Source organism: Parambassis ranga, chromosome 4, assembly GCF_900634625.1.
Source record: "Parambassis ranga chromosome 4, fParRan2.1, whole genome shotgun sequence".
In the NCBI taxonomy this organism is placed as follows: Eukaryota; Metazoa; Chordata; class Actinopteri; family Ambassidae; genus Parambassis; species Parambassis ranga.
Window position 1 is genome coordinate 20,221,717 of NC_041025.1, and position 72,089 is coordinate 20,293,805.

Below are 72,089 nucleotides of genomic sequence, written 5' to 3' on the forward strand. Positions count from 1 at the left end.
GATCTCATATCATGTATGTCTCATATCAGACAATGATGAGACTCACTACAGAGAGGAGATCCAGCACCTGACAGGATTGTGTTCAGACAACAACCTTGTCCTGAACACTAGCAAGACCAAGGTCATTGTGGACTTTAGGAGATCCAGGAGGATGGAACACACCCCTCTCCTCATTCATGGGGAGGAGGTGGAGCGGGTGGACAACATCAAGTTCCTGGGCATCCACAACACATCTGACCTGTCTTGGTCCCTGCACATGTCCCACATGGTGAAGAAGGTCCAACAAAGGCTCTTCTCAGCAATCTCAAGAGGACTGGTCTCTCCCCTCAGCTTCTGACAAACTTCTACAGGGCCACAATAGAAAGCATCCTCTGTCTGAGTGCAACAGTGTGGTACGAGAGCTGCACTGCACAGGACAGGAAGGACTTGGCCTGGGTGATGAAGACAGCACAGGGGATTGTGGGGAGTCCTCTCCCACAGCTGGACTCCATATACGACAGCCGGATTCAAAGGAGGGCTGGTCGTATAGCTGCATCACCCTACTTTGCCATACACATCCCCACATTGTGGATCCCAACCAAAAACTAAAAACTCAGAGATGGTTAATAGCTTGTTGGCTTGTTATCGTCACATCACATGTGATTTGTATTTAATTAGTTGTTCTTGGCTAAAAAGAGTAAGTAATGCTGTGCTTAGCAGATAATGGAGCAACCAAGTTATGTAGAAAGTTGAAGGGAAGGGTGTGCTCCTGTCTTTTAGTGGGTGGGTGTATGGTAGAACAGCAAAGATACATCACCTGTCGATGTCTACTGCACAGAATCCAAACAGCAGTGCTCAAAAGTGATGTATATCTTTATCAAACATATACCTTGGCCCCATAATTGTACATGTCTATGTCTATTGTTCTATACAGTCTATGCTAGAAACCAGCACATAATTGATGCAACAGAGCCGCCACCCCGCCGAGCATGACAGCACAGCACATAGCAGGCTCATCTAATAAATGCAGACGGTGCCATCCGAAAGACCTAGAGACATGACTCGGTGACTTTATATACTTCCACACTGTGATCTGGATAGTCCAAGTGGAAGGTGGGCATGAGTTAGCCTCTGCCTGGGCTTCTGATTCTGTCATTTTAAGTCAACTAAAGAGGAAGAAGTTGTATCAGAGTAAGGGAGCCCTGTAGAGATCATAGTTTATCTAGCAGATCATCACACAGGTTGGTTTTTGAATGTCTGATGTTGACTTCTCTTTAGTCTAGGTCAGGGGTGGGCAATTATTTTTTTGCGAGGGCCACATAGACTTCCACATTTTTTCATAAATAATAATATAAATCGGAGACTAGCACAGTATCTACCTTTATAAATATGCTCCTGTTACATTTTCATCATTGTGATATGATGAACTACTCCTCTGTCCTCTCTGTGTGTGTCACCATGTCTACTCTGAGTGTGTGCTGGTTGTATGTTGAAACACACACACAGTGCAGAGCAGCACAGATGATGTAAAGATATTTTTACAGAAGAAAACCATTAGAGTTAAAGTCAAAGTTAAAGTAGCAAATCCCAGAGTTCTGAAAGTCGGGCAAGATCTGTGCTTTTTAAGAGCAGATGACGATGAAATATGTCGGCTGCAGCACCGCGGTAAGATCTGAATGCACCGTGGAGTTTCTGTGTGCTTTACCGTACATTTCAGCATAGACACGCAGCATTTTTAAAGTGTACACAGCGTGGCCATGTCTCTCCAGAGAGTAGATCAGATTACGCAGTACAGCAGCTGGAAGAGACAAGGAGGGTTGGAAAGACATCACCGGTAACGCCGTGCTCAACAGCTGACTTTGTTTAATATTGTGGTCACGGAAGGAGGAACGTGCTTTGCCCAGGTCTGGTCTAGGTCTATGATTACATTTATCTGATGCTACTTTGGCTCACTAGCCTATATATTTGTTTAGTGGTATCTCACAAGTCTAGAAGTTTCAAGCGGTTTGGCTTGCTAGCATGATAGCATGCTAACTTCAATAGCTATCTCTGCATTTTATGTTAAAAACTGATAAATCATTGTCATTTCCCAGCGCTTTCAATTTTAATGATGAAAATTACATCTTTTAACCTTTTCAGCTCTCTATAAAGAGCGTTTTAAAAGGCAAGGCTGCGTCTCACACAACTCAATCAAAGAGGAATTATCAAGCAACAGATTACATAAGAGAGCTTCATGAGTCACCCATTGAAGTTGACTGATGCTGCAGACTGAGGCTGAACCATGACTGAGGACTTCTCCACATTCCTGCAGAGCAGCATCAGCTCCCAGCCTGCAGCGAGGCTTCATGCAATATGTATGCACGTTCTGACCATTCTGTATGTGTTTCTATACAGCATTACTACGACAGGCCCGGGGCTGACACATAGCAGGATGAGAAATACATCTGTACTCCCAGCTTCTCAATGTATACAAGACTTCAGCTGACTGTGTGAATACCTGTGTCTCACTTACAGCCAGTAACAATGACAAGAAGCTACCAACGTGCTGCTGTAGGCGCAAACATCTTGAAAGCCTGTCGTAGTTGCAGTTCGCCATCTGTTTGTTAAGCCCGTGTTTTCCCACTCAATAAAAAAATGCAATAATGTTTACTATTTACTATGCAACACGGTATATATTTCAATCTCTGAAGTTAATGGTTTTCCAAGTGAAGTGGTCACATTTGCAAACAACAATTTTGCTCCTGCAAATGAACTCAACTCCCTGATGAGGTGAAAAAGTCTACCAGCCTTGACAGTGGGGAATGATTTCACTCAGGCTCGTTATCATATCACACACACACGCACACACACACACTGGCTGTCACTGCGTTTATCACCAAATATGTGAATGTCAGAATTGTTCAATGAGAGAATCAACAGCAGGGAGAGGCTGAGCATCTGGGGACAGGTGCAGCGGACACACTGACACTTTATTATTTCTTTCTCTCTTTCATTTCTCTGACTACAAATGCTCCATTTGCATGAATGTATCATGTCAGTGGTAAAGAAATCATAAGGCGATACAGAAGGTAACATGAAAAAATGACGACAAGCAACACGTGAAACTTTAACAGCAGAACAGAAATGGCTTCATGCATAAATGGAACAATTATAGTTAATATGCTTGACATTAAAAACACAGTACAAATTCATGGCAGTCAAGCTGTCTCCCATGATCTATAGTAGACTTGCTTACAAAGTGCATACTAGCAATATGGCGACCGTCAACAGTAAATAAAGTTGTGCAAATGTGACATCACCAGGGTTTGAGGCTCTGGATTTCGTCATATTGACATCATCATAATCCTGCAACTGCGTCAGACCTGCCAGAAATGTCCAGTAAATCCAAATACAGGTAAAGAGGTGGAGCGTGAGTGGAACAGAGATGGGTGGGCATCCATCTGTCACTCAAAATTAGCAGAAATCTTAATATAGTCCAAACAACCTTCTCCACTTATCACCACACACAAAATCACCACTTGTACAGTTGTCATAAAAAGGGAAATATATTTATTGTTGTTGTTGTAAATTTGGAGGTTCTAAATATGGAGGTCAATGGGGATTAATTCATTTTGTTGGAACCAGCCTCTTGTGGCCATATGAGGAACTGCAACTTTTGGTTGCCCTCACTTTTCAATACTGGCACTGGGTCCCACTCAAACAGCATTCATAGGAATGAATGCCACTGTCACTGTGGTGCTTTTTACTAAATCAAATAAAGTGCATCTGTAAACCTAAGCAGTGCATGTTACCTCAAACAGCAGAACAACATAAACTTCCTGTAAACTTCCTGTCACGTAACATCAGTCAAACCTAGTTGAAAGTCCAACATTAGGGTGCCTCAACCAATCAGATTTAGGCCCAGTCTACCCCCTCATCCTCATCATGACTCATTAACTTCCTCACAACAAATTATTGGTCCAAATAATCAGCCATATATATGTCTCCTCCTGATCAGAGTGCAGCTGTTGCACATGAGAACGAGCGGAAGCGAACACAACTAAGACCAAATGGATCATGGAAAAACAAAAGCAATACCAGTCATGTTGTGGACTTACCACAGTTAAACTGTCACTGCAGACAAAAGGTGTCTCAAGGTCTGGTTGAACTGTGTAATGTCTGCGTTCAGAGGATGTTAAACTGTCCTAATGTCCGTGTTCTTTAATGTTTTCAAAGGTGGCTAGGCTTTGTAAATCTCACACTTAACGTGACCCTTTGTGGCAGGTTGGGTCTGAGCGCTGACACTGCTCACGTCCTTCAGCCTTCGAGGTAATTCATAGAACATAGATACATCTGACTAGCGCATGCTGCTTAGATAGAAACACAACACAAGAGCACATTTTAAAACATAGCGATGTGGTTTAAGGTCAGTTTCTAACTATCTCAGTGTGAGTGAGCGGCACTGAAGCCATGGTGACTATCTACTGCCACTATCTGCTATTGATTCTCCTCTGTGTGCAGAGAACAACTCAAGACCTCTCAGTGAACCAGGCACTTAATTAGAAGCAAGCTGTTTATTGCACTCAAACAAAAAACTTGTGCAAAAAAAAAAAAAAACAACAGAGAAGCATGATGATGATGATGCAGCCAGAGGACCAGACAGGAGGTTTTCTCTAGTTGATTAATGGCGTGTTTGGTGACCCAAATGAGCAATAAGTAATCCAGATTCTGATTAAGGCTTTGTCAGGCTATTGGCTTCTTTAATCACCACATTATGTGTTTGTCCTCAGACCCCACTGAGTTATTGTTCTGTGGACAACCAGTGATACAATGTGTATTTCATAGAGTTTAGTGCTACAGCGGAGGATCTTTGGAACCTCAGGGTCTGTCTGTTCTCCTGGTCTGTATCAGTGCTGTGACAGAGCACTGACAAAGGCTGTCAGGTATCCAGGCTAATTAAAACCTTAGCTTCACTCCGTTCCCTGATCACTCCTCACAAAGACCCTTGAGTGGCATCAATGAGTACGCTCAGGCTTAAGTGAATGTTTACCTCCCCTAATGACTATCTGTCTCGCTGCTGAGTAAACGTGGCTGTGCTCCGTGCTCTCCGACGCTCGTCGGTGTTACACAGGCTCATGCAGGGACGAGAGGTCTGCGCACCAGCTGTTTGACGATGTCAGGCCATTTGCAGGTTATTGTTTTTGCTGCTTGCGATGATTTCTGGACAGCGTGGCGGCTCGGCGGTGTAACGGTGATGTCTAACACAAAGAGGAGTGCTGCTGGCTGGGGGTCTGCACCTCTGCTCTGTCTGCATGTCAGTTTGATCTGAAGGGCCAGCATGTGAGAATGTGAGAGCAGGTTTCTCTTTATCTGTGTTTGCCCCAGTGATGGAATGACGACTTGTTATTTTATATTTTATTTATTTTATTTTTGCATTGCATGCTGGGAAATACTACAGATGCTGAATCTAGCAGGGTATACAAATATGTTATATAACAAAGTAACTTTATAAGAAAGTATAACAGTGCAACAAGATACTGAAGCTAGGATTTTTGTTTAAGATAGTTCTCTTGTTGACCACTGGGGGGCAGAACAGGTGTAAACATATATCATGATCAACCAGCTTTCTCCATAGCTGACAAATTAAGTTAACATGGAAGTACTAAAAACTGCACTTCCTCAAATGGCCACTGAAGGGGGCCCCAAAATGAGTCAGTCCTCAAAGACTGTAAATAACTTCATGATGTCACTCATGGGTTTGCGGTCTTGTAGCTCCAATCATCCTCCTAGCAGACCTACCTCTACTGGTCATTTTAGGAACTGCATCTTACTCACTATGCATCTGAGTTCGGCCAGTCCCCTTACACCTTCATGTTAAAATGCCCAACTTAACACGCTTACAGCCTGGTACAAACAATACGATTCACTCAGATATTTAAATCACACTCACTTATGGCAGAAGCTTGCGTTGTTAGCTTTAGCTACCATTCACTTCCTTATTTTTCAATTAGCTACACAGACGTGTCACATGACAAAGGTTTTTTTTCCATCTTTATATATGATTAGATTTTTGTTTCCGACCAGTTAAACAACATAAATCCGGCATCCATTTTTGTTTTTCACATACAAATCTCAGTGAAGCTTCAGGCAGTAAAAGCAAAACAATGACCTGTAATATATCAACATGCTCAGTGGAGCTGAGCTGTGAGATAACTCCTTGTGGGTTTGTTACTATGAGTGACCTCTTTTAAAATAGACGAGCTATTGTTCACAGAAAAATATTGATCAGTGTTACTTTCCACCACTGGAATGTTTATATAGGTTGCAGTTTAACACAGTTAACTTTTAGTGTGTGTTTTATGCATTTCACTTGCATTGCACTGGAACACACATTTCCTCACACATGTGAAACCTCTGCAGGAGGACGCCTGGCTGAATGCAGCGTCGCTAAGGTTCCACTCCTGCAGTCTTTGGTTGCTGTGGCCCCAGAGAGCAGGAGGGTGACCCCTTGTTACAGGTCACTGCTGAGCCGCTCCGACCTGCACATTGGCTGCAGCCTCTCTGAGGCTTTAATGAGCCCTTTGCTGTGACATTGTCTTTGATTTTTTTCCTTTCATAGGTTTTGTCTAGTTCTCCATCAGTTGGCGATCAATTCTGCAGCCCGGCATATTGCTACTAAAAAGACACAAACAGGCACAGCTGCTTGTGTTACATGTAATGTTGTACAATGGAGCCGATGAATGATTGATTGGAAATGAATGTAAACGTGAGCTGTGGGGATCTCCGTACTCTCTCTACCTTAAATGAGTTCTGGGGCTGTGAACCCTGTTCTAAAAACTTCCTGAAATATGCTACATGAACCGGTGGATGTAATAAGCCATGACGCTCTCTCTCCACTAAAAAGCATCTTTTATTCAAAACTTTCAAGCAAAAAAAAAAAAAAAAAAAAAAAAAAAAAAAAAAAAGTGCTTGCAGACAAACTTTAAATAGCCAGTTACAATTGGCAGGCACGCAGAAACCTCCACTCCATCAAGAAACAACACCACGAGACCAAAGACTGCCTGTTCCTATTAGTTAGTTGTCCTTCACAAGTCTAGTGGCTGCGAGGCAGGGGTCAGAAGAAAAAGGCACCCAATCCCAAGACACCGATGATGAAACCGTGACAAATCAAACTCATTCTTTCACTCCCTGGATTCTACAAGTCGCGGTGCCACGGGATTTCAGCTTCTTTTTCAGTTTGGAAGCCAGTGAATCTTGCGACTCAATGGTGTTCATTTCTCTAATCCAATCCCTGTATAAAACCTTCCTTTGAACAGGAAAAAAAAAGAAGCTGAAATATCCCTCCCTTTCGTTCGCCTGCCTCTCTGATCCACGCTCAGTGTCCGACGCACAGAGGCGCGCACGGATAGAGGAGCGGGGAGGATAGAGCAGATCTAATTAAGTTTGCTGATGGTGAAAGTGATGATTATTCTGTAGGAGAAAAAAAGGGGGTGGGGATGGAGGAAGAGGGCAGAGGAGATAAGGAGAATAACTGCAGGGTGGCTGAAAACGCCCTCTTCCTCTTCTTCCTCCTCTTTCTCCTCGTGATGATGATCATCGCAAACCAAACGCATCATTAAACTCAAAAACTTTTTTTTTTGCGGGGATTCATTAACGCTGACACAGCATCCATTTTAACTTAATTAAATCAAATCCCACCTTGGATAAGAACTCTCATTTTTATTTGAATCTTTCCTTTGCCGTTCATTAGCAGAATTACAGGAGAAAAAATATGACGCACACGGCGGCAGCAGACTTATTAAAGGTCATATTTCACCTTCAGGTTTCTTTTCTCTCTCTCTATCATCCGCCTTTAATTTGTATTAAAAATAAGGAATCCAGCATCCTCTGACCACCCCCTCCTCATCCTCCCACCCACCCCTGAACACCACCTACTCTCACTTCCTCCAGTTACGTCCCAGCCAACCGGGAGTGTGCTCGCTGCTGGAATAAATTAAATTGCGGTGGTATGGTACAGGAGGGGGGAGTGTGTGTGTGTGTGAGAGAGAGAGAGAGAAAGAGAGAGAGAGAGACCCGAATGCCATTCACACATTCCGAGCGCTGGGAGTCCAAGCACCGTCAGCATCCTCACCAGCAGCAGCAGCTCTCCGTGCGCCCTGCATGCGCCCCGAGCGCGTCTCTCCAAATCAGGAGCAGAAATGAGTTAAGAGAGGAGCAGCAGCAGCAGCAACTCACGACGCTCCCCTCTCTCTATCCCACGCCGCGCGGGGTGGTGTCCTGCGTGTTCCAAATTACACCCGTTTAAATAATCCTGGAAGATTTGACCCTTGCTGGAGTGGAGCTACAGTACCGTGCCTCGCTGCGCATCATCGACGCTGGAAATATACCGCTATGAAAGAGAGGAGCACGCTCTAAGGAAGGTTTGGATGTCGTCCTCTATTTGGTTCAAGTTGCGCACTTGCCCTTGATTGTGCGTCTGTTTGCGTTTTTTTTTTTTTTTTTGGAGGGGAGCGAAAAAAGTCGCTTTCCAATGCCGCCCTGTCTCTGCGTCCAGCCGAACCCAACTTCACGGTCCTATCAGGGGATTTTGCGGAGACTAATTCCTACCAGTCACGGACCGCGGTACTTACAGGATAAGGTAAGCTGCAACGCATTACAACTCAAAATTTAAAATATAGTATAAAACCCAAGAATTTCAAAGAAGAAATTTCATTAGTATTAATTTGATTATCTATAAAAAAAGAGCCTTGTGATTTCTGACCTGAAAAACTGGACTAATAAAATTAACCCTTATTCCTCTGTATAAATAAAAGCTCATTGTGTTCACCTTCCCTCTCCTTCCTTCCTTCCTTCCCAGCAGGACTCTTCAGGAGTGCAGGGAGAATGAGGAGTCAGAGGGGCCGGGGGAAGCAGCATGAGTGGCCCGTGCATCTCCATTAGACTGACGGCCCTCATGTTTCTATGGAAGTGCTTGACACTAATCCTGCTCCAGAGCTGGTTGTCAGCAGGGGCCAACAGTGCTTCGGACCTATCCGGGGCCGGCGGCTTCAGCGGCTCGGCCGGGCCCCTGGGCTGGCTGCTGTCGGACAAGGGTCCCTTTCACAACTCGCAGGAGTTTGCTGATTTCACAGAGCGCTACCAGCAAGGATTCACCACCAAGTACAAGATATACAGGTGAGAGACAGTCCAAAAGAGACTCCTGCATGTGGCCCTGCTTGGAGGAAGGATAAAGGCACCAGATCACAGCCATACTTTTCTTTACAGTATAAAAGATGCAGATTCAGTAGGAGGCAAAACAGTGGGATGAAACGTTGAGAAGATTAGTGGAGTTTTGCATAGAAATAATAAGAGCTCAGCGTGAATTCAGTGCAGATGTGAGCTTCTCTGCTTTTTTTGTGGGCAGCAGGGACATCTGGTTAGAGCACGATACAAACTGCATATCAGTAGAAACTCAAAGTGGTGATACCGCAGGAGGGTTTGGGCGAAGCAGTGGGACATAACAGATATCTGACTGAGCCAGTTGATGTGTGACAGTGGGTAGACAGGATGGCTTCTGAAGTGTGTGGTGTGAAGTGTGGTGGGTGTGTGCTGTGGGAAGCAGTGGGGTATTGTTTGAAAGCTTCTCTTTTTTGCGATGTGTGAAGTCATTTTTTTTTCATTTTTTTTTGTGAGAATTAAAGAAATTTGATGCAGAAATGTTATGATTTTTTTCAAGATTTTAGGTTTCACTGTATATGCCAAAGCAGCAGCCATTAACCTCAGCGTCATCTAGCCTGGTTCATTTGTTATTCTAAGTGTGGGAGTGTGTTTGTGTGTTTTGACTCCTGTCAGGATTGAAATGTCACTGAAGCCTTTGAGCTCACTGAACCTGAGACTGTTAAAATTCTTTTAGTGGAGGTTGATGTTTGCATAGAATCAGATGCTAGTTTTCTGATTTGAGTGTTTTGTTGCTTGTGTGTCTGTGTGTGTGTGCCAGGTAAGTGTTTTGAAAAGATATGTTGGAGTGCCCGTGGAGGGGCTGTTGCCAGCTGAACAGAGGGGTTGACTGACACTGGCATTTAGCTGCTGACAGGGGTGACAATGCCAGGCAAAGATAGAGGCTGTAGCGCTGCTGGCTTCCCTCACCATCCATCATTTCTTGCCTTGGCTGCTTATCTGTTGGATGTCTTCATACCTTGTTTCTTGGGTTTTCTTTTCTTTCTTTTCTTTCTTTTTTTTTGGTCCTCATGCTGCTTTTATGTATTTCCAAAAATGTAACCTACAAGGCTGAATTTTAGTGACCTCTATCAGCAAATATCTGCACACTGGATGAGTCTACGTATCCATCCTTTCCCCCCTTGGGTTACAGTGGCCTTTTCAGTTCGCTCAGAAAAATGTCCCTGATAATTAGGGCAAAAAAAAATCTAATAAACCTCATGAGAAAAGGTGAAATACCATCATGTGAAATAAAACTCAAGCATTGTTACTTCCTTTCCTCGAAAACAAGTCTTTAAATATCTGGCACATCCAGCACCGTCACCCATCACTGAGCAGTGGCTTCAAACTGGCTTTCTGTTTGAAAGCCTTTAAAAAAAAAATCCTCACTTAGTAATCTCTCAGTCATTCCTATCGATCAACAACACAGACGCTTTATGGTTCAGTTAAAACAAAAAAGTGCTGTTATCGCCTCCGATATGTGTCGTGATCTACGTCCAAACACGGTGTGACCACAACAGTGGGAGAAATGAGTTTTAATCATCCTCCAGGTTAAATGCAGAAGGTTAAATCAAAAGCCTAACCTCTGTATCTGCTTTTATCTCCGTGTCTTATCTCACATTTTCTCTCTCTCTCTCCTCCCCCCTCTCTCCCGCGTGCTGAATGATCTCAAAGCAATTGCTCTCCCTCGCACATAAATATTCTCCAGAGCTCAGTTGGCCTTTCCCGTCAGGGGGGGGAGGCAGGGGAGCGGGAGTCCAAGTGGGTGTACAAGAACGAGACAGAGGGGGGGGAGGAGGAGGAGGAGGAGGGAGACCACCACAGCTTTGTCGCCCCCTGCTGGTTGGTCCGCTGCAACCGGAACAGCTTCCAACATCATCATTAAATGTTTTACACTTAAAAACTTTTCCCTGCTCTGTCTGTGCAAAAAAAAAAAGCTCCGAGATTTCTTTTCAAGGTCTGATCGAGCGTGCTAATGGGAGGGATGAATTAATGGATTCAGTGAATTCATAAGTGCAGGCGGAAAAAAAAAAAAAACAGGCGTGAAGGCACTTAACAGTATTACTTTCACCGTGATCGCTTGTAAAATGCAACTGCTATGTCAGGAGCGCCGGCACTTATGAAACACCTTTCATTCATTCACTCGTTCTTTCTCTTCTCTCCTGGCGACGAATCTTACAACAGCTGTGAAGCTTTAACCCTCCAAACCCCGAGCAGAATGTAGGCGTTTTTTAACTCCTGCCACATTTTTGTCAGTCACAGTGGGCTCTATTCCACTGCAACACAAAGCCCTGCACCACTAATGGAAACCCAGCACGAGCAGTGGTTCAAACACGACGTTCACGTAGTGTGACATAAAGAATGACACAGGTCATGGAAGGAAGAGACTGAAGAGGAATTTCTTAGTAAGTAAACTATAATCAGTATGTACAACTATTGATCCTGAAATAAAGCCTGAAGGTTTTACCAAAAGAATATCAAATGGGATATTTGATTGATCGATTGATTGATTGATTGATTTTAAAGGTCTACACTATCTACAAGCCAGTGCAAGGTCTGCAGGTCACTCAAATAATAAATTATTGTCACATGATCGCTGCTCACATGTGAGTCACTCGCGGTTTTGTTTGTTTTATTATTTTTGAAAGCACATTTTCTGGTTGTTTGTTTTATATATTTAATTTTAACCCAACAGCAGAATGACTTTTATTCCACCAGCTTTTTATGACCTCACACTAGTGCTCTTCCTCACAAAGAAGGCTTTGAATTTATATAGTTATATATATATACATACATATATAGATAGATGGTGCTTCTTCAGAGGTGAAAATGGGTATAAAATGAACAGGAGTGTGTTTCATTTAATAATTCGAAGGCTTGTGGGTTTTTCTGTGAACGTGAGAAGAAGCTCTGTGCTCCGCGGTTTTTCTCATGTAGTCGAGCCGGATCCTCAGACAGTAGCATATTAGTCAAAATGTCACCTCCTCCCTTCTTCTTCTTCATGGGCCATAACTTTTATATCACGCCTCATCTGCCCTGTTTTCTCCTCTCTTCTCTCCTGCCTTTCCCACCACCCCACCCCCCACCCTCACCGGCTATTACATTGACTTGTCTTCGTGTGAGGAGTCATCTCTTGTAATTATGGAGTGATTAGTGTTTCCATTATACACCATGACATGTTTGTGGAGACTCAGGATGTCATTTTTGCTTAGCCTGTTGTGTCTGATCCGCCGTACGTTTATGACTCTGCTATTGTGTTTTGAACGCTTTAGATGGAAAAGCACATTTAAAAGAGATTATGAAATGGGGCGGAATAAACGGGTATACAATGAAAAAGCTATGAAGGGAAGAGGAGAAAACACAACATAATAATACAGCAGAGCAAACTATACCCCACTCCAGACTCTATTCAACATTAAGAATAAACTCTGAAGGCCAAACATAATGCGCGGTGACCTCAAAGACGAAGGCTTTCTGAATGATGAGCATCACTGTATATTTAGTACAAGTAAATTAACATTTAGATTTGCTGCACCGTTGAGCTGGAGAGTCATTTACATATGCATCAGGTGTACACAAATGAAACAAATGACAGCATGTTTGTTGGTACCAGTGGCAGCTGGTGGGGCTATGCTGTAACATAGTATACTCTGTGATGTAATGTGACATGGTGCGATGTATCAAAGAAATGCAAATCATGCACTCTGAATTCAATAATTTAAATATTTGATGCTGGTGATTAGTTTAATACAATATAAAAATGATACTTATATTATTGCACATGCTACTGAATTACACTTTGTTTGTTTGATTGCAGGATGTATTTTAAAACCTTCCCTAAGAAATGAAGCCCATATAAAAGTGTCACAAACTGCAGTTCCTTCTATGGCCACTGGAGGGCTGGCTCCAAAAAATGAGGTCAAACCCTATAGATCTTCCAAACATGCGTATAAATAAACATGTTCAGACTCTGGCATAAAACCTATGTTAGTGTTTATCTCATGCTCCACCTACTTGACTGCATTTGGATTTACCAGGAGTTTAGTCAGACACAAGAAATGAAACCGTAAAAGGTTAAAACACCACAAGTTTACAAACTCACAATAGGATGTAGACAACTTCCATACATCCAGCATCACATTATTGTGTGTGTGTGGTGGGTGGAGGGGGTGGGGGGTAGGGGGTGGGGTCCAGCATCACATTATTGCAGCTCATCCAGCTCAGTGAGAGGATTCTTCTCATTTCAGGAAATAAAAAAAACAAGATGATTGGATATAGTTGCTTCATTTCACGCTTCATTTATTGTTGCTTCGGTGTTTCTTTAAATTCCGAACACACTCCTGCCTCTCCACTTTCCTCATACACTATATGTAACCATATCAGAGCCGACCTTGTGGAAAGCATTCGCAGTCCAGCGGATCCTCACTGCAATTGGCTTCCTTTGTTCCTAATCAATATGCGGTATTAGTGTCTTTTTTCAAACATATTAGTGCACAAATCACCCAGAGATTCTTCATGTTTCTCTCATGCTTGTGCAGCTTGTTTGGGAATCATGGCGTCAAAGGTTGAATGTGACTTCAGGACAGAGGCAGGGCAGCATTCCTCCTCCTTCTCCTCTTCATCACCAGCAGCAATGGCAGTGACGAGGACGTCACCCAGCGCAGAGCTTATGGCTTCTGACAAGTGTGTGATGGGGGAGTTATCAGGCCCAGAGGTCCATGGAAGCAGCTTTTATGAAACAGAGACTCCGCACGAGTGTTTCAGTGAGTTTGGTTTGGATGGCTTTAGTGAGGGTAAACCAGTTCGAGAGTGCTCTGTTGTTTTGAGTGTTTTAATATCAAAACACTTTGGCTAAATGATCATTCTGTGTGATTCGATATCTAACTGGTAAATGGAAGGATCAGCTGTTATCATTCTGACCAACACTCTATGTTCTGCTAACTGGAACTCAGAATAGATGAATCTGAATCTAGGGGTCAAAGGTCAAACATCGTTGTGACCTTATAAAACATGTTTTTGCTTATTACTCAACTCAGGAACATCTGGAGGGGGATATCTTCAAACTTGGCACAAACATCGACTTAATCTTAAAGGTCCAATCTTTCAAATCTCATGAAAAGCTTGAGGGAATTTAGCACAAACATGTTGATCAGACCCTGAAGTTTAAGTGAACACAGTAGTCAAAGGTCACATTTTGCTACAAGTCAAGGAGTGATGCACCAACTGCAAAACTTCCCATAAATGTTGACAACGAAAATAGTCAAAAACACAAATGATGAAAATCCCATCACTACAATTTCTCTTGTCTCAGATATGAAACTGGAACACGACTTTTGGTGGAGCTATACAACCATGAAGCAGTAACTCCAGGCAATCAGGGACCAGAAAACTGTACGCTAACGTTCAAATATCCTCAGTGACATTGTTTGCTTGTATACCAGGTTCAGCCTCAGTAGTGAAGAGGTGTTGTCTGATTGGTTAGTTTCTTGTGTTTGTAAAGGATCGTCCAAAAGATTTGGACTATAGTCGTGCATAAATATACAGATGGATGAACGGTCTATGATGTCACCCATAGGTTTCTTAGGAATTGTTTTGAGTGTGAGCATGGGGTTCCGACAGTCACCATGCTGGCAGCATTATGGTCCACCTAATCTCCGGGTTAATCCAAATCAGTAGGGAAAGAGGTGAAGTGTGAGTGGAGCTGACATGGGCCAGTATTTGCAGAATGAGGTAGCTCGCAATATGAGTTGGCATTAACCCTCCTTAAAAAAAATCCCTAATTATGAAAAAAATAAAGTGATCTATATTAATATTATACAGATATTGTACAGAAGAAACCCACAGTGTATAATAGAGACCCATTGGAGACCATTTTTTTTATCACCCTTCATCAGACTTCACAAAAACTTAATAGGCTCGACAGGGAAAAGACGGAAAAACTGGAGGTCAGGCAGCACATATGGGGGCTGGCTGTCCACGTACTTATGTCCATATTGATTTGAATATATTGAAGTGCGGCTTCTGTGTGGACAGAGGAAGGTAAAGCAGACTTTGTTGTTAAGAGAAAACACAACAGTAGGTGGTGGTTCTTCTATGACCTGTTTCTGTTTGTGGACCTCTAATCCGCTCCAAATCAGTGCAGAGCCACATCATGCAGTTTGTTTTCAAATTGCTTCATCAGCTCATATTCTAAGAAGAACAGAGGGGGGTTAAAGGGTAAAAGAAAAAACAGGCATCTCTCACTCTGCTGCACTCCGTCCTCATCTTCTCACCTTTACTTTTTATGCTCAAAGACTCCGATGACACGGCTGCTGACCTTTGTGTGGTCACAGATTTTACACATTTCTACATATACTGCTAAAGAATGCATCACACGTAATGAAAGTGGTTACACATATTTACATAAGTAGCTTAAATGTAAGGCAACAACAAAGAATTCACTTTCTCTGCAGACTAAATTAGAATAAATCTTGTCATCCTCTGTGGCTGCCATTAATCCTTGATTGTGTCATCTGCTTGTTTTAAGACAAAAACAACAAAGAGCATTAAAATCCGTCCTGACATCCCAGAGAGGTCTGAATTCCTCCTGATGGACATGTCCTTGAAAAGAGGAATGCCGCTGCTATTAAACACTCTAAAATTTGTATTCATACATTTTGTATTGATTTTTTTTTTTTTTATCAAACTGATTCACAGACTCCACATTCAGCTTTGTTTGTACAATAGCAAGTCGCAATAATGGGCTCCAAACAAACTGTCTCTAATGGGATAAATAGTGGTTTGTACTGTAATCTACTGTACGCGTGCACACAAACAAACAGTGTGTGTGTGTGTGTGTTAGCGGCACCTCATTATGTAGACAATGCGTTTTCAGGAGTTCCTTGTTTTGTGTGTGAAAAGCGGTCTCTTGTCAACAGTGTTGTGACAAATTGCGCTACAAAACGTTGGGTAAGCACGTCAGCTCCAAGCCCTCCTGCACATCATGATCTCTCTCACTCTCACTCTCTGCTGCTGTGGCTGCTTTGTTTCATCAGGAGGTGTAATATGTGATATTCATAGAAGCTACAAATCAATACTGTAATTGCATTTTTTTTTCAAAAAACAAAAACTCCCCCTCATACAGCATCACTTGTTTTTCACACAGTGCACACAGTTTTATAAAATGGGTATTTGAATCCCTTCAATTGGCTAAAATAGTATAAAAAATGCATGTTTTTCTTTTCTTCTGAGGAAAAATATATGAAATGCTTTGGTAAAAGGAAAAATGGAAAAAAAAGGTAACTGCTAAAGAGGTGTAAAGCTGTAAACATGGTTTAGTTGGGAAATAAAAGCAAATAATCCAATTAGCCAAACAACATCCACATCAAGGATCTGAACACAGAAAGAAAAGCTCTTTTAAAGTGAATCTGAACTATGACTCCTCTCAACACACACACACACACAAGCTCTATCAACAAATCACAGGCTTCTTTGCCTCTCCTTGTTTGGTTGAGGTGCATTTTATGTTGAAAATTAACCAGATTCTCAGCGCTCTCAGTGTCAGTCTACATTCCACATTATGGGATGAGATCAGTTGGATGTACGACCTCTTTGTTTTGTCTCTGTTTTGGAATCAGGTGCGTATAAATATTTCCGCCATTCAGCTCCATTCACTGCCGCTCATAGGGGACTACATTGCGAGTGCCCTTTAGTTGAATTGCGCCGGCATGAATAGGAGGTGGATAGACTCTCAGCCTCCACTCTTTCAGTAGTTGTTGTTGTCATATCTCTGTGTCAGTCTCGTTTATTATCCTCTTGCTGTTGGTAACCTCGCTGGCCTGCCTGTATTTTCAGCCTTTGCACGGCACGTGGGCCCTTTCCTTCATTTTTAAAAAAACACACGTTACAATGAAAAGATTTGATCCCCACGCTGCTTTCCTTTTAGCACCTCCAACCTAATTCCCCTCTACTGAATGTCTGCATTTTTAAGTGGTAACTGAGCATTTGAAACACTTACCAGTATCAAAGGCACGAAAGGAATCAAAATAAGTAGGGAACAGTGTGTCGTCTTGTTTATGGGACCTCTCAGCAGGTTTAATAGGATTTCCACAAATTAATGGTCTGATGTTTGTTTGATGTTGTTGGATAAACCGTTGGTGGCAATTCTGTGAAGCGTTCACAACCAGCCGCTATTAACTACATCATTACGCTCCATCTTGATCCTGCTTTCTTCTCCTAGTTTGTCTCTGTGGTGGGTCAATGACTAAAAGATCTTGAGAGAGAGAGAGAGAGAGAGTGTAGCGTCTTCTCTCCTCTCATTCCTCTCTCCAGCTCTGTGGTTAAGACAGGATCATCAGTAGCTCAATTAACAAAGTTGATGTGAGCTGCTATGAAGGTGCCTTTCAGGAAAAAGCGCTCGCCGTGTAGTAGAACTTCTTTTGATGCCACTTAAAAAGAAAAGCCTCTTTGTTTGTAATTCTTAATTTCTAAAATCTTTCTCCTGTTGCTAATGCATATTGAGAAGGATCAATGTCGCATCAGATTAACTGAAGAGGAAGGGAAGGAGGGGGGGGGGGCTGCAGCTCTAAAAACCAGTTTGTGGTTTGCTTGCAAGGTCTTCCAAATAAACGTAATTTGGTTTATCTCACTGAATGAAGCATGAAGGACTTTTCTCTCATTTTTGCACTATTCTCTTCAGGGAGGTCCTTGAAATAACTTTGAGTCTGGATCGACCAACTGTTTTGCACACAGTGGGTTATTTTGGTATCTGGGGTAACCCAGCTACAAAACACAATAATGTGTTCCCACTTAGGCCTCACTGATGATGAGCCAATGTTTGTCTGTTGTGGTGAGGTAAATGTTGTTTGAATTTGTTTTTGCAGTATTTTTGGATACCAACACAGAAATGCAAATGATGGTGGTGGTTTTGCTTTTCCCCTGAAAAATATTGTTTTATATTTATCTATGTGTGTGTGTGTGTGTGTGTAAAGTAAAGTAAAAGTAAACATTGGGTATGATGGGATAATAATGCTAATAATATTTAGCCCAAACAGGATTTCAATATTTTGGACATCTTTGGTACATGTTGTACAGTGCACAGTTAACGCTAACTTTATCAGCTTCTGTTCCTAATTTCCATTTATGCTATATAGCCAATGTGCTGTCCATCAGTGCTGAGAATCATTATCAACCTGCATGTACAAAAACTAGCAAATGGAAATATAAACATTTACGATTAAAGATTTTTGCCTTTTCCAGCCAGTCCTCACCAGCATTTGAAATTTTGGCACCCTCTTGTAGCCATAAGAATATCAGGGGTTGTCAGGTAATTTAGCCTTGTAAAATGTAGGGTAAATGTATTTAACCCTGGATGCCTAAATCTAACCATAAATGAAAAAAAAAGTACTTCATGATTTGCGGAACAATGTTATCTCAACTTCTCTACTACATTTACAATCATTTAGCAGCCTAATAAATTTGCTGCATGGCTGGAAAACATCAGACCGAAGAGCCATTTGTTGGTCTTGAGGACCTGTTCGCTTTTTCTGTTACAGTTTTCTCAGGTTTAGACACAAAAACTACGGGATGGGATATTAGAAGAAGATCCAACACATGGTACACTGGACCAAATATCCATATCCATAACAGATTAGATGACAGTACTGGTAAACATCACCTGATCATGTGACTGATGACAAAACCCAGCATTTGGAGGCAAGCTGGTGATGCTGGTGGTGAAAGGAGCCTTTACCCATGAGTCCAAGGGTCACGTCACTCTGACACTGCTACACTAAACACCGCAACCTTTGCACTTGTTAGGATAAGGCAATAAAAACTCCTGGTTAATGTAATAATTAATGTGTAAAGATCATGGTGTGTCTTCCGCAGACGTGCACAGAAATATCACCATCATGTGACATTTTTCCGGTGAGGACGGGCTGTCACACAGGGTGGAGACAGCGGCTACCGATGTAATTTTCCTGGTGAGAGTGGAGAGGGTGACAACAACAGACAGTATTTCACTCATTTTCCCACACATTGCAATCCCAATCCATATCTGCCATGTCTGAAGGATTTGCTACAGCAACTAAGCCTTATTAAACAGTTTTTCATGGTTGTGTTTCCATACTAAGCTGCGAGTGACCTGAAGCACAAAAAAGGACAAACTGACTACCACAAAAAGCTTCTACAATCTAAACACAACCAGGCTGTGCACCCAGGACTGTAATTCTAATGTATTGTTTCGTGTCTTTGCCGGCGAGCAGGATCAAACCAGAAATTTGATTTTCCCAGTAAAACAAAAACAAAGGAAAAATAAATTAGTTGTACAACAACGCTGTAAACTAATCTCCAGAGGGAAATGAGTTTTTATAGCACCCAGTATGTAACATAACTCTTATCTGCAATAAAAAGTAAATTTATAATTTAAATATGGGCTCAATACTGCACGGAGTCAGAGGTGAAATTAGCCTTTTCTGTGGCAATCAAATAAAGGGAGGCGTTTAATGAATGTCCTCCCATTTATATCTTTATTACTTTTTAATAGAAGGAAGATAAGTTAGTAAACATGAGTCATTTGCATCATGAATCATGAGTTGAATGAAGAGTTTTGATGTGTAAAGCAGCGATCTGGACCTAACTGCTGTAAAAATCATTACACAGTATGCGAGCGGTATCAAAGATGGAAGGAAAGTGTCTTTAGTGGTAATCAGCTCACAGTCAGAAGCTGTGCGTGGCAGCTTACAGTCAGAACACCTGCAAAGACCAGAAGAGCTATTTTTTCAGGCTTTTTTTTTATTCTCTGTGACATTGAAATGTTCTTCTGATGTGCTGGAAATGCATCAACGCTATTTGCTCGAAAGAGAAACCAAAAGAACAGCGAGCTATTAGACGTATTCCTGCTGAGCTAATTGCAGAAAGTACACTAGGTTAAATTAAATTATATTTACAAAAAAACATTTGCTTTTTTAAATTCTGTGTATAATTTAATAGAATGTATTTTTTTTTTATTACATGTTGCTGGTCAAAGTGACTGTATTTTGGTTAAATACATCATTCTGTCCAAGTTTTAAAAGCTTTTTATGAAACAGGCATCAAGATATCTTTGTTTTTCACAAAGAATGACAGTTTTTCTTTGCCTGTATTCGGAGTTTAGGTCAACTGGTACCAGAACCTATAGGTGATGTCATGGGCTGATGGGCTCATAAATCCTAAAGCTACTGTTGACCAAGCAGCAACCTTCGGGGCTCAAACTTAAAGCCCACGCAGAAGTGTCAAAACTTGTAATTCATGCCGCAACTGCTGGGGGCTGGCTCCAAAAGCGAGTCATTCACATAGACTCCCATGTTAAAATGGCCGACTTCACAGCAGAAATAAACATGTTTACAGCCTGGTACAAAAAAACATTCTGGTCTCAAATGATAGATTCTCTTCTAGTGTCAATTGTACGTAAGTATGGGTTAGGGTTATTAACTCGGTTTAATTGTATTGGGACTTAAAATTACGGATAATTATGGGCGTTGCCGCTTGGTCGACAGACGGCTGCCGTATCACAGCGCGAGTTTCCTGCTTTCACGATCGCCCACCCCCTAAACTCCGCTCATGCTCCCTCTCTTTGTCCATTTTTGGAGTTTTGGCAGACGTGATGCTGCCAACATGGCGTCGGTCAGCACGTCCCGGAGCCCGAAAATTATGTCTACATAGGTTGGACTAAAGCCTCTGTAATTTTGTTCCCCTTAATTAGAATGAAATGAAACTTGGCAGAGATAAGGTCCACAAGCTACAGATTGAAATAACTTGGGTGCTTCATCTGCATCATTTTTAAGGAGATATTCATTGTAAAGGTGTACATTTTCAACAGATGAGAACATTTTTTTTTTTTTTTGCTTTGTGCCATCTTAATTTACAAAGAGCCAGAGGCATAAAAACGAATACTTACACATCTGAACAAATCTCCCAGGTGTTCTCTTTATTACGACAATGGAAGTGTTTAAATACACCTTGTGATTGCTGAGATGTACTCTATTCATTTTGGGCATGCCATTTTCAAGCTGAGGCCTTTAAAAAAAAGAGGCTTGGGGTGGAAAGGTTTAACAACCTCTTTTCCATGCCATCTTTCATATGATCTAAATTTGCTTAATGGCAATATGTTGTGGCACCATATTTAGGTGAGGTAGATTAACACTGGCTAGTCAAGGTCATGACCACACCTCTCTATGTTGATGGAGGAGCAGAAGTAACCCCCCCCATTTACATTTCTATCACTTCATATGTGGATGTTTAGCATTCCACAGGGGTGGTTTGTTGGTATGAACATTTGAACCATCCCACTTTCACACTGTAATTGGCCCTTTAGCAGATTGCAGGAAAAGATCAGGACAAGATCAGAAGAAGCAGACACTCCCTCAGGATGCTCAGAGATGACCTGCACTGACTGAAGTCAGCATTGCTATGCTCAGTAGCATGTTAACGGCATCAGCAGGTTACTCGCATTGATTCCTTGATTTGTTATATTGAGCACTGAGAAGCACCCCGCGGCAGCTTGTGATGGATCTGAGACACCTGCACCGTGATGGACAGGTAGCAGGATACAGCTCGCTCCGGCCCCTGTGGCTCCAGTCGCCTCTCAACTATTGGCGCATGGGTGCGCGCTCCGGCTCGCTCAGAGGGAGGCCTGACAGATAGACGTGCAGGGAGCTCCCTGCTGCGAAGAGCTGCAGGTGAAATAAACCTGCCACCGCTGTGTGTTTTGTTTGTGTTAGGCTATTCCATCATTGCACCGAGAGGCTGAAATAAACCTGCAAACGACCATGAAACAGATCTTTTTGCGTGTGGTGAGCCAGAGGTAAGGCTAAATCCAAGACCTATACCAGATGTGTGTGTGAGTGTGTGCAGTGCTGTGACACCATTCATAAATGTCCATCAGCGGACAGCACAGGGAGGCGGTGCAGCGTGTCGATCACAGTTAATCTCTCTCTCTATCTCTCCGCACCGCTCTCTTCTTCTTCCACCGGCCCCAATGGATGCAAAGAAACACTAATGGCCGCTCGTTATCGAGAAACGCCGACATGAAACAGGCCTTAATGAGCTGTTTTCTGTTTTGTATTTTTCTCTAGGGGGTCACTGTTATTGGTGGGAAATTGATTGACAGCCTGTCCAGCACCCATGAGGGGTGGAGGAGGGGGGGGGGGTGTGATATTCTGGGTGATAGCAAAAGTTGTTGCAGCAAGGGCAGCTCGGTTTTAGAAGTTTCCAGCTGCGGGCTGTTTGAATGCATGTGTGTGTGTGTGTCTGTAGAGAGCATGTCAGAGACAGACACATCAAAACAGCCTCGGTTTCCATTTGGTGATTTATGAAGCGAGTTACGAGAAGGCATGTTTACATGTTGGAAAGTCTGTGGGAAAGTCTGTTAGTATCATTCTGTGACCTAGCGTAGAAACTACAGCATTACTTGTGTGAATGAAATACCAGACAACATACCAGACAAACGGAGGTATGAGACTCATGTAACAGACCACATGAATAGAGCTTTTGAGTATTGTGTACTTGTGTCTTTGTGCCCTCATCAACCTTGTTAGGCTGCAGCGTGAATCCAGATTTTATAAATACTTCATGCACCAGGCAGACGACCTTAAGCATGACTTAAAGAGCCTTATACATGGCTGAGAATCAAAGGAGATCAAAGCAGAGCTAAAGACAGTATAAAGACAACTCTGAAGCTATGTCCACATATCAATACCATATATTATATATTATATTGCACATAATGTGTTCTGGTCATATTTACAGTCCAGCAACTTGAGACGAGTTTCAATTCAATTTCTACACAAATTCTAGTTAAAAAAAAAACTAGCTAAGCAGCCATAAACCAAATCTGGGAAACATTTATGTTAAGAGCTCTTTTAGTTTTTAGTTGAGCCTGTGTTCCACTGACTTGGAGGAGGTGGGCTTTATGATCCATACTGCAGTGTGTTAGTCTGACCTTTAAGAGGCTTTTATTTCATCCTTTTTCATACAGTCACATCATATATATATGTCTTGCTTATTGTTTGCTGCTCTAACTGTAAGGGGATCAATGGAGTCTTCTCAGCCTGAGGATGTTAGCGCTAAGCTAGTGTATGTGTTATTGATGAGTGTCTCTAGGATTGCTAGTTTAGCATAAATAATGCAGTAAATCAACATCTTAGCTAACTGAGCAGATGCCAGTCTTATGGCATTTTATGGAGTTTACAGATGACAGGGAAGGAGTGGATGGAAATAAGAGCTAAGATGGCTGCTGCTGGTTAAAACACCAGCGTCTCCCTTTCTAACCGTCTATATTCCACTGCACTCTACTGCAGTCTAAAAAGGATATTTTGTGGGAGGCGTGGCTTAAATACAATATCAATTCCCTGATTGCACATTGATAACAATGGTTAGCGCTCATGATGCTTTTATTCTTGCTATAAAATAAAGGTAGTAATGGCTCTGGTGTGATTACAAAAGTCTGCCTCATCACAGCCTACATTTTGGTTTTTTTACGTGATCAATAGAAGACAATGAAAGCGGATGAAGTGGTCGAGGAGACAGAATATTGTTTGTGCGTATTCTCTCTGAAACAGCAGCAATCAGAAACACACTGTTTCTGGTTATCAGGGTGTCTCAGGTGTGGATTGTCTGAGTGATGACTGCTGATTGTTTACATCCCACATGCTCATATTCTCTCTCTCTCTCTGTTGATTTAGCATCTAGGTGTAAAGGTAGCTACTGTGAATTATAATCACCACTGACAGATATTATGAAAATACACCCAGAGATGTTTTATTTATAACCTATTGTGTACCATTTTACTCAGTTATATTGTTATAAGTGTGTATGTGTTTACAATTAAATCCTACCTAGAGCATTTTTACAGCCTTATAAAAAGAAACACACAACCCAAAAGGTTTTGGATTTTGTCCCCTGCAAGGTTTTCGAGGAGCCACCCCGTTATTACCAGCTGTATTTGAATAGCGCTAATCTACGCATCAAGCAGCAACACTCACTCTGCACTTGGTAGATAAAGGCAGCTGGCATACACCAAGGCCAGGCTTGAATATCAAACGGCTACAGATGAAACCCTGTTCTCTCTCCAGAAGAGGCCCCTGAAAGCAGCAAGACGCCGTCCGTGATTACAGGCCGCCCAAAACCATCAGCAGCCTCCGAAAGTGACTTGAGATGAGAAAAGATTGCACAATTATTTAAAATCGGTGGAGAAACACGTTTTTCCGCTATGGTGCGAAGCAATTCTCCGAGCCGGAGGTAGACGCAGCACGAGACCATTCATCCTTTAAGGAGCGGCACACACAAAATTCACTTAGAGGTCATGCATACATCATAATTTACGCCCCGGCAAGAGGCGGCTTTGAATATGAGCCTCATTGTGAGGGACAAGCTGTGTCCTGTCTGCTCTAAACTTACAACAACAGGCCCTATTTTCTGTCTTTTTCAAGAACACTGTGCAGATCAATAAAGAAGGGTTCAATAGTAGCACTGCGTCTGTAACGGAAATATCATAAAAACAGTGGATGCCACTTGTACACAGTATCATATTCTGTTCTGCATGCTGCATTCATGTGCTGTGCAACCTTTGCTTACCCTGAGTATGTGTTTGTGTGACATTGCAGGGAGTTTGGTCGTTGGAAGGTGAACAGCTTGGCCCTGGAGAGACAGGAGAACAATGGCTTTTCCCTGCCGCTGGACCCCGAGTTCCTGCAGACCATTAGGCAGCTGGGCAGGAGGCCCAGTCTTAGCGCCATCACAGACAACATTATCAGGAAATACGGAACCCACTTCCTGCTCTCTGCTACTCTGGGAGGTAAATAAAGCACTCGGGCTGTGGTTCTGTTTGATTTTACTGACCTGCCTCTAACACGCAGGGAGGAACACGGTGTTAAGAGGTGAAGTTTTCTGGAGTCCAGGTGGTTTAGACTCACTACAAAACGGCTTTAGAAACTTTACCATTCATCTTAAAGATTCAGAGTAGATTTAACTCCTAAAAGCAGAAGCACAGTGCATCCAAGCAAAGAAGAACTTCCTCTGGAAGGGTCCATCACAGCTTTGTGTGCATGACCTGACCTTTCCAAAGTGGCACACAGCCATATATCTCCACACATATCACTGACACATATTATAATATATATATATATATATATATATATATATATATATATATATATATATATATATATATATATATATATATATACACTACCGTTGAAAAGTTTGGGGTCACCAGGCCAGTTCTACAGCTTCTCTGATCAGAACAGTTCAGGCCAAGGGCCTCTGTATACCTTTGTATATATTCTATTCAAAATCAGCCTTTTCTAACTAGTAGAGTCATTTACCACATTAACAATGTCTAGACTGTATGTCTGATTAACTTTATCTTCATTGAAATTTAATTTTTTTTTAATAAAGAAATTTCCAAGTGTCCCCAAACTTTTGAACGGTATATATATGATACAGGGGAGCTCTTTTATATATATATATATATATATATATATATACATTTAGGGTTCTGACTTGATCCTAAGAATTCAGAGGATACAGTCAGGATTCTGTGGAAATTCTAAACAACAATATATAAAACTATAAAACAATAAAAAAGGCAGAATTTTGAGAATATCAAAAAAAATAGAATTCTGAGATTTAAGTCTCTATATCCTAACAAAAAGGTCATAAATATGTGGTATCGGTCTTCATACATATATATATATATATTTAATAATATATATATTGTGCTTCTTGTCCTCTTTCAACCTCTGAATCTCTTTTGTTCCAGATCCATTCAACAGTCATGCCACTATAAATTGCAAAGATCAAAACAGTGATGCTTTCCAAAAAAACAAATTATAAAGGGCTTTAAAAGGAATTTTCTTCTGATCCTGTTCCTGTAACTGTTTTGTTGAAAAGAGACGAGCGCAGTGTCCTGAGCTGAGATGTTGTCACTCCCACTTTATCTGCCTGTAATCTTAAAACAGGAGTAACGCTGTTGCAGCATTCAGCCTGTCAGCTGAACATATTTGATGTTTTTTTTGCCTTATGCTCAAATAAATATTTGACTAAATATTGACTGAAGCTGGGAAAAGTTTGCGCTTGTTTAAGCTCATATTGTCTGACTCCACATGTAAAAATCTGTCTTTGTAGTTGTTTGACACAAATGTCAGTGGATCCTCTGTTTCCATAACAATAGATCTAAGTTAGCCTGAGTACTGTAATGCACAGCCAAGCTCCCATGGCTATCTGATGCACAATCTCCTCCCAGCTGCTCAGCTGACTCTTTTCATCTTTTGTCTCTTGTGCTCCTAAAATCTCAAAGCCACGATGAATACCAACAGTATTTAAATAGATTTTGAAAGTCGATCTGCCATTTTATCTGCTGTGAATAAGTCAAAGGAAACACAGCTTCTGAAACACAATAAACAATATACCCTACAGTGTTATCGTTAGCTTGTGTCATCGGCATGCTGTGTAGTTTTATCATGTAAAAAGATGAAGCCTATAAAATGTCTGCATTGTTTACATCTGTAATTATTGGCCTAATTTATTTTTTAATTGCCGTTGCACTGTCTCCCGGTGCGTTACCTCCACCTGTAGATCAGTGCAGTGTTGTGAAATCAGGATGAAATTATAGGGCACCATGGTGATACAGGGGAACTCAACTAGGTGGCATTAAAAACTATGCTAGCTTGCACCTAAAAAAATGCAAAATGTTTTAAAGGTGTCAATAAATCTGAGAGGAAACACAACAACCATGAGAGGTTCTTAAAAACTAGCAAATAGCACTTAGCATCTTTACAAAAGTCAAACAGCTGCTACTGTCATCATCTCCAAACTGACAAAATACCTCACAAGACACACAACATGAAGCCCGGGTAGATGCATTTTTTAAATATACTGTATGTGTGTGTCAGTCACATGGTCACATGGTCATGGACATACAAAACTGCTAAATGACCCAACAACATGACGTAGAGTTGGTAGAAACCAGCCTACTGTGCCTTGTGTGTACTAGAATGTGTCAGAAAACATGGAATCAAAAACGAAAACTGTGCTTTTAGTGGTTAATGTTGTGAAAAGATGTCTGTGGATGCTTTCATTCATCCAGGTAATGTTATGTGCAGGAGTTTAAATCTGGATTTCAGTTCAGAGGAATCCCTGAGCCTAGTTGCCTTGATTTAAACTCCTGGACATGTTATGAAAAAATGGATTTCAACCCAGGCTATTATCTTCTTGTAAACCTTACAAAGTGTACAAAATATGGATTTGTTGCCCTGATATGCAGGCTAATAGAAAAGATCAGGCCAAAACAGGCCTCTCATACTTTTAAAGGCTTTTATTGTGAAACTGGTGTATACTTTGCAAATGATGATATAATGCTTGGTTTCCAAATAAAAACAAACATTTTCTCTGAGAATTGATATGTATTGGAAACCTTGGACCTGGCCAAACAAACCTCAGTATTTCAGCTCTAAATTATACATGAACATAGTTGTTTAAATCAACTTTTTTTCCAGTGTGATGGAGAAAAGTGTTAACCTTTATCTATCCTCAGTGGTGCCGGTAGTGTGTGTGTTAGTTCTAGTGTCTCTCCAAATTAAAACCACATTGCCCATAAAAGCTGATCCTGTTAGAAAGGATTTTTCGATCGATCTCTCACTCCTTCCACCACCTGTCAATAAAGCCTCCTCTGATAGCTTGGGCCCTTTTACTTTTATTGAAAAACTTGTTCTATAAAGTGTTTCGATCTGTGGAGCTGCAGATTTATCATCAAATTCACAGCTTATTTGATGATATAATGAGCGCTGGCAGGTGTTCACGGGTTAATATTTACCGCTGTTCACAGGGGGATGAGTCATTAATAATGATGTGTGTGTGTGTGTGTGTGTGTGTGTGTGTGTGTCTTCATAGGGGAAGAGTCGCTAATGATCTTCGTGGACAAACGGAAGTTGAGTCGGCCGACTGAAGTGAGCGAACCCAATAGCACAGCTGTGACCCTGGAAGCTCTGCACCAGCTGGCCGCCTCCTACTTCATCGACAGGGAGAGCACCCTGCACAAGCTGCACCACATCCAGATCGCCTCCACCGCCATCAAGGTAAGAACCAGGCTTCTCTCCCCATCTCTCTCTCTCTCTCTCTCTCTCTCTGGGGTTTCAGGGTGTGTGTGGATTGGTTTTCTCCCCCTGCCTATGATTGCAGTCTTTTCACAAAGTCATTTTTTAGTGGATAATGATTATATTTTTTGAAAACATGGCGAGTGGTCTTGATTAGCTCACTCACCTAAAAAATTAATGAAATCATGGCCAGTATGAGGCATTTCAACGGAAACCCTACAATCAGTGGATTAAACTCATTCTGATGACTGAAGCTGGTGTTTTAAATCAATCACAGGGCAGTAGTTTCTCCATCTTTGTAGATTCAAGCTGCAAATTACACCATGATTTACTGACCTACATGTGTGGATAAAACTAAATATGATGTGCGCAAAGCACCATGGGATACATAGAGTCCTAAATGAAGAACTAATGGGTGTCATATCCACCTCCTGCACACCTCACCTTGCCTAAACCCAGTTTGTGGTGTAAATGAGCCACTCTGAATCTGAATTTTTCTCTATAGTTTATGTTTATGTTATGTTCTCTAACTCTAAGAATAGGCAATGAATAGTCGGCACTAGCCAAGCGCCTATTACTTTCTGCAGCTTACAACCTATGATAAGGTCCGTAACAGGCAACTCTGACCTGCTCTGAATGCAGAATATCATTATTAAAACTGATTTTAAAGTCATTGGTTCACAAAATGTGGATAGCTCAGGCTAATAAATGTCTACTTTTCTTGCATTTTTTTAAAATTAATGAACCATTAACAGTAACTGCACTTAAGGATCTCATGAAATGTCCAAGCCAAGATCCAATGCCAGACACTTTGATATTACAACAATACTTTAAAATAAAATAGAGAGATACAGCTATGATGAGGGAACCTTTTTATTACTTAATACCTTTGCACACACAGGACAAAACATCATGACGGAGTAAATTTATGGATAGATCAACTTTCCGGATCACCATTAACACTAAATTGACGTAGTAGCATCACCAGTCAGTAACCTATCCATGTGTGTTTCTTTGTGCGTCAGAATGCTAATTCTTTTGGTTGACTGCCCAAAAATTGTTGCACCACTTTTTCCCGACACTTTGTGCTCCTGTCTGGATTTTGTGTAGTTTTGTTGATCAGCTCGTGTCCACAGCACCTGGACATGTGTGTATCTAATAGCATAGAAATCATCCAACAACTGACAACATGACACAACTGGACCAGTTTACGCAAGAGGGGGTCATGCTAGGCTAAAAAAAGAATAAAACACATGTCAATCAACATGACTGACAGGATGTGCTAAGGACAGCGCGAGATAGACTCACTATCCTATCTTGTGGTGCAAATTACATAATTGCATATGTCCTTGTTCGTCAATTAGCACGCTTCAACTTCAGTGATGTGAAGGAGCGTTTGAAGAAGCCTCATATCAGATACTTACATTAAAAGGTCTACAGTCGTACTTGGTATTATTGAGCTGTTTCGTTACCTTGTATGGTATTTCTGTTGCAGTGACGGGATGTTTGAGTAAACACGCGCACATATGAGTCGCACTAAAAGGAGATATGAAGCGAGCGGTATTGTTTGCTTGCTCTTTCATGTGTGTATTCACAAGCTTGAACAGCATGCTATGCTTTTCAAGATATGCTTATGATGTAAATATCATCCTGCATCTTTTACTGCTTAATACCTTCGGGGTGTGTTCATTCATCACCCTGTCAGTTGTTATCATGCCAACTGAATTGAATCGGTTGAGTTTGCCCTTCACACAGATTTTTCTTTTTTTTCTCGAGGAATCTTTTCCCTTGTGTAGCTTTAATGTGTTTACATCCGCTTATGGCAAACAACAGATTAACGTTACAGAATACAGGTAATAACCGCAGCCTGTAAGAGCGCAAATCTGAGACACTGTCTTCAGGCTGAGACTGCACCTGTTTCTGCAGTGATAGTTCTGAGACTGGATGAGGCAGAAGCAGACTCACACCTCTGACCCGATGAACAGATCCACCTGTATGGCTTAATACAAACCGCAGTGGGATGTGTTTTCCTGAAATGTGTCACTAAGTAAAAGCAGAAGACTTGTGTTATCCGTAAGAGATAAGCAATCATCCCACAGTAAAGGGATTATGGATTGCTACATAGATGGACTAACTCTCTATGATGGCGCCTATAGATTTCCTAAAGCTCAGTGTGATGGCTGTAGGCGTCACCATCTTGGCAGTGCATAACTCCCAGCACGAGCTAGAGAGTTATGACACTCACCAACTGCAGCTTTGAATAGAATAGAACTGAATAGAATATTTCATTCTGATTGGTCAATAACACACACTCAGCTCAATAAAAGGCATCCGATAGATTTAGCATCAGCAGACTATGGGTAAATTCTTTCTATATAATGACGAAGACATTACCCTTTATTGATGTGGCTCAGGTGGTAGAAAGGTTGGCGGTTTGATCCCCTAACCAGGCTACGTTCTGATGTATCCTCAGGCAAGACTTAGCTGGAAGTTGCCCCAGTGGTTGCACCCTGTGAATGCCAATGTGTGAATGTGACACAGTGTAACGCTGCTGTGACGGTCTTTGAGTAAAACGCTATGCAATTGGATTAGAGGCATCTATTATGACCCCGTTCACACTGGGGAAATCAATCCAGCTAGAGCGGGATTCGAGAGTCTGAACAACACGAATCCAGATGGGTCTCAATCCACCTCTCGGATCTAGGTCTGAACGCAAATCCGGCTAGCAACTTGATACTTCCGGTTCACAGGGACAGTATCCAGGTCACGTACAAAAGCCGAATGTAAACAACCGTCAAACTACGACAGCTTTTCCCCAAGTTTATTTTCGACAGGGCTACAAAGGAATAAACTGCTTTTAGAAATGGAAAAAACAGGGTCCTATGTTTAAAATGACTATATCAAAAACTTATTCACTTATTCATCTTCTTATTTTGAAAGTGTATTAGTCGTTGTAGTATATTTTGAAAGCTTTTATAACCATTGGTAACTATTGCAGAATCTAGATGAGTAAAAGGGACAGTCATTATTGGGTGTTATACATATGCAGTGCAATACAAGAGCCCTTCGTCCAAATGTGGCCACATATTATAGCTATAGACTGCTCCCTATGAAGGTACACCTATACTGAAAATTCAAGTTTTGAACAGCTGCTGTTCTGCTTTAATAGCCAGGTTTCCAAATGGCTATTTATGTTTTCACATTTTCTTCATAAGTCATAAAATCTCAGATGTATTTGGAGCCTTTACTAGCACGCAGAAATCTTTCTACTGATCCTCTGTAAAGCCTGGTCAACATTTTATCTTTTAATCTGCATGCCCGCTCTGTACGTTGCTGGAATGGTGTGTTGTGAAGGGCACGTCACTTCATATAGCCCGCCCGGTCGTAAACAAACATTAAGCAGTTGTCACAGCGCAGCATGGAGCCAACAGGCGCAGAAACACTGGCTGCCTATTTCCCTCTGATTCTGACTCTGAAGCTGCAGCATTAAAAAAAAAAAAAAAAAGACTAAATTGCTTTTCCTGTTTCTGTGATGCGGCCCATTTTTCAGCGACTAGTCTTTAGTGATGCCCTGCTATACAGTCCATCAGAGATAAAACTGTACATTCTCTAAAGTGAATTGGCAAGAGGACATGGAGCTGATTTGGCAGCCGCGGCTGAACCAAAGTGCTGCTAAAAACCCCTCTGATTGAGATGAATAGAGAAAAAGCCCTCCAGGGTACATTTGTTTGTGAGGCATTTTCAGGTGACTGATGTTAAAATATTCACAGCGTCAGCAGCCTTTAATTTTTTTTTTCTTTTTACTTTACCCCGATGAAGATGGATGCCAAAACAAAGCTGCCTTAAAGAAGAGCACCGGTCCCCTGGTTTTAAGAGATAACATATTTAAATGGTAGAAATGCCTGGCCTGGAGGCCTGTAGGACTGAACGCAGCAGCAGCAGCAGCAGCAGCAGCAGCAGCGCTGGAAAATAATCAAAGACGGGAAAAATGAGATAAGAGGAGAAAAAATATGGCGCTGCTTCTTACATATAGTGTGATGAATCAGTCCTTCTATATTAGTAATTTCCTTTGAGAGCGTCTGTCATGTGTCAAACACTTGGAGTTAAAGTGTCGCCTGAACAAAGACGAGGCCGTATTTAGCGCAGGATCCAGGTGAAAAGCTGCTGATTGTTGTGTTTAATGGAGGATTATTTAACCACTCCATCATCATCATCAGGAGAACCTGCCTACGTTTCTCTTAAATAGTGCAGAAAGTTTTGCCTCGTAAAAAATGAGTCTAACATTAGGAAACCTTAATGAGGTGTTGAGGGCACAACAGAAGTGGCGTTCAAGAAAAACAGCACCAACAACATATCCTCCATCACCCCTCCCTCCCTTCAACCTCCTAACATGGGCCTATCAGGATAGCGTTGCTTCTTGGGTTGGTGATTATCGACCAGTGATTTAGAATTATCATCGACAGGGAGAGAGATGAGGAATGTTTGACCCAATTTGCGTTTTGCTTCATTAGACAACACAATTAATCAGATAACGGCGACGCAACTGTTGCAGAGCTTTTTAAAAAAGTTTAGGGCAGTTTTGATGGCAGATAAACAAAAAGCAAATAACAGAGGGATAGAGAGCGCTTTGTGTGTTTTTATCACAAACATGCATGAATAATTCATCATGAGGTCTTCATTATTCAGAAAGGAAGATAAATGTTCTACTTTTTGTCTTTCCACGATGCCTTTCAAACCGCTCTTAACAAGATAACTCCCCTTTCCCTGATATGCTACAGATGCAGTGGTATAAAACTGCTGGGTGACAGCTCCTGGCTTTGGTCTGATATCTGACTTTCCATGTCAAGATTTTTTTTTTTTAAGAATTTCACTGCTTTTAAAGAAGCAAAGCCTGGAAAGCAAAAACACAAAATACATAGAATAGAATCAAATTTGTTCCCTTGCCCCCCCACTCCTTGAGTGACTGGTACTTCCTGTAAAACAGCCAAGCTTATTCTCCCTCAGTGAACATAACAGCACACACACAAACACACACAGTATTAAATTGCACTTTCTTCTAGAAGGTCCCACGTCTGCTCCCCTGTGGCTTTCACTGACTTTTTTTTTTCTCTGAAGGCACACAATAATCTCATTCTGATGCTATTTTCTTCCGCTTTCCTTTTTTTTCCCTTCCTTGCTTATACTTTATAAGCTTATCCCTCTCTGGTTGACATTAGAGTGTAAGCCAGTGCAACAAAGTGGTCTTAAAACATGCACTGAAATCCTCAAAGACTGAATAAACAGGCGGAAATGTATCTCAGATGCAAATGGGGATTTGCACATCCACTACGCCGTGGTGATTAAGCCAATGACTTCTTCTTCTTCTTCTTTTTTTTTTCTTTCTTTTTTTTTGAAGGTGCGGCAAAATGAGGCAATTTTGAGATGAGCAATGATTTTCATGAAACATTAATGCTGTCTTGTACTTCTTTTTCTTTCTTTCTTTCAGCAAGCAAGAAAGTGCAACCATTTAAAGTCCATTGTTGCTCAAACATGTGACAGCACGCGCTCGCTAAGTGACATTTTATGCCATTTTGTGGAATTATTCATACGAGGCAGCGGTGATGGATCTTCATCAGTGAAATGCTCTCGCCTAACTGGTTTTTTATAATAATATTAAGGCCTTTGCATTTTTAAATAATGGATGTGCCTCAGAGCCAACTGTGTCGACGGACCATGTTAACAGGCTAAATGCTGCCATGCCTCCACACCAATAACACACGGGCGGGATAACATCTATCTACATACACTACTGCTGTGCGAGACATAGGGCATAATCTGATTTAGATAAAGGAGGTGTTTTAATAACCAAGTTGTAACTTAATTTCCTTTTATCAAGTTAACTTTATTCAATTTGTTAGCTGCAAACGTTCAGTTCTCAATTAAATCAGATAAAATAGCAGTTTTTTTATCTGGAAAGTGAGAGAAACTTGTATTTTATCCCATTAATTCTGAATCACAGACGGCAGTCGTCTTCTGTTCGTCACAGGAAAACCAACAAGGAGCAGATCGATGCATGCATGGTAATATATTGCAAAAGCTGTATTGTGGTGGAATGGGAATATGTATATATAAAAAGATGTAAAAAACAGACTTTTGTAAATCAATAGAGAACTATACAATGATGTAGCCTACTTCAGTACATTAAGAATCAACCTCAGCTCTGGATTCTTAAAGTAGGACTACTGTGCGACATTTCATGGAAGCGGGTTTGAAATGTTATTTATTTATTTTCAAATTACCCGTTTGCTCTTTGGTTGGAAGTAATATTAAAAGTGGATGTGCAGGAGTGCTGGGTGACATTTCCACTGCATGCAGGAAGAAACTCTGTGTTCTGGCACCCTGGCCTTCCATTTTAAATGAGCTACTGTCTTTCATCTCCCCAATGAAACTCCACGTTAGCTCATTCTAAATACCTCCGTCCCTCTCTTGTTTGTTTTTATGTATTTTAGCAAATGATTTAATGACATTGCTATGCCTTGCATCAACTTTACTTGAGTTTGATCTTAACAGAGACATTGATACTTTCTCTCTGTGTGTGGCATAAACTCAATAGACACAGAGTAAAAACCAGCAGCTGCGTTTAAGCCAGTTCTGACACCGGGGTGCTGGCTCTGGCTTTCATGCGCTCTAAAAAAGTTAAAGTGACTCCTTCAGAACCCCCCCGCAGTGTGTGCTGGGCCGCTGTGCTGTCTCAGAGGGGGAGCTGCGGATGTCAACTTCACAAACAGCAGTGTTGTCCCTGAACTAATGTGTGTGGCAGCAGACATTGCTGTGTTTTTTTTTTATTTATTTATTTTTTTAACCAGTGAATGTGGCAGAGGAGGATGCCTTCAGGGCTCACTAGGGAATGTTTGCTTAGTGTTGGCTGTACAGAAGAATAAAAAGGGAAAACATGAATAAATGAGGAGAAACATAGCAAATGTTAATAGTTCCACAAAGGTTACACTGAATGATGAAAGTGATACAAATCATCTGCTGCAGGTCTCAGCTCAGATAAAACCTAAGGGACATTTCAGATTCCCTGAGTAAGACAATATGTTGGAGGGGGGGGGGGTTCCTTCTACTAGATCTGAAGAATCTACTGCAATTTATTTCCTATTGAACACCTTCCTTTCTTGCAAATATCATATGAACGGTGAAACCTTGGCACTGATGAGTGCCCTGATTTTAACGGGAAAATCGACTTTACAGTAGATAAATGTCTGTGTTGGCCACAATACCTACAAGAAAACATGACTTGTTTTATTTTTTGACAGGTTGTAATTATTATTTTCTTTTCTGAATCGCTGCTGCAATCATACAATCATGAAATATTAACATGAAGTCTGGTGGGACTGTAATGAAAGATCTTGATTAGGGCTGTCAAGATATTAATTAATCGCACAAACTGCTGTGATTAATTGTGTTATTTTTCTCAAGACTCAGGCTTGTAAAAAAATCTACACCAACATTTAAATTCAAACACCATCACTAACAACAGCATCATTTTTAATGTATTTAATAGATGTTACAGAGAGATCTGAAAATTAATCTCTGAGAATGCAATCTGTGTGACGTGTTTGGCTTGTTGAAGCATGTTCATCCTCTGTGTCATCAGCTTCACACAAGTGTGTAAAGTGGTGTAAATAACAAGTTTGACATCAAATAAGCCACATCTTCTCAGCACTCAGCACTGAGGACTGAGAAGATACTCAGAGATTCACCGAGTCTTCATGTCTCAATCAGCAGCAAGTAAACATCTCTGTACTGTACATATTAACCGCAGCGTGATATCATTACCCAGAGATCTCCAAGGACATGCTAAAAATATCAACAAGATTATAGCAATAGCAATACAGTGATTGAGGTCAGGCTGGTGCACTTCAAGTGTACCAGCATACATGCTGGGAGGGAAGCAGCGTGGTATTGGTGCATAAGGTTGTGGACGCCAACCAGTCATTTTTGAGTGGTCTGCTCAGGAGTGATTGGTGACAGTTTTACAGGACAACATTTTTTTTGGTATTCTTTAAGACCCTGTTCAAACTGGGGAAATCAATCCGGCTAGAGCGGGATTCGGGCCGTATCTCTGAACAACGCGAATCCGAATATATATATCCAGATTGATTTCAATCCACCTCTTGAAGGTGGATCTAGCCGAATTGGCTTACATCTGGCTCAGGACGTGATACTTCCGGTTCACGGGGACAGTGTCCGGGACGCGTACAAAAGCCGTATGTAAACAGTCGCCGAACTACGACAGCTTTGCCCCGAGTTTATTTTCGGCAGGGCTACAAAGAAAAAATCTGAAAAAACGAAAGAACGAGTGACACAGGACAAAAAAACACACGACACATGCACGCACACAGCCTTTGTATATTACGAGGCGCCACCTAGCGGTTTGGAGGACATCAAACAAGCCGGATTAAGCTGGATTGAGCATGGACACGAGTGTGTGATAGCCAGATTTGAAAATAGGTCTGAAGGTATCCAGCTTGAAGGCTATCCGGATTCAATCTCGGATTCAGCTCTAGCTGGATTGAATTTCTCCAGTGTGAATGGGGCCTAAGTAAAAGACCATTTCAAGGAATAAGACAAACAATAGTTATTGCGTATAATTACCAACATTAAGTCATATAAAAACCCTATTCAGTTGTCAGGAAAGGGGTAATTATCAACAGAGACCAGGCTATAAATTGGACATTTTACCTACTGGGATTGATTCATTTTTGGAGCCACCCTCACATGCCTCTTGAAAAAAGTGCCATTTAGTGATATAGTGTTCACCTTAAACCAGAATAGTTAAGAAGACTGGAATTAACTACTAATTCTGACAGCGCAAGTTTAGATATTGTGATAAGGAAAAAAAAGAAAAACACCTCTTACTGCAGGGTTATTTTTTTTTTACCACATTAGTCATCCCTATAGACTCTTAAAAATATTTATTCAAGGAATGTTTTCAGGCCTAATAAATTCGAAAGGAGTGTTTAGACAGTGAGAACACATCAAAAGACGGGCCTGGAGGGCAAAGTGAAATTCATCACGATAGGATAAACAAGTCACGTCCGCAGCGCGCGCAAGCATCGCAAACTGCTTATCCTAGGAAAGCCTTTAAGTGCAATTAAATGTTCCATTAAATGCAGCTGTTAGTTATTCCAACACAGTCAGCACAATTATCTTGTACTCAATTATGGCACATTAATAATTCCCCCACCAGCTGATCTGTGTCATTTACATATTTTTAGAATAACTTCTGTTTTCTCCCTTTCGGCAACAAAAAAAATAAAAATAAAAAAATATAATGCAGAGCAAAACAAGGATAGTGAACATAGTTTAGAAAAGAAGAGAAAGATTTTTCATTCTTTTTTCTTTTTGGGGGTCGCTTACTAATGGAGAAGGCTGACTGTGCACACATGCTCTGCTCCACTGGGTTCTTTTTGCAGATGGTCTCATTGCTATGCATAGAAAAGCCATCTTTAGATTTGCATTTGGTCAATTTTCTCCTTTAAGTTGGACATCTGTCTGTGTTAGAAATTAATCTGCGGGTCCCTACGGAGGCTGCTCGGATTTTAATTAATTGTGTTAACGCATCAATAATAAAAAAAAAGAAGAATGAAAGTCCGTTCTTCTTCCTCCCGCTGCTCTCATTTTGAGTTCTCTCTGCCTGTCTGGTGTAAATTGATGATGTCTTTGTATTCAAAAAGCCATATTTCAGTAACTGTAAATTGAAAAACTGCTGCACACTTTTTCCCTCTTGGGCTGGGGGACACACTACACAACTTTCCCAGTCTTAACAGATTTTGAAAAGACTAGGGATACACACTAACAGACTGGCTTCAGCAGGTTTTTTATGATGATGGGGGGGCACACACTTAACAAGTGAACCTGATGAGGGATCACGGACTACATGATCTGTCAAACCAACTAAAGCCAACTGAATGCAGCAAATTCTGGCGACAGCGACAGATTACAAACAAACATACCAGCTGGTGGCAGTAATGCAGCAATTTGTTTGTTTGCTAACCTTCAAAAAACTCCAACAAGAAGAAGTAAACAAACACTGATGACAATCAGCTAGCTGCTGCTGCTGTCTGCTCAGAAAAAAAAAACACAAAGAAGAAAAGGAGTCAATCATTGTTTTGATATGACCGCTACTTCCTGTCATCTTCTGCCACTACATCCCACATGTCCCACCCTGTCTTTTCATTGGCTGTTGACAATTTGCAGTTAGGTCAGGGATCAGTTCACACAACCTGCTGGTGTCCAGATTTGTCCAAAACAACTTGTTTGAATGACTACGACTGAGGTCGGGTCGGGTCTGTTCCCCTCACACACTTGCAGATTCGTCTTTTCACCCCCTCACAAAGTAACAGATTTTGGTGCCGACGACACATGACAACTGTGCCCAACTAGTGCAGACTGGTGCAGACTAGTGCAGACTTTGTCCGACAGGGAATCCTGGGTAAAATCAGGCAGAAAAACCATGTAGTGTGTCCCCAGCTTCAGAGGGAGAGTGATGGAGACACTGGATGTTCCCATAGATACAGAGCTTCCAGCTTCTACTCCTCAGGACTCTCTGTTCTTCATCGACCTTGTAGTTGTCAGAGCTAAATGTCAAAAGAAAGACAACTTTTCAGCCCAGAGCAGCAAAAGTCTTCTGTTTCCTCCTGGCTGGACACTGCAGCTGCTGCCATTAATCTAGTGAGGAGTTGTGCTTACTTTTATTGGACCTTTGGGAAAATATTAAAAGAAGACACCGTCATGGTGTTTGGCAATAATTCGCAAGTGACAGCGTGGGAGATGGATTCCCCTCTAGGTTGGCAGTTTGTCTTCGCTGCCTGCGGAGCTCAGATACACGCATGCTCTAAATCAAGCCTTTGTCAAGGATGATTGAGCTCAGACTGTGAACAATCAAACTATGAGCTCAAAGCAGAACAGATTCTACACTGTTTTTTTACAGCATGTCAGATCCAGTGTTGTGTCCGAGAGTTGGATATTCTTGCATCTTCTGAGGCAAAAGGTGTGAGTTTCCATTGTTTGTTTTAATGCTTGGCTCGAAAGTTGTGTTTTTGTTGGACTTTATCAGGGGATTCAGTACTCCCCTGTTGTTGTTACTAACAAGTTTATCCTCACCAGAAATTGAGGGCAACTGGTTATTTCTCCAGCTTTGTGTGCTCCTGTGGTTCTGTGACAAACTAAGGCAGTCTGAATCTGTGTGTGACTTTATTGCCAGTTTTTCTTGTAAACAGACTTAAAGACTGTATACTGGGTCAGAAAAAACATACAGTAGGTATACACTGGCTAGGTCTGGATAGGCTTTTACTAGGGTCATTGTGCAATCTCGTAATGGCCAAGATGCTACAATGCATATGTCAACTGCTGCAAAAAGGGGCACCTGCGGTGTCATAATATGACGCAAAGGCAAGATGGAAGTGAAACTGTGTTAGCATTGGAACTGCATGCAAAATCCTAATGTACAGATAAAGCTTGTTTGCCAAGCCTGTTTCTATTTTAACCCCATACGACCCTTTCAAAAACCTAACCAAATAGCGTTGATGCCTCAGAAATCCAGCTGAAAGATTAAATCTATGCAGAAGTGTTGAAATCTGCAGTCCCCCCTGCAGCCTCTGGGGACTGGCTCCAAAAGCAAGTCGATCCCAATACATCTCCATGTTAAAACCTTTGTTACAGAACAAATAAACATGTTTACAGCCGGGTACAGAAACTGTTTTTAGACAACTCTGCTGGGGGTGACTTTTCATAAACCTCAATTATATTTATTTATTAAATTTTGCATAATAATTGGGGTGACCACAGCATGAGCTTCCTGCCCTCCTGTCTCTTGCACCACATCTTTGCCTGTATTTGGATTTTAGGTGGACTTAGATGCTGCCACCATGGTGACATTGGAGCAAACCTACGGGTGATGTCACAGACCATAGTTCTACTCTATGTGATTTTTTTGCTTCTCAAATCATTTTTAGGTAATTCACACCTTTATACGACCTGACCTTATTGCTGAGAACCACAAGGTGTAATGTGTAAAAAAAAAAAAACCCACTCTGACCTTTAAGGTTCCATTTCACAGTCTCTTGTCGGCTATAGTTAGCTGTCCATACTTAGGTCAATTATAAGTGTCTGTATTTGACTCACTTGTGAAGAATTGTCGCTCTTTTCAGGTTTATTTTGGTCTTTTTTGTTACCTTATTACAAATTGTAGCAGAGCTTCCTCACAAATTTTGGCAAAAAAAAAACACACACACATCATGTGGTTACAAGACACCCATTTTAACTAAGTTTTCAAAACCCCAAGCCCCTTTAAATAAACTGTATTTCAAGAGACCACACAGGCTGCGTTTAGCTAAATGGTCACTTTATTCACTGTGCAAAACAAATCACTGCTTGCACGGTGCTTTAAAACCATTTGTCTACAGGATACCTTAATGCATCAGTCTGTGATTAATTTTTGACAGCAGAGAATGGCTTAGAAAATTAAATCAGTCCCTGTAAAACAGCCCTGCTCTCTTTGTGTTATGGTATTCAGTCAGCCCACACGTCGAATCACAACATTTTAATTTAGTTTAAATGTAAGTATAGAATTCGTTTTAAGCCAGGAGTGAGTCTTAATAGAAATAAACGTGTCTAGCTTTGAGTGGAGCCGTGGATCAGTTATCTGCCTGAACAGCTTCAAAAGCTTCATTTGTCCCCGAGAATCATTTCCTCCTGGCATACAGGAGGGGATTAATAATAAAAAAAAAAACAGGTTGGTGTAGCAACAGATGCTGCACGAGAAACATTATCTCATCTTCTACACTCTGTTGAATTCGCTGTCATTTAGTTCTTGTTTCCAAAATGTTACATTAGCATTGGACACAGATTCCACAGCTGCTACAAAAAAACTGCTTTTATTTTTTCATGCTGTGGTTAAGAGTGATTTGGGCTTCTGTTGCAGCCGAGGTGAAAAGCTCTGTCGTTTACCGAGCAAACTTTGTCTCTCCAGACAAAGGGACGCTGGTGATTATACACAGCCTGTTTATTCAGACAAACAGTGGCTTTCTGAAAATCTGGACAATCCCTGCACACACAGCTCGCTGCTTAACTGTCCACAGGCCTCTGTTTGGATGTACACATCTTTCCTCAAACAAACTCTCACTTCCCTAAAATGAAGTGGGGAAAAAAAGTAAGAAAATTGTGTCAATGACAGAATTATCTCCGGTTATTATTATCGGTTGGCTGCACAGAGGAGGATTTTACAGCCTGTCCTCACCAAAAAAATGTAACATCAAGTTGACACTTCAGTCCTTAAAAGATGCTTATTTTCCAGCTCTATGTATCTGTGTGTTAATGTGTGATGGACAGTTTGTGTTTTAAATGTTCTAAATCTGTGAGGTTTTAGACCAACATACCTTACCCTGTGTTTTTTTAACCCTTAACCTTAACTCATAGTTTCTAATGCCTAAAGCCGGTCATACACTGTGGGTTTTTTGGTCCGATTTTGGCTCGGGCCAAATTTCAGCTTTGCCTTTAATCACGCAGTGTACTGGGGCTAACGGCGATCAGATGATGGCATGTTTGATATTTTTGTCGCCCCTCGTGGGAGTATCGCACAGTTTAAGCAGATGCGGCCTGAAGTCTGTGTTTTTCCCCCACTGCACATGCGTTTGCTGAACACGCTCGACGCCACTGCGCCTACACTAAATTGTTTCAGATGATAACAAACATGGCGGCACCCCCACACGGTGTCGGACAGAAGTGATGGAGGCTATATTTGATGAGCTGAGGCAGCAACATGCAGCACAGACTCTGACTGACCTTTTCTTTAAAACAGCAACAGTTCCAGGTTAGACATGTTTAGTTTCAAGTTCGGTGTAATCACCTGAGCAGTGATGTCGCAGCCGACCATCGCACCGTACAGTGTGAGCACATACATCGTGAGCTTTGACTTGACATCACATGTAAACAGTGAAAACCCAAAAGTGGCTTTAAACTGACGACGTCCATCGTCCTGTACACCTGTGTGGTCTGACGGTCTGGCCAAATCATCTAGTGTGTGCGTTGAGAGGATTATATTGTCAAAATAATATGTTAAAACAATCCCAGTGTTTGTTTTTTATGCTTTTAAAATGGTTTAAAATTGAATCTTTGTAGTGCAAGGAATCCTCTTCTCCATCAAACCTTGTTTTCTTTTAGCTTAGATTGGGTGCACTCAATTTTGTACTTAATTTCTGTTTTTTCTGTTACAATAGGAAGGAAAAATTAAAAATTACAGTAAAAAAGGAGCAATTTGTTGTAATCCTCTGGTGTGTAGCCAGCCACAAATGAACTGGGAAAAAGCAGAGAAAAATGTGTCCATGGCAGTCTTATCTCCAAGTGTGTTAGGTATCTTCTTTTTTTTTTTCCCAACACTCCTACATGCTTGAACTTGTTCTGAGTCAATTAACCCGACTTGGAACAGGTGTGTAAAACCAAACGCACTCTCTGCCTCCAGCTGGTGCTTCCGGTGCTCTGTAGGAGTAGGACACAAAAAACAAACACTACGGCTCATCCTTTTATTTTTTTGTCTGGGAAGAGTTAATTGCTAATTATGTAGCCACGTAGCTATTTACAGAAAAATAAAATAAAAAGGAACCATCATGGTGGGTGGATAAATACGGCGACGGTATCCTCTGCAGACTAAATGACCCTCTGTCTGTGCCAAACCAACAATTTCTGCCAAGTTGCTTGGCACCTCACTTCATGCCGCTGAACTGTATCCTTGATTTGTACAAGAGTTCTCGCGGGACAAGAAAAACTTGTACTAACCAAATGTGTTTACTTCCCTCAAGCTGCTGCCATTTAATATTCTCAAACCATCTACTCAAGGTATAATTTACTATTCTCTCGTGATGACTTAACGCCCACACAGCCATATCAATTTCCTCTGAGTAAAGTTTTTTTTTTGCCCCACTTTCTTTTCTCAGTCTCCACACTGCCACTGAACAAACTGCACTCCTTGCAACAGGATGGAAATAAAGGTGGCCTGATTGGTAATGACTAAGGCAATCACACCTAATCCCATAGTAGCTCTGTTTCAGATCCCCTACAGGTGCCAGTAAAGGCTGCCAAACATCACTTTTGTTGCAACATGTAAGCTCACAGTATCCACCTTTGAGAGAGCTTTGTGTTGTGACACTGATGTAAAAAAAAAAAAAAAACAGAAAAACACCACAATGTGCAGTTACCAAAAGTAAATGGACATGTGCAGCTTTAGATGGTCTGTTTTTAGCTGAAGAGGTAGAAATCTTAATACTGTTAGCCTACTAGCCCTGCAGCTGGTCATTGGTCACCCAATATATTTGGGTGACCAATGACCAATTGATATATTTATTGACTAATTGTTGCTGCATTACAGCATATAATGAGGATTTAGATAATAAATGTGTGAAAAACAAGCTGAAAGAAGTTTAAAATGGAAGAACTCCCTTCTTCTTCCTGCAAAACCACCTAATGCTTGACTTTAACATCCTTCAACATGCTTCATCAGAGAACTGGAGGTCCATATAGTGTAAAGGCAGCAAGGGACTTTCTATATGACCAAACTCTTTGAATTTCTGTAGGGGTGCCTGTGAAATAGTCCCGAATTAATCTGCTCCAGTGGCGTGCAGAAATGTTGGCATTGCAAGGATTTTTATTATTTTTTTTTTAAACTTTGTTAGACATTTGTCAGGGTCTAAATGTGATGATAAATATATGTGGTGTGAATATCTCAACACAGAATGGTAATGCAACTTTGGTTCAAATAAATTCGGACAGTTAGCATCAGTGATCTTCTGACCCACTCGCTTCAAAGACATTGATGTGTTCGAAATCACTCCCTAATCACTATATATAGATCTATATAGTGCCTCCTTTATAGTGCTGTCCGAATTCTTAGTGACAAATTAGAGACCCCATATTGGGAAAAGTAGTGTCCATCCGATGGTCACTACTTTTAGCGATATGTACCGTCATGCAGTGTGCAGACCGGCGAAAAGAACTGGAACGGAAGTTACGTCACCTGTCTTATAAATATAATGATCATTTAAAGAAGGTAGCATGACCGGTTGTGTTTGCTTTATTTATGTTTTGCCATAAAACATTTATTGAGCTATAATGGCACAAATTATAACTGCTAACAACGTAGTTTGTTTAGCCAGCAGAGATCGGCTCGGTTAATTTGCGGCAGCAATGACGTCATTAACGGCGACAGAAAATGATAGAGGTAGTGTCCGAAATGTCCAAAAATGCTTTCACAATGACTTCACTATATGGTACCCTACATTGAACTCCCTATATGGGGAGTATTGTGTGAGTGATTTCAAACACAGCCAGGAAGTCTGTACCTTTTCTTACTGTTAGCATCAGGTGTTATCTTTCAATGTATCTAGGTTTAACACATTCTCCAACTTAATCAAATGTGATAAAGTTTTAAAATGATAAAAGAAGTGATGACGGTATCGTCTAAATGTGGATTAGAATGGCTCCACAGTTCACAGCGTGTTTTCAACCCTCTCATGAAATTACAGCCCGTGTTGTCCTGCACCGAGCAATAACACGATTCCTCAAGGTGCATATATAATTGAAGAGGACATGCTTACGCTGGCATGCGATGGAGTTTTAGCATGTTATGAGTGTCAGTTGCCATCTTAATGGGTAAACACAATGTAGAGATGATTTGACAGATGACACCACAACTTACTCATTACGCTGTACACCAGGGATCCTTATCACAACTCAATTTCCAGCTCGCTAACTCACAGAGTCATTATCCCAAATATGATTTGCACATCGGAGAAGTCTAAATAATGTGTAATATTATTTTGTGTTTCTCAGAAGAGGAGATAGCAAAGGGGATGGCTGTTAATCTTATTTTGCATGACATTTAGTGAAGTGCTCTCTGTCTCTCTCTCTCTTCTTTGTTTTCCTCCATGTTTCTCTCTGTTGTGTGTCTGTATATTTAATGCCATTAGTGGGTTTCTTTCTCAGTATGGATTATTGTTATGCGCCTTTGTTTTTCCTCCCTTTAGGTGACCGAAACAAGGACGGGCCCTCTCGGATGCAGTAACTATGACAACCTCGACTCTGTCAGCTCCGTTTTGGTTCAGAGCCCTGAAAACAAGATTCATTTGCAAGGTTGGCCATCCATAATTGAACTCTCCCAATTTCTGATGGAATTGTCACAGTGTCTGTTCTCTGGCAAGCTTATAACTGCGGCACGAGAGTGTCAGAACGAATTTAGCTTCAATCACTCTCTTGCTGCCTTTTTTTTTTTTTGCCATGCATGCTTCCAGAGTTCTGAATGAATTCCAGGCAGTAATGATTCAGAACAGAAGTAGCAGAACTGTGCAGTAAAAATAAAACTTTAAGTGAATATCAGCGTATATAGCGTTGCGACGCCAAGCCGTATGTCAAGCGAGGCAAAAAAAAAAAAAACAGAGAAAATGAGTGCCAGCCTTCAGTGATTTACAGATCTAGCAGACAGCCGCCCTCTGAACACATTTCCTGCACAACTGAAAGTGCTTACAGCTCCTTCTTCGTTCATCCATGTGACATTTCCATGTTTTTGCCCCTGTTTTTGTCCTTGCCTCAGGCCTCCAGGCTATCCTGCCAGAGTATCTGAGGGCCAGGTTTGTGCAGGCGGCTCTCAGCTACATCGGCTGTAATGAGGAGGGCCAGTTTGTGTGCCGGGACAATGACTGCTGGTGCCAGTGTGCTGTAGACTATCCGCAGTGTAATTGCCCCGAGGTGGATCTCAGGGCTATGGAAGCCAGTTTGCTGCAAATACGTGATTCCTGGAACATGGCCAACCAAGACTTTGAGGAGTCAGGTCAGTATGCTTTTTTTTTTTTTTTTTTTTCCCCGCTTCCTTCTGCTCATTCCGTGGCAGTGACCCTCCCACTGACAGCAAATTACAACCCATTGTTAGAGGAGCTGATGGGCAGAGAAAACAAAGACAGACAGGCCATGAAAAGAAGAGGCAATTACATCCAATCCATGTAATGGGAATTCATCACTACACAGAGGAGCAATTTACAGAGCAGCTTCTCGCCATGTTACATGTATAATAACTAAAACAACTGAGAACATGTATTGGAATTATTTAGATTAGTCTGTGACTTTAATAGGAAGTTCTGTGTCCATGTAAGAAAATGCATCCTTAAAGGGCGACCCTGAGGATTTGTGTCACTTTGAAGAGAGGTCAGTTGCAGCCCAAATGTATATATGATTTTTTCTTAAAAAAAATATATAAGAGAAGTAAATGTGCAGCAGAATTGACCAGATTTAACCATATTTGCGCAGTGACCTGTGATGCTCAATTAAAAATCACTTCATACAAGATAAGCAAGGCAAAGCCAAGGGTATTTAATTCAAAATTCCTCATATTAATATTGTTTATTATTATAAAAGACTTCAAAATAGTCATTACATCAACATCTCTTTAATTGTTCATGTGATGGTTGAAAAAAATCATTTTTGGAAAGAATACTCATCCTTTGTGCCTCTTGCTGTTATTAATTATCACAAAAGATGCAGCCCTAAGCAGACAAGAAGCCGAGAAATGAAGAAAAAATCTGGCACAAAATTGAAAAAATAATAAGAAAGATTCACAGAGAACTAACCACAGACTGTTTGGTGAAATAATGTCTAATTTGAGTGGAATCTTTTACATGCAGACACATTTCAGACATTCCAGATTTTGACAGGAATAAGACAGCCTCACAATTACCAATATAAGACTAATCCTCTGCTTTTGAGAAACAGAGGAAGGTGTGTGTCTACAAAATCCTGAAGACGCTTATCCACTGTGCACATATGGAACTCCAGGCAGAGTATAGATTAAGCTCAACACTGGAAAGTCTATCAAACCGGTCTCAAAAACCTACTCTTCATGAGAATGATTTCAATTATTGCTACTTTAGTAGCTCTTTGTTAAAGTATCATCACAAAATGTGCTGACCTGGCTGCTCTGATGAATCAACTCCTCAAAACTCACGTCATTTTATCATCCAAATGTCTGCAAAATCACCTTTAAAAATATTTCTGGGAGAAGCATTTTATCCATCAACAATCAGCTGAATTAAATGCTCGAAAACGAAGGCACTTCATCACACTGATGCGAAAAAATCCAATGTCCCATAAAACTGCGCTGCTTATTGATTTGCAATGTTTCCATAATACAGCCAGAGAAAAATCAAAGGAAGATCTGAGTCTGTACAACGAGCACGGAGCATCAATAAATCTGACATCCTACACCCAGCTGACATTCAAACCACTACCTGTCTCTGTGGCATCTTAGCCTGCGTGAGTGTTTACTGTAATGCGACCAGGTCAGCGGTGAGTCAATCAAATGATGCCTCGTCAGTACAGACAGGAGCTGCTGCTGCTGCTGTGCTCCAGAAACTGTAATCAGTTAGCAGCACGATGTAACTTAGCTGACTTGCACTGATAGTTAACCTTTATAATGTCAAGTGTTGCATGCTCTCAGTGTTGTGTATGACATATTTTACTCTATCTTTTGCCAGAACTCTGTGTCACCCTATCATTACTGAAACTGAGCTGCATCCTCAGGCTCTCAGGCAATCCAGATTTTTTTTGATTTTTTTTTTCCCCCTGCTCTGCCTTTGAGCTGTTTTCCATGCACCTTGCTGGTTTGAGAGTGTTATTACTGGACTACATGCTCCTGCGCTGAGGGCAACTTGATTAGCGCACAGTTGGCAATAACTTAAGCAGCAAGGTGCCCTGAGATCTGCAGTGGTACTGCTGCTACAATAAATAAAGAAAAAAACAACTGTCACCCTTTGGGATGGGACTGTATTGCACACTGGATCCAATAGAGATTAACAAACATAAGTGGCAGAGAGATTAATAATGGAAGCTCTGAATGATCTCACATTGAGTGTGAAATAAGACATGACCGTCTCAGTACGTGCCTGTTTGGTCCAGCATATTGAACATTTTTGGAAAAAACAGAATTAAAGATACAACCAAGAGTCAAAAATACATTTCAATTTGAGAAAGTACTTGAAATTGATCCCTCTACAGAAGTAAGACTTATAGTTTATTAAGTGTAACCCTTTGATCTAAGAGCTTATCCCCTTATTGATACACATCATTACCCTCCAGCCTCCCTGCGTTGTTTTTAATAATGCCCACACAGAGTCAGCCTGCACTCATGCTTCGCCACAACCTGCACAGCATCGTCTATTTTTAAAAAATCATACAAAAAGGGAAGTGCATGTTGCTTTCCTGGGTTCAGTGGCTGACAAGATAATAATGGTGGTTAGAGAGCAGGTTTCCAGGGATGAGCTATTGTTGTTGTCTTGGTGATAAAATAATGGCCTGCCTTGGTTGAGCAGCAGTTTCCACCTTTTCCCGGGATAATCGACAGCACGGTCATTAGTATATTAGCCTATTAGCAAGGAAACATCGAAAAAATCTTATGGCTTCTAATGGAGGGCAAAATAATTAGGCTACTTTCTAGCTAATATGACATAATTTATATCATGAAATCTATTCACTTATTATTTTTTAATTATTTTTGACTGTTTTGTTCTGAATATGAACAATTTCCATCACCTTTGATGTAACTTTATGTCTTTTCTAAAGCCCACTTTATAATTGTAGTCTGACCTAGAAAGATACCGTGTCTTTCTTTAGAAGACAAGAACAGACAAGAACAGAGCAGACACACAGACTGACAGCAGGATGAATGCTACAAGTTGTATCCAAAGGCTCATATATGTTCTCTGAATTGAATCTGGCTGTCAATGGGCTTTCAACCAGTCCCCCTCCGGTAGTCTCATAGTTGTTAGCCAGTCGTTAGACACACCCGACACAGTCAGCCAGACCATCACAGGTAAGTATGGAAACATTTAGTGCTATTGTTTGGGTGTTTCACCCAGACCCACCCACTGAGGTCTGCTACCACATATAAACCATGTTTCCCCACCAAACAGAACTGATGAAGCTGCTTGGATAAGCAGCGAAATGTCTTCAAGAAAACGCTACTAAGTCCAGAAGCCTTGCTTCAATCTTCTCTACGTATTATGACCTGGATGACTGAGAATCTTCATCAACAATCTGGCTTCTATGTTGTTTTGGTGAGAGTAGCTGAGTTTTGAAGTGATGAGCTGTAGAGATAGCTCCAGTATAATGGATGTCAATGGTGCAGATAGGGATGAAATGGTTCCTCGTTAAACAATTAAATGGAGTCTGTTGGTTTTCAATAGAATTCTCTCTTCTTCTGTGTAATTATTAGCAAGTCCAAACATCTGCCACGCATTACATCAAACAACAACCAAACCATTTCAATTTGTGGCTAACTTTCCCTTTGACAATGAACAAAAGAATATTTCAAAAAGGCAATGGGTACCTAGAGAACTGCACCGTGTAATATCTCTCCTCCTCCAGATTTATAATGTAGGCCACGGAAGGCACCCCCTTAATACCCTTTAATATTTTATTATAACCTGTTTAATCAATGTATTAATTTCACAGGAACATATAATACAGCTTGCATAATCACCGGGGAAGCCATTGACACTTAATTGCATTTCTAATCAGATATTTCATTATCAAGATAATGTTAACTAATTACAAACAGCGCTACGGTCATTTTCCAATCAGTCTTGCGCATGCTTCGATTTTCCATACAACCAATCATGATTATGATGATACTGTTATTGAATGGCCTGGATGTGTAATCTGTTTGCTGTGCATGCAGTGAACTCTGACAGATATTACCCCTTTTGTTCACAGGCTAAGAGGGAAAACTGTTGGCTATTCATTAACGAAGGAAAAACAACATCCCTGTGTTTAGCTCTGCCTCTTCTCATTAGCATACATGTCAAACAATATCACTTCCAGTTTGCCCTGCAGCTATTCAGCCCTCATGGTCTCTGCAAAGTTATTCTCTCTTTTGGTCTGTCTAATTTAGCCAAGTATAGAAGAAGAAAACTCTTCCTCTCTCACCGCCCTTGCATGTCTGCCTTCCTTCCTTCTAGACGAGTTTCAGAACTTCGTTCGAAAGCTCCCCACCTTCTACGCCCTGAACACATCGGCTATCCAGTATTTCTGGAAGATGGAGCCGACTATCCACCAACGCTACAAACAGCTGGAGACCAGCACGCAGCAGCTTCTGAGCAAAGCGCGACGCATCGTCCACAAGCTCTTCACCCTCAGCAAGAGGTGTCAAACTCAGCCGAAAATTATAATGCTGAGAGAGAGGTGAGCATCTGATAAGTATTTCTTGCTGACCTTTCTGTTGACACGGATGTGGTAGTGTGTGCATGTGTGTGCGATTGTGTGAAAATAAGCAAAAAATTGCAAAGCCCGCAGCCACATCACACACCTTCTCAACAGCAGAGCTGGTTTATTTTCCTCAGCCCGCCCTCGTGCATGGCGCTTTGTTATCCCTGAACTAGGCATTATGCTAATAATACGCACAATACATTAGCGCTTTGATATTCAGCAGAAGTGAGCTATATAGCGTCACACCTGATGACTTGGCTGCACTCCCGGCCTGGCTCTCCTAACATTCAGGAAATCAAAGCCAGCCTCCTGTGAAATTAAAGTTTGCTGTGTTTTAAAAAGAATATGCAAAGTTTGGGATATTTTTCTGTGACTGTGATGCAATAAAAAAAAAAAGACTTTTTTTGGTTTTTCATATACTCTGCAAGACAAGCTTATGAAAAAGAAATGTGATTATGTCAGCCATGTTTATTTCGGGAGCTATTTCAGATACTCATCCTTTGCAATGTGATTTTTTTTTTAGTTGGAGGTGCAGTCACCCCCTCCTTCAACCGCCTGTTAAATAAGGAAATACAATCCCTGTTCATTCAGACAGTATATTATTATTCACACAGTGTAAAAGTGTGATATGTGTTGTTAACCTTAGAGCCGCTGCACGTTCAAATTTTCTGCTTCCTGCGGCATTAAATGGAAAGTTGGACGTTCTTGTTTAGGTTTCTAATTTATGTTAGAAGAAAATGGAAATATGAAGCGCTTTATATATTATCGCGGACTGACCGCTGCGACGGAGGGAAGTGAGATTACATGTGCAGCCACTGAGAGAGACAGATGCAAATTAAAAAGATGGATCAAAGTCATGTTATTGCAGCAGCCAACACAAGATAGGACCAGCAATCTGTTATTTTTCATTTAATTTCACATGTCTGTTTCCTGTAGAAGCATCATATTCATTTTTTCACTGTGACTATTTAACCCTCCGAATCATAAGCACTAGCACTGTGGGTTTGTTATCACTGCAGTATCCTGCAGCTCTATAGAAACAGCACAATGAGGGTGACGAGTCAATCATGCAGTACAAAACAGTTAAAATGTGGTAAATCATAGAAAAAGGAATATAATCTTGAGAAAAAATAAGAACTCCACATGCTACAGAGTCCACTTTTCCATTGGACTTATTAAGTGTATAAAGCCTGCTGACCATCCAAACACTGAGTTTCAGCAGGTCAGTCTAGTTTCACTGAGGGGTGCAGATTTTGTTTTTTTGTTTTTTTTGTTTTAATAGGATTTTGTTGCAAGTGCAAATCCTTTATTTTTAGTGAATTTGTAAAAAAAATAATTAAAAAAAATAAATTCCAGGACCACTGATGGTTTTGCCAGTTTTTACTGTGAATGCCATCATTTTTATGAAAAATGTCAAACCCACCAGGTCTTATACTTCCTCCCTTCATTTATAGCAGTAGTTGTAGACTGTATGTGCTACAACCAAGCGTCTGTATTTGGAGTTTTGGCGGACTGTGAAGCCGCCAACATGGTGGCGGTCGGAGCGTCACGGAGCCTCCTACTGAGCCTCAAAGCGGCTCTTCAGAAACAAACGGGTGACATCATGGACTCTCTGTCCATAGTTTTTACTGTCAATGGGTACAACACATGCATGTCTGCTGTAATGCAGGAAGTTTAGGAAACGTCCCACTGTGTTACTTTTTAAACTCACAAACTAAAACAATAGTGACGAAATAATAAGTGACTTGATATGAGTCCATAAACAAGGCTCACCTTTATGTGTCGCTCCTTGTGTGCTGAATAAATGTAATATGCTTTCTCAGCATTAAACCTGGACGGTCCCTGGGCTGAATTTTGAAAGAGGATTGAGTGCAGCGGTGAGACGGGGGGGGGGGGGGGGGGGGGGGGGGGGGGGGTGATGAAAGTAAAGTGGATATTTTGGATCCTGCTGTGTTAACCTGGCTCTCTAAGACAGGTCTGTTGCCTCATTTCAAAGTGTAGTTCAAAGACTTTTATGATAGCGGCTCTCAATTGAAATTAATCTGCTAAATGAGCATATTTTAATTATAAGAGATACTGTTATCAGTTCCGCCTTCAAAAATCAGACCACAAATAAATGTCATATAAAAAAAAAATACAGAAATTTCCTCTGTTCAGCTGCTGCTTTTCATATTGCCTCGAGTGTAATGACCTAGTTCATGGAGGATTTGTTTTTTTTTCCCTTTTTATAAAAGGGAATATTCAAGCATATCTGTAGCCATTATTCATGTACTGAAGCATCATGGTCTTTGTCAGATGAAGACAAAGCAAACACAAAGATATTGCATGCATTGTATGCTGTGAATCCATTTTGGACTTTCCTTTGTAACTTTCCAGCTCAGTCTGTGGAGATAAGTACAGTATGTTTTTTTTTTTTTTCTTAAAAAAATACAAGAGGTGTCAGAACAGCCATGATGGAGTTTCACAAACAAGTAATGTGCTGTTTTTTTGGTCTGCCAAGTAAATAACTGCAGCTCTTAATGGAAAAAAATGAAGTGTATCTTCTACAGAGGGGAGGGAAGAAGAAAAAGTTTTTGTTCACTAGTGAAAATTGAATCTGCAGCAGAAGGAGGAAGTTGCTGCGTGTCATTGATCTGTGTGAAATGAACTGACAGACAGTGAACAGATTGCAGAGTGAACGCGCAGCCTCCCTCTCTCTCTCTCTCTCTCTCTCTCTCTGGCCTCGCACCGCACACTGCGTCTCCATGACAGTTTACATGTCCTGCTGACACAATGCGCTTTATAGTGGCGTGACAACTTCCTCTCCCACACTGTGCACTCTGGAGGTGTGATATGCACAACTGACTCTTTAACTGATGCGAAGCTGGGTCCTGGTGAGACTTTTTAACACATTACATCCACTTTTCCGTCTTTTCACAAATTGTCACCATATTTTGACGATTGGAGAAAATGATCTTCCATTCCTATTTTTCATTCACGTCATGCTGACTACACTCACTCTGACGTTGAGGGGGGAAAAAAACTGACAAATACCTAAAATAACTTCCAAGCCTTCCATCATGATCGTTTCCTGCTTAACATATGCACACTGAGCGAGTGATAGAGTGCAACATGGTGGAGGGAACACAACCTAATACTGGTAAATATAAAACACAATCTGTCACAGTGTTTTTTTTCTATCAGTTGTTTTTATAGATTTATTTAGACAGGAACGGGTGCTGCACTGCTTAACACCTGCAGAATTGATATATATATATATTTGTTATTGTTTCAAATTCATATCTCTATGTCTGAAAATGAAATTGCTCAGTAGAAAATCTATTTCATTAGGTTGTGTGTGATGAGATAAAAGTGAGCGAAATGAGATTGCAGCGTGTTTTTCTCAGGAAAAAAAAAAACAATAGCTGTAGTCAAATATTTAGGCTTATTGAAATAACCCGTGTAGAGTACAGCATGTGCCTGTGATGTGGGCCTCATGGGTAAAAATGAACAATCTGATTAAAAGTACATCAGCTGTGAGTGGCACACAATTAATGCTCCAAGTGAAGAAATAGAATATTCATAATGCAGTTAATATTTATATACATAAAGCATTCAAATGATAACTGGTGTGCACAGTTACACCAGGGTAGTTAAGGAGATAAATACCATAAAGCCTATTTGAGAGATGAGGATGACAGGTGATAGGAGACAAGTGGAGGAAGGAGGAGCAGGAAACGGGTCAATAAGTTTGTTGCAGATGAAAGGAAATGTTATGAAAAGGTCTGGTTGGAACCAAACTATCATGTATTCCTCAAACTAACCAAGCTAAAACCTAACCAGCAGCAGCTCATCTCGCCTGTATATGCAAAGATTAGTTAATGGCTTTGGTTAGTGCCAAGTGCTTTGTTATCTCCTTTGGAAACTTTGCTTGGTCCTTTCTATTGTACTTCATCAACTCTTTGAAAAGTCAGTAACGGCAGTATCTGTGTAGAATGTGAAACATTTCACCAAAAACTAAACTTTAAATTCTGAAATATGCTCTAAACCGTTTATGGAAGAAAAGTTTTAATGACTTCATTAAAGCTACAATTCTGTTTACACACACACACACACACATTCATACAATGTGGAGCACTGCTATCATTTTGTCAAACAAGTGTTTGGACATATGCTACTTGTTTTTTCTTTCGGATGCATGTTTGTGAATGTAAATTACTTATACGTGCATGATTGTTTATCCTAATTTAGTTATCCAGCTGCAGAGAACTACAATTACAGATCATGTGGGTAGAGAATATAAGCGAATTCAGCAATGTGACAGATGTGACTGAGCAAAGCAAAGGCTAGAAGACTGATTTATGACATTATATTCTTGTCATGGTGTCCAGCTGCACCTTTATTCACACACAATCTCAGGAATCTTGGTTAACCATTACAGTGTGTGTCTTGGAATAAATCAAACATTCTGCAGCTTTTGTTTGTGTTTTTTAGTCTTGGACTCCAATCATGATTTAGAAATGAAGGTTTTTAAATCATCTTTGGAGGTTTAACTCATTTTAAAGGCACAGCACACATAATATGTGTTTGGAATTTGTAAAAAAAAAAGTCATATTTTGCAATAAAAGCTGTTCATCATGAGAGATTCTATATACTATGAGCAGCCGTTGAAGCTTCTTTAAAGGGTAGTGTTTTGGGCTGAAACCAAACATGCGGAGAGCATATCAGTTCAGGAGGAATTTCATCAAACTGCTCAGGGATTCCAGTGGATAGCTTTAACTCAGGCCTTGCTTCACAGGCACAACCCCCAAGAGAATATGAAGCGAGAGCAGAGCTGCTGAGGACCGCTGACCTTCAGCCGTATCTCCTTCTCCCACACTGTTAGATCAGGAACAAGACAGCGAAGATGTTTGAACCCATGATATCACTGGTAGTTACTGTGATTTATAAAACGGAAAGGTTCAGCTGCTCTCACTAAATCACATTTCATTTGAAAGATTTATGCCTCAGTGTGCAGCATGTGTTCTCAAAAACATGTTTAATGTTTTACAGAAAAAGATGGATTTTTGATATTATAAATGAAAAAAACATGTTTTACAAGGGCAGCCTGGAAACCCAATGATTACAGTATGCACTGTACCTCAGAACTGCTTGTGTCAATTTGCCTTGACCTTCAGTTGCTTTTCATCGCGCCCTCACCGTTCTATCTATACTGACCTGCACATCTTGTCCATATCTATTGAAATCGCTCATTTCAAATGCATAGTTCTGACAAAGACATGAGCAAATCTAAGGTCCTTTATTCTATAACTTGAAAAATAAAGAAAAAAAAAATAAACCATTTGCACGAACACGATTATGTCCAAAAAAAAAAACAAAAAAAAAAACAAAAAAAGCAACGTGCTGAACGCAACTAGGAAGCCATGATTAACACACCTAATAAAAATCATAATAATAGCTTTGTGGAGCAGCTTTCTTATGACCCAAAGCACTTGACAATGTGAGTACAATAAGCAAAAACAGACAAACAAACAAGGGCAGTCACATGACAAAAATTTGGCCGATGTGTGATGTCTGTGTGGGAAATTAGAAATATTTTAACATCTATAACATGTTTCCATGTGTGCAGAACTTTGTATAGCAGCCAACCCGCAGTAAAAAAAAATACCCAGAAACTAGTTTATTTCAGAATTTTTCAAAATGTTATGCTTTACATTTATACCTGCTGTGTCTCTGTTGCAGGCCCTTTAGCTACTGGCCAAACTACATCCTCTCCATCATGTACTGCAGTGAAAACAACCACATCGGCTCCTACCTGGAGGAGACCAGGACCTGCTCCTGCCCCTACGAGCATCCCCCCTGCCAGGGCGTGATCCCTTGCACAGTGGGGGAGGGCACGGCCTGTGCGTCCTGTTCCTATGAGAACCGCTCCCGCTGCGCCACTTGCAACCAGGGCTACATGCTGAGCCAGGGTGTGTGCCGCAACGAAGTGCCGGACTCCACTGACCACTACATTGGGTTCGAAACCGACCTGCAGGACATGGAGCTGCGTTACCTTTTGCAGAAACGTGACAACCGCATAAGCATCCACGGGATCTTTGTCAGCAATGACGTTAGGCTGAATAATTGGTTTGACCCGTCATGGAGGAAGAGGATGCTCCTGACACTGAAAAGTAATAAATATAAGTCAAACCATGTCCACATGCTCCTGGGGATGTCTCTACAGATCTGCCTTACCAAGAACACCACTCTAGACCCCATGCTGTCTGTCTATATCAATCCGTTTGGGGGGAGTCATTCAGAGAGCTGGATCATGCCCATTGAACAGAACAACTACCCAGATTGGGAGAGGACTAAATTAGACCTTCCCTATGACTGCTATAACTGGACTTTGACTTTAGGCAACAAGTGGAAAACATTTTTTGAGACGGTCCACTTTTATCTACGGAGCAGGATCAGGGGCCCTGCCAGTAACGGAAATGGAACTGTATATTATGAACCTTTGGAGTACCTGGAACCGGGGCGGAATCTAGGCTACATGAAGATCAACAGCATCCAGGTGTATGGCTACAGTATGCACTTTGACCCGGAAGCGATCCAGGACTTGATTTTACAGCTGGACTACCCATACACTCAGGGATCGCAGGACTCGGCCCTGCTGCAGCTGCTAGAGATCCGGGACCGGGTCAACAGGCTTTCACCGCCCGGGGCTCAGCCTCTGGACCTCTTCTCCTGCCTGCTGCGGCACCGGCTCAAACTGTCCACCACAGACGTTGCCAGGATCCAGGCAGCGCTGCAGACTTTCAGTGCCAAGCAGCCCAACTCCATGGAATATGAAACAACCAAATTATGTAGCTAATAAGTGGGCATGTGGCCAGGTGCACAGATGGAAGAGCAGTTATCACACAGGTCTGATGACGGTTAAAAGCAATCCTGGAGCCGTGCGAGGGACATTTGGGGGACGTTTTTCGAGCGTATTTGAGATTCTCTTGTCAGCTTTTCCTATAAATTTGTATAACAACTTAGAATGAAGGAGGATTTCACCGTACTTGCCTCATAGCTTTTGTTTTTTTCTCTCTCCTGATGAAAATGATAACTTTGACAGTTAATAATATAAATCTCTGCCATCACTGATATGTTGCCAATGTGCTGACGTTTGTAGATTGCACAAATTTAAATCACTCACATAAACAATAGCTTCTGCTGATACAGTATTACCCGAGCAATGTAATCATCTCACACAGACATTTCATCACCGGCATGTTTTGTTTTTGTTGGTATTTTGTATTTTTCCTTATCACTTTTATCTTTCAGTTACAAAAACATGTTCTGATTTTTAGCTTAAGGACATGATGCGCGCCTCATTGTTTTAGCCTTCCATCTGAAACTCATTTTTTAAGCTCTATTACATGTTTTGTTTTTGTAATAAAAACAATAAATAAAATAAAGTGAATAAAAAGATGCTGTATTACTGCTGAAGAAAATGTACCATGTTCACAATATATGTTACATGTGCTTTTATTTTTATAATGCTGTTATTTGTGGAACAAAAGTTACAAAAAAACACTGTCTATAAAATGTATAATACAATTTGTTAATACACTAAATAAAATACATTTTTATGTGTGGTCTATAATTGGTTTCCCATGGTGTCACGTGTCACAATTTAATGCACAATGTTCCCCTTTAGAGTCATTTTCCGTTGTGCAAGGTTTCACTGATAAACTCGACATGCTCCCCACCTCCGACAACAGCATACAGCATGGTTACTTTGTTATTTACCGACCACATTCCTATCAGCAAAAACATATTCAAAGCAATTACACTGCTCCACAATTACCAAGTGAAGCACACAAAAATACACATGCCAATAGTGCAAACAAAGGAAGCATATTTGGTTCAATTATCTTGCCTAAAGACACATCTGCAAGTGGCCAGGGCCAAGGATTGAACCAGCAATCTTATGGTTAAGTTCACTAACTGAACCACTCACAGATAAACAGGGAGACATCTCAAAAAATGGCTAAAGACTGCAAATGTTCCCCTAGAAGGGTGGTGCTGGTTGCCCTTCAACACTTCATGACCGATCACATACTTCATTCCACATTTTTACTTGGTGTATTACGGGCCTCAATGGATGCAGACTTTTTCCTAGTATATAAACCCCAAGTTTAAGTAACAATTAATGTACAGTAAAGTAACATTTAAGAAATGTTCTCCATGTATTTAAAACTAAGGTGCTTGATTTAGATTTAAGACGGTGGTGTTTTCTTTACAAACCGAAAAAGTACCATTTTTCTTTTAAGTAAAATATATGCACTAAAAAATATTTTACAGGTAAGTGAAACAATTACAGTTTCTCATGTAGATGGCAAATCATCATATTTCTACCAACTCTAGAGTATTCAAAGTGCTTACTCTTCTTCACAATCATCCAGTACAGCACACATTCAGTCACATGCTAATGGAGCAACCACTGGAAGGTTGTGTTTCAGTCTCTCGCCTAAGGACACACTGGCAAGCAGCCAGGCCCAAGGATTGAACCAGCAATCTCACAGTTAAGGGATGAGGTCTCCTAACTGAGCTGCTGTCGTTGTCAATCAGAGAAGGGTTAAAAAAATGGATACATAAGCTGGCTAATAATTATAACTGTTGACAGATGGGATGTCTTCAGATTTTTACCAAGGAAGGTGGTACACTTCATGACCCACCACACAAATAATCTGGGTTTTAATTGCAGTTAGGTATTAGGTGTCATGGACATGGAATGTTTATTCCAGTTGTAATGTTTGGGCCTAGATTATATTATATTTTGGTTAACATGTAGGTGGGTAGGTTAGCAGTTTAAGACCCCTGCTTTCCATATCATTGCTGTGCTTCTTTGAATATAACAGAGGCTTGTTATTGGCAGTTGCTACTGACATCTGAAACTTCATGAAATATACTACACCTTTGATTATTTAACAGTTATTTATGACCACTATCAACAAAACAAGTGCTTTTGGCTGCAGTCAGACTGATTGTACTTGCTCAGCCATTATCCCCCACTCCTGTGCCACACAAAAATGTAGAACTTACATGACTACGAGCAGGGCTAAAAAAAGAAAAAAAATGAACATAATCCAAGCAGCACTTGTCAGACTTGACAAAACTAATAATAGCAGCTACATTAAAAAATATACAATTACATATAGAAGGCAGAGTTGCTGAAGGAACAGGAGAAAAAAGCGTCAGAAAGATTGTTGCAACAATGCAGAAAGCAGCATTCAACTTCATTTCATCACGTAGTTGGTAAATATACTTCAGAGCCATAAGTGTCTCTCAGACTGTTTTGAACAGCACAAAATGCCGGAAATCTTTACAAAAAATGACAAGGGATCATTAGGAGGCCAGGAAGCACATCCAAAAACCACAGAAAATAACCCAACAGCTTGTGTTTACATATAATATCTGCTATCATGGCTCATTAAACAGTCAATTATTCATTTGGACACCAATCCAAGATATGAGGCATCTACATTAACTCTTATCATACGATATCAACTCGCAGTGAGTTTGATAAAAGTCCAGCATTTTTCCATCTGATTTATTGCAGGCTATGTTTGGCTGATTTTTAAGATTTGCAGGGAAAGAAAGAAATGAAGAAAATTACAGACTTTCAGATCTCTTCTGAGCATTGGATTTACACTGATGGATGGCTGCTTGAGGCAGCAGGTAAGACATGGCATCAAACCCTGTTGAGGTGCTTCTCTCACTGGTTTGTAGTCTATCGTAATTTGTGGGGGGTTTATGTCTTACTCCAAACCGTGAAATAAAAGCATCACACTCCGAGGCCCCTGGGTGCTTTGTGCTATGTGTGTAGTATCAGCCATTCTCTTCAACCTCTCTGATGTTTAACCATTTCATATGATGAAAGGAGTCAGCATGGAACCACAGGTTCAGAGTCTCAAATGGCCCAGAGTGTTCCCCATCAGACGTTTAGACAGCAGTGAAGATTTTATACCAGGAGCGTCAGAAAAAAATGCAAATTGCTTCTTTCTGCTGGAACAGTGAAAGGACAGATCAAGCGGAAATTACAAGTGGAACGAGAAGATCTCGACTATAACTTTCCCAAGATTGTTCAAACAGATATTATATCAGCATAAAAAACTGAGCTCTGAATTACTTTTAAGATGCCTGCGTTATTACAAATGCAGTGATATATTCTGTTAAAAACCTGTGTGACAAGTTGCTGAATATAGGCAGAAAGTAGAGGACTCGTGTACATATGAATGTCAGTAAGACTGCTTCAGTCAAATGTATTGCGCTCGTGTCCACGAACCCATTACTTAAGTTTGTTAATGATGCCCCTCACTGTAAGGGCAAATTCAAATCAGGCAGTGACTGACAGACAAAGCTTCTATGATGTTACCCGTAGGTTTCTGAAGAGGTTCCAATTATTCGGCATACTGGCAGCATCAGTTAAATACAGGCAAAGAGATGTAGGGTGAGTGGAGCTTAGGGGGAAAGCAATCCGTAAATAGCAAGCTTGTCACTCAAAATGGTCACATCCTTGATTATGTAAAAGTTTAAATCTTAGTATTGTTTAAACTAGGGATGCACCGAAATGAAAATTCTTGGCCGAAACCGGTTGCATCATCTAGGGTTGGGCGATATTGGCAAAAAAAATCATCACGATTAATTGTGGCATTTAGCCGATAACGATTAATTTGACGATTAATTGATGACAATTGCACTTACATGTTTTTGACTCTAAATTAGCACAGTGTTCTAGCATGATACCGACAAATCATCAGTCAAGTTAACTACTTCATTCTAACAGGTTAAGCTGGTGAGTAGTGATTAGGCCCAAACCAGCCATGGAAATATGTATTGATAATATTGAGGCACAAACTGCTTCAAAATAATAATGAAGCAAACATTTAAAGTAACTTTGTGCTTCAAATGTTTTTATCTTAAGGTCACAAAGCATGTCAACATTAAAATTAAACAGACAAATAGACAAATAAGTTCAGAAAAGTCACATCAGTGATTATTTCAAGTTAAAAAATGCGCAAATGAACCTGTGACTGGAATATGTCCCACACTAGTGGATGTTTTGACTCACACTGTAGAACAGCAGCAGAAAAAACAAACAAATAAACAAACCGGACAATTTCACATTTAAATGTGTGTCTGTGCAAATCAACCTGCGTTACGTTCTTCCAGCGCTTAGTTTGGTCGTAAGGAGCACAATGACTAAACGTATTGCGGATTCTCAGCTGAGTGGAATTCTTTCCAATATCTGCTGGAGGAGACTTTGCTGTTGTAATGTTTCCTATCTTGCTGTTGAGTCCTTAAATAAAGATCGGAGTTCATTCATTTAATACGAGCAAAAATTCAGTTACTATGGCAACAACCAACGCTCCACGCTTCACCTAATGTATGTCGCAGCACTATGTACAGCTGTAGCCGGCGTTGTGTCCTCGTTGCGCTTTCTTCGTGCTCCGGCTTATGGTGACAGATGTTGAACTTATGTTAGGAACGTGCTGCGTCGCATTATTTAACTGAACACCACTGCCTTCCACCATTATTGTTATTGTGGGCTCACATGTGCGCGGGTGATGGTAAGAGTACGCTGCACACAAAAATGCATCATCATGACGAGGCACTAATCGCCGTAATAGATAAGTGGCAAATATTAATCGATGACAGTTTTTCTGACGATTAATTGCACACGATACGATTTTGCACAAGCCTAGCATCATCACAACATCCAGTTTCGGCTGAAAATGCACTTTTGGGCCATTTTTGGCAGAAAATTTTCAGTGGCCGAAAATTTTCAGTGAAAATTTGGTGCATCCCTAGTTGAAACAGGTAACCTCGACTTGACATTTTATCATGGAGGTCTTAGCGGATACACTCACTGTTGGATAAACTGCAGTTGTCTGCATTGGTTTCATTTCTAAGCCCCAGAGATCGCTGTTAACACGAGCCTGTCAAAAATGGAAAATGCATTGACAGTATAGTGTGGGAGGCTCCAACCCTCACCATGTTAGCAGCATCACAGCCTGCCTTAACCCCTATTACAGGCAAAGAGGTGCAACGCAAGCAGAGCTGAGGCAGTCACGAAAGCAAGCAGCTCGCTCTGTGAGTTAGTGTTTGCCTATCACTCAAGGCAGTCAAGTCCTAATATAATTAAAAGTGAGTTCTAAAATTTTAACTCCCTGTACAGTTGTCACAAAAGGGGAACATCTCAACAGAGACCAAAACTGTTTTTTTTTGTTTTTTTTTTATATGAACTGTGCTGTAAACATGTTTATTTCTGCTGTTCCCTTTATATGGGACTTAACTCACTTTTGGAGCCAGCCCCTACAGGCAGCGGGAGGAAGTGCTTTTTAAACAGTTCCCCATTGGCTTCATTTCTCTGCTCCGCACATTTCCTGCTGCTTTGGAAAATGTTTATAATGCCAAAAACATTTTTTTGGTAGTGCTGCTGTAAAGTTGGAGATGTAAACCTAAGGTTTATGGGATTTAACTCTCTTGTGGTCATTTGAAGAACGGCAGTTTTTGTCATATTAATGTTCCTTTTTGCTCCTCAGAAGTCGCTGCTTTCAGTTGCATGGTGAACTAACTGCTTCAATTAAATCTCACATGCATAAATGTTTCATTTATTTCTTTTCTCATGTCTGAGCCCAACCTCTCTAACATATTAATACAGTAACCAGCACCACACCAGCGGGGAAGTTTCTTCTTCTAACATTATGTATCAGAGAGTGCTACTTTTTCCTCTGCACAGTAATTTGGCTTGAAATTACACTTGCATTACAACTATCAAAACCAGTGTTTGCCTGAAAACACCTTTGTTTGACTGCCTGTCAGAATGTTAAATTCTCAGTAAACCACAGGTGTAAACAGAAACAAAGAAAAAGAAAAGACTTCGTCATGCTTAAGCAACCATTGTAACATACCCATCACAGCAAAGAAGAAAAACAAAGTCAACCGGCAATGTAACAGATTTTCAAAATGGGGCAGATGAGAGCATTAAGTTCAGCACAGGAGGAAACTAAAACCATGTCCACTGGAGTATCTGCAGAGTCATTTACTATAAAAGCTGTGTGTTTTCTGCCACAGAATTTCAAAGTTATAACTGTGTTTGACTTTTCTCTCTCTCTCTCTCTTTTGGAGATAAGGACTGTGTCAGACCTCAAATATCGATCAGTGGATGGATTCAGACAGGAGCTTACTGATAACAGAGCAGTAAGGTTTCAGACATGACTAAATAATGTGATGTTTTCTGTCAGCGCTGATGAGAGTCAGATCTTTGCCTTGAGCTCAAAACAAAAACATCAGAACCTTTGAGCCAACACACAATTATTCACATAAAGAGAGATTTCATAGAAGGCAAATGCTGATTAGGGCAGCATTGCTGAAAAACTTATTTGTCAAGTCTATATACTCAAAGGCCCAGAGCCAGTGCATATCAGTATGAGTAAAATAATTTAACAAATTTTAAACCTTTATTAGTCCCAATGCCACACACCAGTGAGTACACTGGAGGCTATGCGGGTAAAGGACACACAACAGTGACTAGGAAGGAGTTGGGATTGAACCACCAACCTTCCGGTTATTGGACAACCCTGCTATACCTTATTATCACTATTTTAATTGTGCTACCTAAATCTGACCTTAGGGCAACTGCAACATTGAATAAAAAATGTATACATACAGTATATATACACTACCATTCAAAAGTTTGGGGTCACCAGGCCAGTTCTATAGCTTCTCTGATCAGCATACCAGTTCAGCTGTGCTAACATAATTTCACAGGAGTTTTCTAATCATCAATTAGCCTTTTTAACATGATTAGCTAACACAATGTACTGCTGGAAAAGGGCCTCTGTATATCTTTGTATATATTCCATTAGAAAGCAGCCTTTACTAACTAGAATAGTCATTTACCACATTAACACTTTCTAGACTGTATGTCTGATTACTTTAATGTTATCTTTATAGAATTCTTTTAAATAAAGACATTTTCAAGTGAACCCAAACTTTTGAACGGTGGAGCACTTCCAAAACACACAACCAATCATCGCCTTCCAGAATAAAACACACCCAATCCGCGTTACACATGCACTTGGAACTGTGGTGAGTGATCCATATGGTTCACGGTTTAACATATATTTTAAATATCCTCTTTACTTTTTGTTTGCCATAGGTATACAACCTGGAAACAGTACATGGGTCCAAATAACATCATAGCCCATATTATGGCTATAAAAAAACTTCACCTAGCACCATTAGGCCTAATGTTTGTTCTCATTATGTTCAAGGACAGTAATTTGAAAGCATTTACTACCAGGTCTTTTCCCTATTTCTATTGTGAGACTATATTGTCGATATGTCTAATACAACTATGTGGGTTGATTTCAATTTTTCTCAACTTCAAAGTAGCAGCATTTCCCTTCTCAAGAGACAGACGCTCTGTGATTTGAGAGTCAATACATCTCTGCAATCAGCTTGTGTATGTTCTTTTATTATTATTATTCATCGTTGTGTTTTGTGTGTCAGGTTTTTCCTCGTCTTTGTCCTAATAGCCGCAGAACAATCTGCTTCTTTGAACACGCACTTCATAGTTCACCACACAAGCTGCAATCAGGCACAAATTCCCCAAAGTGACCTCTGAAGTCGCAGCCCTCTTTCTCCCACAGAAAGAAAACCCTCCTGCAAACTCATAATGCTTTAATAGTGGCACTAAAGCATAATGTTAAAGGATGAAAAAGGGAAAGAGCACTGAATGCAGTGGGTGAAGGTGACAATATTATCATTATCTCAATGCCAGACCCTGAGAGAAAACACTCCCTAGGAAAGTTGGAGTAGGCGGTGAGACATGATGTCCTGGCCTGTGACTTTTAGAGGAACTCAAAAGGAAAAAAAATAAGAAAGTAATTTAGTCTGTATCATAATAAATGTCAGAAACATGAAGGAGTTTTGAAGGTTATTGACATCCAAGTGGCCTACCTACAATGTACTTGAGCTGAGTATTTTGAGAACAAATGTTTTGGGGTATAAGTTATTTTTATGCACATTACGCTTCATTGCCAGAGGGGGTAAGTGAATCTAATTAAGCGGCAATAAAACTAAATTAATGGACTACAAGCATCGGAGCACATAAAGAACTAATTCCATCTGAAAGTTACATTAACACAGAGAATATGTAATTGCGAGAGAGGTCTATAAAAATAGTGATTTGGTCGGCCAAATGCAAATGTGTTTCTCAATCAGCTCTGGCAAGCACTGTTCAGGCGTGACACTGGAGCCAGATCTAAGGAAAGGGTTTTTTTTCCCCCATGATTCAATCTGAAGTGAACATCATATTTGGGATAATACAGTACAAAGACTTACATTTCAATTTGCTGCATGAGTTTGAATTAAATCATGAAACCTTCTAGCTTCTTTTAGCTCACAAGCTCTCAGTAGCGTTATTTCTAAATGGCAAAAATTTGGTACAAAATAGCATCAGCATTTGGCTACCTGTTATGTACAACACATCCTCATGGATGGATTAAACCAACTAGGATTCTGTTTATGAATGGTAAGTGTATCCTTGGATCATACAAGCACAATTAATAAAGAGTCTTTATAAAGTTCAGGGTGGCTGTGGCTCAGGCGGTAGGAGCGCTTGTCCACTAACTGCAAGGTTGGTAGACAAAAAGCACTATATTACATACATATACAATTTATTCTTTAACATCCTCTTTACCTTAGGTTGGAAGATTTGCCATAAGCTTTCAACCTACAAACAGTACATGGCTCCAAAACAACATCATAGTCCATATTATAGCTATGAAAAAACTTCACCTAGCACCATTATGCCTGATGTTTGTTCCCATTATGTTCATGGAAAGCATTCATTTACAAGGCTCTTTTTCTTTTTCCAACTTCTATTTGAAGAATCTAATCATCTTTTTTGGTCATTTCAATTTGCTCTATGAGTGTGAATTAAATTTCAAAACCTTTTAGCTTGTTTAAGCTCACAAGTTCTCAGTAGCATCATTTCTAAACGGCAATATATTTATACAGTTTTTTATGTTATTTTTTGCTTTATTTCCCCATTGTGGGACATATAATAATAAAGGTTTTCTTAATCTTACGTCGGAATCTTTGATGTTTACTTACAGTCTATGACTGAAACATGCAACTACTCGGAATAATTGCAGATCACGACAGGCCACTCTGCCTTTTTTTCTTATATCGATATGTATAAATGTTTATGAAAATTATATCCCGCTTATAAGTAATGAGTAACTACGCCTGAATAGAAGATAATTAGCTGAGATTGATGATGTCTGCATGCACTCGATCACCTTGCATCAGCTCAAGGCACTGAGACTACTTATGGCATTTGCTTAGTAACCGTGGTGACAATTGACACATTTGACATTATTCAAGTAACCAAAGGAAGAAATAGAACTACAAGCAAAGGTCATTATAGTCACTTCAAAACTTCAACAACTACTGCAGACACAGAAGGAACCTCTTCAAACCCTCTATTTGTGGCTGAGTTTAGTTTGTGGTTTTGTAAATTTGCAGTTAAAGTACCACAGTCTGACCATGATCATGAATATTTTGGATTTTTTTTTTTGTCCAAAATGTTTTTGCTGCTCCACTTCAGTGATGAAAAAAAAACAATAATAATAATTTAGAACCCTGTTTGTTTGAGTTTTTGGATAGTAGGTAGCCGCTGCCAGTGAGATCCCACTGGAAATATATTCAGATTTTGTATCACAACTCCAACTCTAAATACAAAACAGAAAAATAATACAGACCCACATGAGATTATAGCTCCTTTGGATAAAAGTATGATGATAACACACGTGTCTGGAGTAACGATTATCAAACTTTTAAAGCCTCTGATGTGAAAACTGAGCTATTTTGGCTCCAGTCTTTCAAAGCTCTATCAGCGGCAGCAAAATGCACCACACAGGCCTTACAGTGCTTATTAGGACTCAAAGTCAATTTCTCTGATCTCCTTTCATGCTGTAAAGCACAGGAAAAGGAAATGTAAGGCCTTAAAGAAAAAAAAAACACTACTGTCACAAAAATATGCTAACCTCATTTCTTTAGAAAATAAAACACGTGTCTCTTTTTGTTCCTGCTCTTATCCGCCACTCTTTGAACATCACAGCTTGCCCTCTTGCCCAGCCTACTTATGCATGCCAAGGAAAAAAGTATTTTGTGTCCATTTCTATTCCAATTGCTTATGATAGCAGGAGCGCCGTGGTTTCCTCTGGGGCCGAGAAATGCTCATTTGAAAAATCGCCCAGACGTGCATGGAGGTTGCCAACCTCAATTTTTGATGCAGTAGCTCATTTTGTGTGTCTTCCTCAGGAGTCGCAGCCCAGCCCCACCGGAGGCCCGGCCACACTAGCCAGCCAATTATCAGGGCCTTTTCCTGCACCTGCCCACTGCTGCCCTGTGTGTGTGTATATGTGTGTGTGTGTGTGTGTGATCCAGATCCACTCCTGGCCAAGGAGCAATCAAAGCTGATGCCCCCGCTAAGGCTCAACTCTAAGGGAGCTCAAAATGCTCAAAGTGAAAAGAATTTCAGTCCATCCACTGTCTCGGGTGAAAGATTAGAAGGAGAAAATGAGAACACATTTAAGCTTCAGAGACATTCAAAACACTGCTTTTAAGCCTGGAGTTAAGAAGTTCTCTGTGCTTAGTTGAAAAAAAAAATCCAAAACATGTTAATATTATATTAATTATATTAAACCGCAGTACAGCTCTGATTTTTTTAATATTAATTACTATTATTAATGATAACAGTCCACTGAAATGCAGAAATGTTCCATGCTCTTTAAATTAAAATGATAAAAAACTAAGATTTGCCATTAATGTTAAGAGAAAGGGGCTTTATACCAAAAAACAAAACTAAATCTAAATCCAGAATGCTCTAGGGTTTGCCCTTTGAAAACTGGCAATCAGTGAAATTGAAGTGATATTATATCCAGATAATTGCAACAGACCACTAACTATACTACATGTTTTTACACATTAACGTTGCTAGTATTGATCCCCCTGGGGAAATAAGGCTGTCAGGAGTCAGGTTTGAGCCAGGGCTTTTATTTTGGTGTTTTGTTATGTTATCCTGATTCTTGCTTTATTTTCTGTTTCTGTATTTACTTCCTGTTTTATTTTGAAATCACTGACCTCCCTCTTGTTTCAGGTGTCTTGACTTCCCCTTCCTCGTGTGCTCCCTCCTCCTCCCGGGATTACCTGCTCCTCCCTAATGTGTGCCACCTGTGTCTCATTGTCTCCAAGCCTCCCTTGTATATCTAGTCTGTCTTCCCTTCACTCGGTGTCAGTTTGTTTTGTGTCTTTGCGGGTTCATGTCGTCCTCTCTACGCCTTGCCAGCCTTCACGGACTTTGACCTCACGCCATGGTAAAACCTTGTTTGCCTTGTACCTTTTTGAACCTCATGCTAAGAAGAGCCCTTTTGACTTTTGGAACTGACTGGAGTTCGCTTTGATTTGTTTGTTTGCGAGAAATAAATGACTTTGATTGTTGAGAACCGCTCCTGTCGTGCACTTGTGTCCTCTCCTCATCGCTGAGCCTTGACATTACAAACTGACCATAATGGACACAGCAGACAGTGAGTCGGTTCAGTCGGCCTTCTCTGGGCATGAATGCCGTCTCAGGCAGCAGGAAGAGCAACTCGAGCGCCTCCACCAAGCCTACGTGGAGCTCTCAGGGAACGCCAAACGGCAGTACGACGCCCTGAGTGATCAGCTCAGCAGGCTCGCCCACCCGCTCCAACAGCAGCAGCCTCCTGTTAACCCACCTGCCATCCCAGCGGAGAACGCCGACGTCGCCGTGCCTTCACCTGCTTCGGCACAGCCATCGACCTTCCAGATCCCCGTGGCCCTTCCAGAGCGCTACTCGGGCGAGTCAGGTGACTGCCGCCCATATATTACCCAATGCAGACTGCTGTTTGCTCGACAACCATCCGCCTTTCCCACCGATGAATCTAAGATCTCCCTCTTCGTCTCCTGTCTTTCCGGACGGGCTGAGGCGTGGGCTACGGCGGAGGTGGACAACGCCACACCAAACTGCGCTACCTACAAGACCTTCATTGCTGCCTTCTCCCAAGTTTTTCAATGGTCTCGGCCGGGCAGAGAGGCAGCCCGCTCCCTGTTCAACCTCTCGCAAGGAGCTCGCAGCGTGATGGATTATGCCATTGAATTTAGATCTCTAGCCACAGACAGCGGGTGGAATCAAACTGCTCTGTATGACGCCTTTTTGAATGGGCTTTCAGATCAGCTTCAGGACAGGCTGATATCCGTGGACTTGCCCCCCACGCTTGACAATTTGATTTCTTTAGTGACTAGGATAGAGAACAGGCTACGTGATCGACATAAGCCTCTGTGTTCTCCGGTTAGGGTGAGCAACCACACGCCTTCACTAACACCCTTTCATTCATCCTCCACAGGTGAACTTCCACCAGCCACGCAGGTAGAAGAGCCCATGCAGCTGGGTCGTAGCCGCCTTACCCCACTCCAACGGGAGCACCGGAGGCGGTCGGGTGAGTGTTTTTACTGCGGTCAGAAGGGTCACATGGTTGCTGCTTGCCAGCTTCGCCCAAAATGCCCCCGCTCGTCGATAACTGTGGGCAATCTGATGAGGGGGGGCCCATTGCCCACAAAAGCAAATTCATGTATTTTGGATGTTTCTATTCTGTTTAAGGGTGGCTCTCTTCCCACCAAAGCGCTTGCGGACTCCGGGTCCGAACAGAACCTTCTTGACTTCGAGCTGGCCAGACAGGTGGGCATACCTATGACTCCCCTGGATAAGTCCATTCCTGTCACTTCACTAAATGGAAATCTGGTCTCCACAGTAACATCTATCTCTGCCCCCATTCATTTAGTAGTTTCTGGTAACCATCATGAGGTCAAATTTTTCATTTTTTCCTCTCCCCAAAACCCAGTAGTTCTTGGACACCCCTGGTTCGTTTTGCACAATCCCATAATTGACTGGCCCTCCAGCCGAATCACCGGCTGGAGTGATCACTGCCACGCCACCTGTCTGCGCTCAGCTCGACACCCAAGCTATGACCCTCCTGACTCGGTGGAAACGCCGCCCTCGCCTGATTTGTCTCTAGTGCCTCCAGAGTATCACGACCTGGCTGCCGTGTTTAGCAAAGACAGGGCTCTCTCCCTGCCGCCTCACCGCCCATATGACTGCCCCATTGACCTCCAGCCCGGAGCTTCCTTGCCTAAGGCCAGGCTGTATAGCCTGGCAAAGCCCGAGCGTGAGGCAATGGAGCAGTACATTTCGGACTCTCTGGCATCAGGCATAATCAGACCGTCTTCTTCCCCTGTGGGTGCTGGTTTCTTCTTTGTAGGGAAAAAAGACGGAACTCTCAGACCCTGCATAGATTACCATGAACTTAACCAGATCACTATCAGGAACACTTACCCTCTTCCACTCATGAACTCTGCCTTCGAATCTCTCCAGCAGGCTCGGATCTTCACCAAGCTCGACCTCCGTAACGCCTACCATCTGGTGCGTATCCGCAAAGGTGACGAGTGGAAAACCGCCTTTAACACCCACCTCGGACATTTTGAGTATCTGGTTATGCCCTTCGGGCTAACTAATGCTCCTGCAGTGTTCCAGAATCTTGTTAATGATGTTCTTCGTGACTTCCTGTATCGTTTTGTGTTCGTCTATTTAGACGATATTTTGGTGTTTTCCAGGAGCGCCACCGAACACAGGCGGCATGTTAGGATGGTGCTCCAGAGACTGCTTGAAAACAAGCTGTTTGTGAAGGCTGGCAAGTGCGAATTTCACTCACCCTCTGTTTCCTTTTTAGGTTACGTGGTGGCGGGAGGGGAGGTGAGATCCGACCCGGGGAAAGTCAAAGCCGTGCTGGAATGGCAGACCCCCGACAGCCGTAAACAGCTTCAGAAATTCTTGGGGTTCGCGAACTTCCTGAGGAGGTTTATCCGGGGTTACAGCACGGTGGCGGCTCCCCTGACGGCTCTCACCTCCCCGGCAGCTCCTTTTGTTTGGACACCTGAGGCAGATGCTTCCTTCCGCCACCTTAAGTCTTTGTTTTCCTCCGCGCCTGTCTTGATTCAGCCAGACCCCTCCAACCAGTTCATTGTCGAGGTTGACGCCTCAAACTATGGAGTTGGGGCGGTCCTATCTCAAAGGTCAGGGCAAGACAACAGGGTGCACCCTTGTGCCTACTTCTCCCGCCGGTTCACCCCGGCGGAGAAGAATTATGATGTAGGCAATAAAGAGCTTTTGGCCATCAAGCTGGCCTTAGAGGAATGGCGTCACTGGTTGGAGGGGGCAGAACACCCCTTCGTAGTCTGGACAGATCATAAAAACCTGACCTACATCCGGACTGCGAAGAGGCTGAATTCAAGGCAGGCGCGGTGGGCTTTGTTTTTTGAAAGATTTAATTTCACTATTTCTTACCGCCCTGGCTCAAAGAATGGTAAACCCGATGCTCTCTCCAGACTCCATGAACCTCCTGGCTCTCCTCATGAACCAGAGTTCATTGTGCCTCC

The 72,089-nt window shown here is 41.2% G+C and overlaps 1 protein-coding gene across 1 annotated transcript; it reads left to right on the top strand.

Annotated features, from left to right (window-relative positions):
* Positions 1 to 8,511: 8,511 nt before the first annotated feature.
* brinp3a.1 (bone morphogenetic protein/retinoic acid inducible neural-specific 3a, tandem duplicate 1) lies at positions 8,512 to 57,480 on the top strand. Its single transcript, XM_028404021.1, has 8 exons — positions 8,512 to 8,596; positions 8,816 to 9,132; positions 24,777 to 24,967; positions 28,063 to 28,247; positions 45,326 to 45,431; positions 45,889 to 46,125; positions 50,303 to 50,525; positions 56,271 to 57,480. Exons 2-8 carry the CDS (start codon positions 8,873 to 8,875, stop codon positions 57,385 to 57,387), a joined length of 2,319 nt encoding a protein of 772 aa, XP_028259822.1. The 5' UTR covers positions 8,512 to 8,596; positions 8,816 to 8,872; the 3' UTR covers positions 57,388 to 57,480.
* Positions 57,481 to 72,089: the final 14,609 nt, after the last annotated feature.

Excerpts from the sequence above, each read along its gene's own strand:
- brinp3a.1 (XM_028404021.1), top strand. The coding sequence starts at position 8,873 with ATGAGTGGCCCGTGCATCTCCATTAGACTGACGGCCCTCATGTTTCTA. Across the intron at positions 45,432-45,888 it reads AAACAAGATTCATTTGCAAG|GCCTCCAGGCTATCCTGCCA; the intron begins GTTGGCCATCCA and ends TCCTTGCCTCAG. Across the intron at positions 46,126-50,302 it reads CCAAGACTTTGAGGAGTCAG|ACGAGTTTCAGAACTTCGTT; the intron begins GTCAGTATGCTT and ends CCTTCCTTCTAG.